The sequence below is a fragment of the Marmota monax genome, unplaced genomic scaffold, assembly GCF_021218885.2.
Source record: "Marmota monax isolate L192 unplaced genomic scaffold, Marmota_monax_Labrador192_F-V1.1 WCK01_AAM20220418_F8-fsc00030, whole genome shotgun sequence".
Lineage (NCBI taxonomy): Eukaryota > Metazoa > Chordata > Mammalia > Rodentia > Sciuridae > Marmota > Marmota monax.
The window spans coordinates 10,633,452-10,705,540 of record NW_026691988.1 but is presented as its reverse complement, the minus strand read 5'-3'; the positions used below and the strand labels follow the sequence as shown (position 1 = coordinate 10,705,540).

The window sequence follows — 72,089 nt, the reverse complement described above, 5'->3', positions numbered from 1 at the left end:
ATAATGTTGTACCAGAAATCTCTAGAAAGGAGTAACAACTAACCCTTGGAAAAGAATATTACACCATCTTATAACATTAACCAATAGAGCACAAGCTCTCCCAAATATGGTACTATAGACAAACATGTCTATTATAGGTTCTCCTTTCAATCTGTCTTGGTTGGTATTTTTTTCAGTGATTTCGATGAAAATGTGGCAGTAGGTTTATTAAAAGTACAGAGGGCAAGTAGAATAATGAATTAAATCTATTCATTAGGTCCTTAGATTAAAATAGCAACTATACAAGTGCAGAACTGGAGAATCATATTTTCTAAACTGCATTTTAAAAAACAACAACATGAAACAAAACATAGGGGCTTAAGTTGCCTGCAAGTATGGTAACCAGAGTCAAGGACATGAGAAGGTTGCCTAGCAGGTGTCAGCAACTTGGCTGCAGTGGAAATGCCCAGCCCTGAAGAAGGGCATCAATGCTCTCTGCCCTGGTCAAACTATATCTACATACTATGCTCACTTCTGAGTCTTCACAATAATGCTTAGGAGAAACGGGGACAAACTAGGGGAGGAAATCCAGGGGAAGACAGGTTTGAACATTGTGCCATTTGACAAACAATGGAAGAGAACAGGAAAACTTGGATTAAAGGCTGCCTTGGATAAAAGACAACCATTGTATGGGATGACATGAAGAAGAGGTTTGAAATTTATTATCTGTGGCTCCTAATAAATGCTTAGCTAAGGTCTGAAAGAAAAATTGTCTTCGTGCTTCAGCCATGTGCTGTTCAAGCCCAGTTACTGACAGGCACATTTTGTATGGCGCTTCCTTTCACAGAGAATTTCAAGAGATGTCTCTGGAGCATCCCAGATATTTGACCCTTTCCATCTGTAAGCATGCCCTGGACCCAGACATCAATAGCATCAGAGGAATCCTTCCTCTCTTTCTACCACATCCTGAAATGGCTGTAGGAGGAAGCCTTCAAAATGGAAGCATCTCAGTAGTACTGGAAAAAGATAGAATTTTCTTTGATCTCTTTGGAAGGAGATACTGATGAGAACTAATCTCACTACAACTTTAAGGATCTCATTTATTCATTCATAAATATTCACTGAAATCTGACTCTGGGCCAGGCACTATGTTGAGAATGCTGAGATAAAAGACACCATTCTTGTTCACAAGGAACTCACAGTCTCAGAGGGACATAGGCAAATAGATCACTGTAATGGAACTTGACAAAATGCTTAAATCAAGGGTATTTTCTTAGGTAGAGCTTATAGTTTCCCTACTTAACACAAATAACAATAAATTGCTTGTGATTTTTGTAAATTTTTCTGTACTTAATTTCAAATCTTCTGGGGATGAAAAGATGAATATTTATTAAGGAAGATGAATGCCTTCCTAATTAATTAGGATTATTTACTACCAGAGACAGATGGAAGATCTGGATCCTTTCCCAAGACTGATAATACATGGGAAACTTTACTTATAGTTATTATGTTAATAATCTACAATTCTGATAGAAGTTATTGCTCATTCTACTTCCTTGGATTTATATTATACACAATACCTAATGATTCCATCTTCTGCAAAAATCTACTGCTCCTATCCAGGATGATTTGTTCAATGTGTTTGGGATTTTTATGACATGACTCAAATGACTTATAAACATATAACATTATAAAATATTTAGATGTCTTTCCATTTAATTGTTTTTCAAAATTGAAACTTTGTTCCATGTTCAGTTTACAGATGATATTCAGCTCTTTATAAACAATTTTTAATATAAATACCAGAAATGCATATAAAAATAATCCCTCATAATTTTTCCAATGATTTTCTTAAATTTGTGAGCAAATTGTTCTTAATAGATTATTGTAAATACAAACATTTTAAAATATTGATAAACTATTAGATCCCATTTGTCATATATACATATCACATGCTCATAATTTTTCAATCTTGTATAACACATTGATAACATAATAAAAAAAACCTGGAATTCCACTACCAAAGTTATCACCATTGTAATGGGAGATCTAGGAACAAGGGGCAGACTTTGGGGGACAACCATTCTACTTAAAACTGAGTGAAAAGGACAAATAATTTAAAATACTTAAGTCATATTGAATATAGGATTATGACTTCGAATTGCTACTTCAAATTGCAGGCTACTAAAACTGCCCTTCTATAGCTGGTGGGATGTTGAGTTACCATACAAGACAGTCATTTCACTTCTTTAAAAAATAAATTAATTAATTAATTTAAAAAAAAAAAAAAAAAAATATATATATATATATATATATATATAGCATTTGCACACAAGAAAAGCATCTGCTTAAGCTTTTTGTTTGTTTTTTTAATAAAATTAAGTAGAACCTTTCTTCTTTAATCTTTCCTCCTAGAGCTACCAAAAACTTGCCTTCATTAAAGAGTAAATACAAATATCTCTGGATTAACAAGAGGAGACATATGAGGACCACTGATGAGACTTGTTATATGAAACTAATTGGACTTGGCTTCTTTCCCACTTGCTTCATCAGAGGCTGAACTCCCTGCATTATTAGTTTCTCTGGTTACTGCAGAGTCCTCTTCTTAGTTTCTTGGTTAGTCATCCTCCCTGGTTTTCTTTTGCTTTCCTTTTCTCTTTTGTCTGCATGTTTTTTTGTTTTTGTCTCAGATTTGTCCTGTCCTGCTGCCTTTTGTGGCTTTGTTTCCATTTTCAGGAGCATACTCGGCTGACAACCTCTCAGCACCCCTTGAACTCTTCTTGCTCTTTCAGTTGAACTGACCTTCTTCTGTGTATCCTGGTAGTATCTGCCTTTTCCACTTACCTTTAAAGGTATCTGGACATAATACATTCTTTCCCATTCTTTGCATCATTTAAAAACTGATACAATTGAATTTTCCATGCTTCCCATGGCTTTTGTCTGACTTGTAGTCACAAGCTTTTCTACTGAAGTTCCCACCTGATTTTAGAAAATGTCTTCTGTTATTTAGCACTAGCTATTTATGTATTATTTATAGGTATATTAAATGAGCCAATAATGTCAAATAAATGACAAGGTTCAGTAGTAATAAATCCTTAGTTCCTTCAACTTGCCTCCAAATACTTTATTTTTTTTCTTTTTGTTCATCATTAGGAAATCACAACCTTGTAATAGGTTGGTTTCAGCTGAAGAGAATTTATTATAAATTTTAATGTCACAACTTTGTCTAATGATAGCTTCTTTTAGGTAGGTTCCTATGTCTTTTAGGATTTTGTAAATCTCTGAAAGCTTTCTTGCTTTCTGACACAAGATGATTTATGCTATCCTGCACATTTCTGGGCTAGGCATTGACTGTGATCTTTCTCCATGGATATTTAGCTTCTTTTAGTGAAAAAAAGAGAGACCAGGAGCAGAATAATAATAGTGTGGCAAGGGAAAACATTGTCAAAACCACAAAATTTTAAAGTTTATACTGATACTCTAATGCTGTTCACAATGTCCCTACTTAACTTGAGGAATTCTGTAATTGTAGACTTTTTTTTTTCTTATTTAAGTAAGAACATTTACGTATTTCCTTTTTTTGACTAAGTGTTTCAAGATTCCAACACCAATAAACTGAAACAAAACTACAATGAACAGTAAAGTATGGAATGAAGTTCAACGTGTCATGCATAGACATTCTTGTTTTTAGATCCTAGAAAGGATATTCATTCCAACCACCTGGTTCTAGTTTCATTCTTCAACCTTCATTCTCCGAGTCTATGGAAGTGCTAATATGGTTTGTTTCACTTATTTCCATTTGTTGTGACTTTGAGGTCATTGTCATCCTCCCTGCCACAAGTTTTTCCGATCTCATTAAGTGGCAATGTTGGGCTGCTACTACTCCTTCCTAGTGTTAATGGAAGAGAGTCTAAGGGTTTGGCTATTATACTTCCAGAAAATAGAAAGTTTGTTTGTAGCCCACAAAGATTAACTGCACAATTTAAACTATAAATTCACTGAGATACATTGATGCTAGGCAAATTGATTTCTCCTATTCCTTTTTAATTTCTAGTAATTTCTGCTTCACATATTCAATTATATTTTAGCTCTTCTAAATTTTGCTCTTATGATAAAAATTTTTAATGTGTCTTGCAGTCTTTCCTGAGCCAAACAACATTTCCTCATCCCATTAGCAACCTAATATATCATGGAATGTTTTACTTGTATATTTATATTTATAAACTTAAGTAATTCACACAGTATTATATCCATCCCTATTCAAAATGTCTAATTTTCTTTAGGAAGATCAAATAAAGATTTAGAATGCAAATAACATATAAAAACAAGCTTTTGAGCTTTAGATAGAAAGTCTTTCTTTTGACCCATGATCCAAATTCACATATTTTGAATACATCATCTGATTCATTTTTATTTACCTGAAACACATTGTTAATTTAATTACAGAACTTCAATTTCTCAGAGGTCTTTGGATAAATAAAAATATCCATTATTTTAATAATTTCTGAATTTAAATTTCCAAAAACTACTTTAAAATATCTGAAAATAAATGCTAATATACAAAGATAATACAGTTTAAGAGAAATATTATCTACATTTACATAATGTAATTGTGTATTTCCATATCAGTTTTTATGCAGAAATCTAAATTCATTCATTTTTCTAGAAAAATGCAGTCACATTAAATTTTGTAGTTTTATTATCCAAAATAGATGTGGCTACCTTTTGAAATTTAATAGGGTTTTAATATTAAATCACCCAATTTTGGTATAAATATTGTAGAAAATCCATTAGATTTTTTTTTTTTTTTTGCTATTGTGCAACCCCTGTCTTACCAGAACTGGGGCTTTTGCTAGAACAGATATAAAATAGCCACTTTTTTACCCCTCTCAGACCTTTACTTGGGCCCAAGATTCTTATCTCTTACCCTTATTTTCTTCTCACTAACACAAAGGTAAGTTTCTTCTTTTGACCTTAAAGTTCTGACATTAAAAAAAATTAGTTTAAAACAGCTTAATTCATATAATTTTTAACTTTGCATATACACATGTACATTACACATGTTTGTCCCTCAAAAGCTCATATGCAAGAAGCTTAAACCCCAATGTGACAATGTTGAGAAGTGTGTGCCCTTTAAGAGTTGGGACCTAGTGTGAGATGATGAGTTCTTTAAGGAGGATTAATGATTTCCTTAGGGGAGTTGTTTCTCATCCTCCTGGAGGTCACCCAAGAGCAGGTTGTTATAAGATAACTTGGTACTTCAGGGGAAGGTAAATTTGGAGCTCAGAGCAACAATGGATGTTGCAGAGGCTTACTCAGGCACTCATGTCCCCAGAAGCAGATATCATTAACTTTTAATAATAGCTGTATTACCCACTCCCAACAGGGGCCTCTGAGGCCTTATCTTTTATACTAGGTAGCTCTGTACAGACACCTGAGAGGATTCCCCTACTATTCATCCTTTATATTTTTAATGATTTCTCTCTTTGGTGTCTATGAGGAAGGCAATTAGGAATTTGTCTTTCTCACAGATACCATGATTCTATCTGCCCACAGTTCCTGGTATCAAGGTCCCAGGTTGAATCTAGGACTACCATGTTGCACAAACCCACAACTATTTTCTTTAAATGGTTACCCATAGAGTTAGGTATTAAGACAGCTCAGCCAGGATCCAATTATAGTTTGGGTTCATAACTGGTACAATTCCAAATTTACATAGAATGGATAACATAGAATGGTTTAAAGGTGAATAGATGTGGTGCTTTCTAGTACTTGAGATTGAATTCAGTCCCATCTAGCCTAGGGATGAACCAGTCACATATGAGATTTTTAGAGAAGGAAAGGCTCTCCAAGTTTGGACAAGCAGATAGACAGGCTCATGGTCTGTTTCTAAAACAACAGAGCCTATCAATGGGCAGAGTTAGCCTAGGCATTCTTTCACATGGAGAAAAAAGGTAAAGAAGATTTACAATGAGGAAGATAAAGAGGTATGGTATTCATCTATAAGCACTCACTCAGTTCCCATCCTACTGACCACCTATGTCATTCTCAGGGTCTGTGTTATTCTAGCTCCTATCAAAACCATACCAAATTATTATAGAGTAAAAAGTAGTTGGGGATTTTAAATAAATTCACATTCTTTGATAAGACTGCATTGCAATAAGGAAGGAGAAGAGTACTCACCAGTTCATAACCAGGTGACAATCATACCCATGTTTTTTAACAATCAAATGATAGACTTTTCTTTACACACCAATTTTACTTTAGACCCCTTCTAAGAATTATTTTGTGACCAGCAGTAGAGGAAGGGTCTCATGACACTCAAGTAGAAGAGAAAAGAACTTATGACCCTCAGGGAGGAAATTAAAAGAAGTTACGATTCTAAACAGAGAAAGAAAGATAAACTTAGTAGTCATTAGTTAGAAATCTCAAATAGGTTACTTGAAAGGGAACCCTTTATCAAACCTTTGAAAGGAGTGAAAGTTCCTGAATGTCAAAACATCATGGATCTATCATTTAAGGAGACTTTTATTGCTGTATTTAACTATTGCAAGCAGTGCTGCCTTATTAAGGAAGGATGATCATTTTCATCAAATATTATCTACCTAAAGTTGAATCATGGTGACTTTGGACAAGACCCTGTGGTTATGTTAAGAGTATTCAAACACCAGCAGATCTTTCCTTCCCATCTGCAGTAACAGGCACATCTCCTCCCAAAAGAGCAGGCTAGAACATTCCTGGGCAAGCCACTGATGACGTATATTTTCAGGACCAAGAGGAGAAATGTCTTCATACTTCAGTCATATGGTCTTTGAGCCTTCTTGCTGGCATTCAGGAGTTGGAATAGTGGAGTCTCTTCTAGGGGAATGTCATTGCTATAGTACATAGCAGCCATTAAAATCCAGCTTTACTCTCTGGATGGTAAATTCACACACAGTCTCATGCCCTTGAATCTTTATCACATCCAGCAATGGTTTGAGGAGTATTCCTCAAAAATGGAGAGGTCCAATATTACTGCAGTATGACAGACTTTATTCTAATCCTTCCTGGGAGAAAATACTAATATGAGCCAACCCTCCATTGTAGAATGCATGCAGCAGAATCTTAATTCAGATTAAATACAGAATCAATATAAAGCTTAGCCTAAAATTTACTTGCATTATTTATAAGATGTCCATGTTAAATTGTCACCATGAAAAATTTAAGCATAATTTAATAAGGTTATTTAAGAAGTGGAGTTTCTAAGTACATAAAAGTATAGTACAAAATATTTATGCAAATTTTAAACTATTTGTTTTATTCATGAAAGCGAATCTATTTTACCTTTTACTAGAAATAATCTTTGCTTAATTCTAGCTTTGGAGTAACAAGAACAAATTTTTTTCATGGGATATGAAACATGCTTTTCACATCTGGAGATCAAATGCACACAACTAAAAGTTGTCACCATAGGAATTGAATATTAGAACTCAATGCATGATTTTGTATTTAACTAACAAAAATAATCTCAGCTTAGCCACAAGGCCACATTTCCCTCCACTTTAGAAAAACAGACATGATGCCTGCCAACAGAGTTTTTAAAGTTTCTATTCCAAGCCATCTAACTCAGGTCAATAAATAAATAAATAAACACACACACACACACACACACACACACACACACACCAAAAGACATGACACAATAGATTCTCAGACTTCAGTTTGGTTCCAAGCGATAACAGTTTAAAAATATCATTAGTATAGAAATATTAATTTCCATCCACAGGCTTAATGTGTTTTATTTTTATGATTCATAACATTTGTACATCTCTATGGATACATTATGGTAATTCAATACATGGATAAAATATTTAATAATCAAGTAATAAGCATATCCATTCTTTCCAACATTAATCCTTTTTATATGTCAGGAATTGCATACTCTTCTATTCATTTAGAAATATATCATAATTTTTTTAACCAATAGTTACCCTAACTGTGCTAAAGAAGAATCAGAAGTAATTCCTTTACTCTGTTTTGGTGCCCCTTATTGAACTTTTTTCCAATCCACCCCTATCCCAGCTCCTTCCCTTCTCAGGCTCTTAACTACTGTTCCATTCTATTTTTCTATGAGAACGACTTATTGGTTTCTACAAATGAGTGAGAACATGTGGTATTTATCTTTCTGTGTCTGGATTATTTCACTCAACATAATGACCTTCAGTCCCATCCATGTTGCTGCAAATGATAGCATTTTATTCTTTTTTATGGATAAATAATATTCTATTGTGGATATATGCCTCATTTTCTTTATCCAAACATCCACTGAAAAACATCTGGGTTGATTCCATATTATTATTGATTCCATATTATTATTATTGTAAATAATAATAAAATATGGAATCAATAATTTACATATATTATTTATTTACAATTTAGCAATTGTAAATAGTGTTGCAATAAACATGGGAGTGTAAGATTCTTTTTGATATAATGATTTTACCTCCTTTGAATATATACTCAGTAGTGGAATTGCTGGATCATAAGATAGTTCTAGTTTTAGTATTTTGAGGAATCTCCAAACTATTCTCCATAATGGCTGTTCCATTCCCACCAACATATATACAAGTTCCACTTTTTCCACATCCTCACCAGCATTTATCTATTGATTCACTGTCTTTTTGTTGAAAGTCATTCTAACATTGTGAATTTTATCTTCATTTCCCTGATGATCAGTAAAACTGAAAACCATTCACATACTTAATGGTTTTATGTCTTCTTTTGAGAAGTGTCTATTTAGTTACTTCCTTAGCCCATTTTTAAATTGAGTTATTTATTTTTGTGGGTTTTTTTGTTTTTGTTGGTTGATTGGTTGGTGTTCCTTTTGAACTTGTTGGCTCCTTGTACAATCTGGATATCAACCCCTTGTTGGATGAATAGTTTGCAAATATTTGCTCCTGTTTTGTATGCTGCCACTTAATTCTGTTGATTACTTCTTTTGTTGTATAGAAACTTCTTAGTTTGATATAATCCCATTTGTATATTTTTACTTTTGTTGCCTCACAGGCTTAAACACATAATTATTAAATTAGTTAACATAGATAATATATTCATATTAGATCACATTTTCTGTGTTAGTCTTAAGCATATAAAATAGGTGGTCCCCACTTTGTTGCATAAAATTAAAGCTGAAGAAACTATAATACAGTTCAAGTACAGATATGAAATTCACATGAAGGCACTTATTTTATAATTTATAACCCATTAATATATGATTTCTACTTACATTCAGCATGTAGTAGAAAAGTACAGAACTCACAAACTTGTATTTGAAAGAGATATTAGGTGAGTCATTTAATTAATTCTCTACCCCCTACCCCTGCTCCATGCAGAAGTTTCATCTTTTGCATTCCTGAAACAAAGAATAACCAGGATCTGTTGGATAATTCCACTACTAATGTTTCTTATTCAGGGGGATACTTTATTTTTTTTTTCTTGACCACTATGATGGTTAAACTAATCTTCCTGACTTCAAAATGGCAGGATAAAGATGTTTCTAGCCTTTTTCTGCTAAAATTTACAAGCAAACAGCACAAAACACAAGAAGCAGAAAAAGAAACTCTAACACAGGGAAACCAGAATTGAATCCACAAACCCCAAACCACAATGAATAAGAACTAGAACAAAAGATATAATGGTAAATGATTCAACAGAAAAATAGTATGCTTCACAGAGAAGGAGTTGAGTGGAATTTGAGGTTGACACTCAGCAAGTGGAGACACAGTAGAAAGATACTGTGCCTGGGTGAATGACTTGATGTCTATTGGGATGTTTGTTTTAATTAGGGTAAGGAACATTGGGAATTAGGAATGAAGGGTCCCAGATCCCAAGTCACAAAAACAAATCCCTTTCACAATAGTTGGGGATAGTTCTCTGAGAAGCTTAACTAAAAATGTTCTGGACTTTGGGATATGAGGCCTGGAGCAGGATTAGGAACAATGACAACAGGAGATGGTGATTAAAAAAATGAAAGAAATGAGACTCCAGATTAAAATCCCATTAGGTGTCTGAACTGGGATTATAGCTCAGTGGCAGAGTGCTTACTTCACACATGAAGCACTGGGTACGATCCTCAGCACCACATAAAAACAAGTAAGCAAGGGCTGGGGTTGTGGCTCAGTGGTAGAGCGCTTGCCTAGCATGTATGAGGCACTGGGTTAGATTCTCAGCACCACATAAAAATAAATAAAATATAGGTCCATTGACAACTAAGAAATACTTTTTAAAAAAGTAAACAAAATAAAGATATTATGTCCATCAGTAACTAAAAATTTTTAAAAATATATTTTTAAAAACCCATTAGGTGTCCAACATAATAAATGAAAAAAAGATTCACATCAAATTTTATCATTGTAAAACTTCAGAACATTAGGGATGGAGATCCTAAAAGGTTCCAGAGGGCAAAAAAGAAATAGATCATATGCAAAGGATCAACCATCAGAATGACCTTGTATTTTTAAGAAAAAATTTGAAAATGAAAGACATTACTTATACTCTGACCATAATTATTTTTGTAGAAATTATTTTCAACCTAAAACTTTATATTCAGCCAACTTATCAATTAAGAATAAGTAGCAAAGAATAAGTGGCAAAAGCATTTCAGACAAAGACTCACATATATGCTTTCTCAGAATGCTGCCAGAGGATATATTCTAGCAAATGAGGAAGTAAGCTAAGAAGGAGAAAGAATGGGAACCAGGAAACAGGGCAGGGTTAAAGGGAATTCCCAGGATGTCATCAGGGGAAGCACCAGGCACCCAATTGTACCACAGGCCTTGAAGGCTAGTAGATCAGACTGCAGGAAGAGAGCAAGGCTCTGAGACTATTTGTATAAGGGGATGAAATTGCCAAGAAAATATCAGAATGTATAAATTATCTGACAGATTTGGTCTTGGGGAAAACTATAGAGAGAAATTTTACAGGGTTCTTATGCAGTTTAGAAAAACAGAGTAATCTCATTACTAAGCAAATGAAAGAAAATTAATGATTAACTCCAGGAAAAACGAAGTTGCACAAGAATGGAACTATAATCACAGTGTTCTGCTTAGTTTAGCAGTGAACACTATGTCAATAATGAAAACATAGAATACAATTTACAATTTGAGATGTAATTGTATTGGGAAAAGGGAGTTTAAATAACAAAATCTTCATCTATTATCATGGCAAGACAATTGGTAATGTCAAAAATTGATGAGCTGACAGCAATATAGTTAGCCTTCCATATCTGCCTATTCTAAATCCACAATTCAATATGTTTCATATTAGAAAAAAAACATTTAAATAAATCTGAGAGCTTGGGGTATAGCTCAGAGGTAGAGCACTTGCCTATCATGCATGAGGCCCTGGGTTTGATCCCCAGCACTTAAAAAAAAAATCTCCTTTGAACATGTACAGTTTTTCTTTTATCCTTTTTCCTTAAATAATACAGTATAACAACTATTTTCATAGCATTTATATTATATTAAGTATTAAAAGTAACCTAAGATGATTTAAAGTACATAGGACAATATGTGCAAGGTATACAAATACTACACCACTTTATATAAGGGACTTGAGAATCAACAGATTTTGGTTAAGGGAGGGTGTCCTGGAATTTTCCAAGATACCAAAGGATACCATATGAACATTATTAACAAATGAGAAAGTAAGTTCCAGAATAAATATCCACAACAGTTTAATATTACTACCTCTGGAGAGCACAACAAGGTTGGAAGAAGGTGGTGGGATGAGCTTGTTATTTTTTTTCTTATGACAAGATTTTTAGCATAATTGATTCTTTAAAGGTACTATCCTATAATATTTGCATTAAAATTAAAATGTTATTTTCAAAAAAATTAATTTATTCCTTACCATATCTAAAAGGCTTAGAAGTATAATTTGTGCTCTTTTAAGGTTGACTTCACAATACAACTCTGAGCTTTATTAATTTGTCTTCTGTATCAGCCTTCTCCAGTTTTGGGGTTCCTATCAGGCCACAGATGTATTCTTAAGAGCTACAATTTTGTATGTTTGTATTTATTGGAATTATAATTTAAAATTTATGAGCTTATTCTACATCATCTGAGTAGCTGCCATTTTGGTCGTACTCTGTTCAGGTTACTATAACAAAAATACCATGAGCAGGATGATTTATGAGCAATGGAAAATTATTTCTCATAGTTCTAGAATCTGGGAAGTCCAAGGTCAAGGTGCAGGCAATATAGTGTCTGGTGGGGGCCCACTTCCTCATAGATAGCCATCTTCTCACTGCAATCTCAGATGGGAGAAGAAGTGAGGGTTTTCTCTCTGACGTTTTTTGTTTGTTTGTTTTGTTTTTAGTTCTCTGACTTTTTTTTATAAAAGCACTGATCCCTGTCATGAGGGCTTCAGTGAATTAGCCTTTGACCACCTCCCAAAGGACTCACCTCCTAATAGCATGACCTTGGGGAGACAAAAACATTCAGATGATAACTAGTAGTAATTATATATTAGTGTCAATGAAGTCCAAATGATGATGACAAGTCATATGAATAAAACTTATGTAATCATTTAAATGGACTGGAAGTTGAGGAAACTGAATCATTTTCTATGTCACATTGTAGAAACATAACATGAGCTCCAAAGGACTAGCAGTCATTACCATATTCACATTCGAAGTAGCAATTTGGGTTTAACAAAACATTATCTGTCATTTTAAAGTAATTATGTCCATTTGAATCATAGTTTTGGTTTCATAGGGTTTTTAAACAATATGCATTTAAAAATACATATCATATAATAACTATAAGCACAAGAAGGGTATACCTGTTTTCATATTAGTACATATAATAATAATTTAATTCAATCACAGACATTAATTCTTTAAATTAATTTCAATATTATTTGTTATTTTGCTAAAATAATCTGTACATTACTTAAATTTGAGAAGCACTGGCTTATTATTTGTGTTTGTGTAGAGATCTGATTGGGTCAGTTGCCACAATTCCCTATGGAATGCCTCCACTTTGTGGTGCTCACAAGTACTCACTAACTTAGAAGGAAGTGCTTTCTCCTTTCATCAATTTTAATTTACCAGTTTTATTATCAAATAATGCAGTAAGCAGCCTTGTTGTCATCACCTTTGCAATTTCTTTATCTTAACCTCTGTTTATTAGGTTCATTCATCCATATTAAAAAAAAAAAAAAAAACTTGTGTCTCCCCTCATCTCAAGAGAAGAATAGAAAAAGTTTGAGAGTAGGGTTTTTAAAATTCCTTTTATTGCTATGACAATTTGCCAGAAATTTAGTGGCTTTAAAGCAAAAAAAAATTGTTATTTTATAGTTCTAGAGGTCCAAAATCTAAACAATTTCTGTCAGCAGGATTGCACACCTCTGGAGAGTCTAGGAGAGAATGCATTCCCTTGCCTTTTCCCACATTTGATTCTGACCCTCCTTAACTTATGAGGATATTGTGATTATAGTGGGCTTACCCAGACAACTCTGGATAATACTCTCATCTCAAGATCATTAATCACATCTGCAGAGGCCTTTTGCCATGTATTGTAACAATCACAGGTTGCAGAGATTAGGACATAGACGTTTCTGTGGTGGCATTATTCTGCCCTACCACAAGGGGCATTACTGTACCCACAGTATCCCCAGAGCATAAACTCTTGATGGAGGCTTTGGAAAAGAGTGGAAACACATTTTCCAGAAACAGAAAGAAAAGCAGGGTAGACACAAATTAAGAGAAAGCCATTGTATGTTGGTGGGGAGGACAATCATTTTCTGAGGAAGCATAAGTAACATTGATGGCTTGAAAAGTGTGGAAAATCTGCTATAGAGGGTGAAAGCAATCCACCATCAAGGAGCACATGGTGGAGTGCTTCTCTTAGAATTCATCTGAGATGGGAACACAGTCACCAGAGGAAGATCTGAGATTGTTCCAATTTCCATGCACATCAAAGTTACACAAAACTCGGGGCCAAAACAGCCATCTAAATTTTTATTTCAAACTCTGCAAATATACCACTGACACCAGAATTCAGGTGGCTCCGACACTTCCTTTTTATTATGCCACTGTTTTTCTTTCTCCATGATTCTGTAAGAAACCTGACACTAATTAGGCTAGCCCCAGAAGGAAAAAAAAATGATGACTCATAAACCACACTGGAGATAAACCAAGAAATAAGAAAAATTGATCTCTATCCAAAAGAATGACAATGGTGAAAAACTGCACTCATTAGGGGGCTAAGCAGGATTTAAATTTTTAAAAAAACAAAACATGGAGAGCCTGATAAGTTCTACCAGCTGCTCGTATTCTCTCTTACTATGTCATATGATGTTCATGTTCCCTGCCCCACCCCCTCCTGCTGCCTCCTTGTGCTTGTGGGCTGTGTGTGTTTGTGTGTGTGTGTGTGTGTGTGTGTGTGTGTGGTTTCTCTCAGCCCTGTAAGAATGCCACCCGCCTGCCTGCTCCTGCTGTTGCTGCGGCTCTGACTTGCTTTTTTGCTCCCTCTTTCCTCTCTCTTCTCTTCCTGCTTAGCTCCTTGCCTTCTGGTAAGTGTGACAAACACTCCCCCAGGCCCTGTGAGAAGATAGATGAAGGGTGCGGTTTGTGGTGTTCCAAACTTGCAGCTTTGAGACTGCCAGTGAACTGTTGAAGAACTTTCCATTGTTGTATTTGAATAATTAAAATGTGTGGCTCAGGAAGGCATGGTGTGTGGGATAGTTTGCTGGGACTGCCTGTACAAGTGAAAAATTCTCAGAGGAGGGTGGGAGCCCATAAAGTTTATAGAAGATAAAATTTAGAAATAATTTCTTTGTTGTAAAATACGTTACTATAAAAAGGATCATTTAAAAGTAACAAAATTTTTTGACTGTGTTTTCACAAAGGCCTCTTTAGGGATTAAGTTGTCTTGTGGCTTACAATGACTCAAGTATTCTGTTTTAAAATACATATGGAATAGGAGTTTAAAGTTAAATATCCACAGAACTAAGTATTAAAAACCTCAATGACTATGGTATCTGGTAAATGAATAAATCAAATACAAACAAAACACTTGCATGTAGTCTAATCACAGTAAAATTATATGGACAGAGTTTTAAAGTAATTGCCTTAAACTTTGATTTGGTTTATTTTAGATTTATCTCATCCTAGAATAATCTTCCCAACACTTGAAATGCCACATATGGCTTTAAACTAGCAAATGTTTACTATTTCAATTGATTTAAAAATTATTTTCTTGGGTTTCAAGGATGACTTGCTAAATGCCATGATTCATTTTTAGAAGAACTTAAAATAGCTCTGGCTGGACAGCAGGTGCTATGTGTATCTCTCCAAGATTAGGAGGCACAAGTTATATATAGATCAATGTGCATCTAAGTGGGGGTCAGGATAAAAAAAATCCAGTGACAAGACAATGAAGCTGTTGGCTGCATAATTTGATAATCAAGTTGATGAATTAAATTGGTGAACTTGCTTCCTTCTAAGTTAATGGGTATTTGGTGAGAGCCATAGGTGGGTGGTAATGTCTGTGCATTGAAATTTCCCCTCCCATTGTCATCCAAGCATTTGATGTCTACTCACCTGAGAATAGGAGAAGGAAGCTGTGCTGTTTAGAGAATAGTATGTTTTTGTTTTTATTTTCTTGCCAACAGAATAGCAAAACTTGTGAATTGTGAGAATCTTGCCATAGTTTTATACTGCTAATTATCATCTTCATTATTAAATATTATTTACAAATAAAATGCACCACAGCTTAAAGGACTAAGTGAAATTTATTGCAACCCTAAAAATAATAGTGGCCAGAATCTCTAGAATCTTCAGCCCATTCTTTCATGCCTGTTCCCGAACAGCCCATATTATATCTGAATTATTTTTCTAGTTCATCTCTTCCCTGTTTATCATGCACTGCTATTTCTTTAAAAATATTACATTTTCCTAGAGCTTTATTACTTAGTAAATAAAGTTGTAATTTATTTTCTTTTTTAAAAAAAGTCAAATTTTTAGAGTGGAATAAGAGGATATTGCAGAAATGTAAGAAATTAACAATATAGGCATCATTATGTTTCCATATTATTTGGTTTAGGTATACCTTCCCTCATTCCCTGTCTTATTCCAATAGCAATGCTAGTGTGATCTTCCAAAAGTGTTTTGTTGATTGATAACTGCATGCTGCTCATCTGGGAAAAAGCATATACTAGAAAACCAAGAAATATCTCCTATAGTAGCATAGTGACGAATTCACATCAAAGCATACTAATCAAATCTTGACTTACAAATCAAAATAGAGTTTAGGGATGTTATTATTATGAACGATTTTAATAAGAACAATGGCTCTTGACAATTTTAACTTTGAAGGAAAACATATATATCCTGTATCTTCAACGATTGTAACTCTATACAGAATTATATAAGAAAATCATGATACAAATTGGCCTAAGCAAAATGTCAAATAATACAAAAATCAACAGCACAAATTAATCAGTTAATATCAATAATAAGAGATGCTACAGAAAATTGTAGATCAAACAAAAAATATGTGGGTAATGTGACTTGATTTGAAAAAGGGCTTCCCGTTGTTTCTACTTTACTAATTGTGATATCAATAGTTTATTAAAGTACAGTCTTTATATCTTAGAAAACATATTAGTTGGTACCTATTTGGGAAGTATCCTGCCCATTAATATGTAACTGGATTAATAAGTAAAACCTAACTGTCCTTACCACTAGACACTACTTCCAGTATGGAGACTAATCACTCTGAACAGCTCTCAACTGAAGAGTCAACTCTGCCAGGAGACAGTTCATCATCACCTAATCAAAATGGCCTGGGGAAGCAAAACGGTCAGGATTCCTCAACCTCACTCCAAGAACCAGAGCAGGCAACAAGTGTGCACCCTGTAAAGGGAGCTCAAGATATCTCCGAAGAGTTGAATCGACAACTGGAAGACATCATTAACTTGTATGGATCTGCTGCCAGTACAATAGGAAAAGAAGGCTCTGCCAAAACACAGGAGCAGCCTGAAAATGCAGAGGCACCTGACAATGAGGATGGGGACTGTGAGGAAACCAATGAAGAGGCTGAAAGAGAACCCCTTGCTTCTGAAGAACCATCCATAGTCAAAGAACCTGTTGGCAATAAAGAGCAAAAATTGGAAAAGAAAATCCTAAAAGGATTAGGCAAGTAATTATTTTCTAATACATGACTTTTATTTATTCCTAAAACAGGGTACTTCCTTCAACCTTTATTAAAAGCCACATCTCATATTTGGATTACCAGAATACCTTCCATCAGAGTTTCCTAAAGTTTCTAGTCACTTCCCTTCAATAGAGCACAAGTAAATTTTTCAACACATTGCATATCTACTCTCTGTCTTAATGGCTTCCTATTGCTTGCAGGGAGAAAACCAAAATTTATAACAGATTTTTTTGAGGCCCTAATTATCTAACCCCAAGCAGTCCCAGCTTTACCTCATATCCCTCTGCTCCTCTTCAGCATCCTCTACCTGAATATTATGACCCTGTTACCACTCTCCCTGCAATCATTCTGATCTTCTGTTTCAATTCTTTGAACATGCCATGTTTTATTCCCCAAGGGACTGTACATATCCCAATTTTATTTACCTAAAAATCTCTACACATTCCTCACTGCCACCCCAATTCAGCCATTTGGGCACTTGACTCGTACTCATCATTCAATTCACCACTAAAATGGCATTTCCTTAGCCCAACACTAGATAAATTCTTAACTGTTTTGGGTCTTTACAGTACTATGTATCTTTCCATCATAGCTTTCATCGGTATTTGAAATGATTTTTTAAATTATCTGCTTAATGTATTTCCTCCTTACTAGATCTTTGTCTCAAAAGCAGTGTCTCAAGAGGGTGTATGTGTATTTGATGTCACTGGATGCATATTCCATAGAACAGAGGATGACACATTTTAAGTTCAATAGATAATTTGTTATAAGAATGAATGAATGAATGAATGAGAGAGAAATTGTTTAAAGCAAAACTAGTGGAGTCTAGATATAAGCAAAACATTACAATATAGATAGGTTTGTATATAAAATGAGTGTCAATTAGATCACTTAGTAGTATGTGTTCCATTATTATATAAAATATTTCTCACTGCATAGAATTCACCAGAAATGTTATCAATTGCATTTGTCAACAACTGCAGAAAATATATACTTGAACTCTTATTAATTCTTTTGTTCAATGAATATTTATTTCTTAATGCCTGGTCTTTATGAGGCACAGTGAGAGGTACACAAAAATATATAAGCCATGGCCTTTTGGTCAAGGATATTTAGGTATAGAGAGGAAAGCAGACATGTAGACTAATTGTTACATAGGATAAGTGCAAAATCAGGGAAAGGAAATATTTTTTGAAGAGCATGAAGGATTGATAGTACCTAAGATAGCTGTGAAAGAAGAATAAGAGTGCTAATTTTATAGCTATGTACTGAAAGAATGTTAGTTACTGCACATGGAAAGTCCCTCTTCCTGTCTTCCCTGGTGATTTTCACTGGAACACTTCCTACAAATGCCACCTCTTATGCCGTGCCCAGGTAGAGTTAGCCTCACTTTCCTTAATTTGCCACTAAATTTTCTGCATTTTTAGAAATGGGTTCAAACTCCAATAACAAATTATTATCTGCAAACTTAAAAGTAAATCTCCTTTACAGAAGGATCTCCTTGATGATTGAACTCATTGTTGCAAAGCTTTCAAGAAGTGCTAAAAGATACATTCTAATGACAGACTTGATCCACTCACCATAAAGATGAAAAGTATCCAGAAAAATACCTTTAAAATAAAATAGCTTCAAGTTCCAAAGTATAAGGTGGAAAGAATTCCAGTGTCTTTAGAAAATAGGGAAATATAATAAAATTACACTGTGGTATAGAGCAGTTTTTTCTTTCTCTAATCAGAACATCTTAGACATGTCCCTTTGCATTAGTCATTGTTAAAGTTTCCATAAAACCGTATCCAAAATCTCATCCCAGAGTTGAACAATTTCAAGTGTTCCTAAACAGAATAGTTCTTAACCATTTGTTTTATCATCCTAAAACTTACATAGGAATCCATGTGTGTGTGTTGTATTGATGGAAAAACATGAATAGGGATAAAATTCAAGGTATCCAATTTTGGCTTCTTCTTTCTATTCCATGAGTTATTTCATAATTTGTTTTAATCTTACAATTACCAAATAATCAGAATGCTTTTGTTTTTTATTTTTAGTATAAGAAAAATTCTGTTTCTCTAGTACTGCACTGTCTACAAGTTACCAAGTTCCAAATGAATGTGTTTGACTAGAATCAATGTTTGTGACTCAGAGACACACTCTAATCACCCTTGTGGGGCTAAGCACTTTTCTGTGCCATCCCATTCAACATCATTTGCATGTTTTGTCAAACACAGTACTATTTTTGTTAGTAAATTAAGACACTTTTAGGCAAACCTATACTAAAAATAACCACTTTAAACTTATTTCAGTTATTTATTTTAGGAGATTTCTTGACTGCTTATCAATTAAATGACGCTGCACTTTTTCTACATCAATGGTTTTTCAAACTTAACTTTGCATTAGAACCAAATGCAGAATTGGTCAAAATTCTGAGATTTAGAACTGGAAGGTCCAATGTGGGGGCCAAGGCACCATGACAATTTTGACACAAGTAGATGTAGAAGCAATGTTGCTATGGCCCCAGAAAGGGATTCCTCTACCCTAATGGAGAAAACAAAGTTCTGGCTGTAGTCTTCTTCTAGAACCTTTTTATTAAAAGTTCTTTAAAAAAATATTTTTATTAGTTATAGATGGACACATGTCTTTATTTTATTTATTTTTTATATGGTACTGAGAATCGAACCCAGTGCCTCACACATGCTAGGCAAGTGCTCTACCATGGAGCCACAACCCCAGCCCTATTAAAACTTCTTTTTAATAAGTCATTCAATGCATACTTAAAGATCTACCCTTAAACTTTTCTTTCATTCTTAATTAAAGTCTTTAACTATAGTATTATCAGATATTAGTTGCTTTATTGGTAGTTTTGACACACTGAAATGTCCTGACTCCATAATTCAAAATTTTCCAAAGTATATTATTGAAGATATATGATTTTTCAGACAAAATTAAACAGTTTCCTCAATGCCAGAATTTTCTGATCTCCGATATACACATACACAATGAAAATCCCAAATAGTGATGGGCACAGATTCCATCATTTCCTAAACTTATTAAACCAGCAAGACCTTTTTACCCCAGGACACCCTGAGTAAGTTGGAAATGTGTCTAAAGCCAAACATAAAGGACTTGCTTTTCCCATAGAGGATGCTTATTCTCCACAGTCAATGCACCCACACTAAAGCAGTTGGGGAGCATTTAAAATTCCTTTAGCTGGTAGAATTTCTTTCCCTTGGGCATCCAAAGAAAAACAAACAAACAAACAAACAAAAAGATTCCCCATTATATGATACTATGTTAAAGTTTCCATAAGTGTCTTGTTAACATCTAAAGTATCCCCCATGCTTCCCCACCCCACCCTTCAGGGTCATAGTGATTTAGTAATCATTTCTTTGACAACCTTACATGGACTGCAAAAGTACCACAAAATAATAAGATTAAGACAATCATAATATATAATATACCTTCTAATACTTTGGTTATAACTGACTGACTAGGAAGTCATAGGTTTTAAGTATAAACCTGGGAGAAAAACAAAGCTGATACACAGGTCCATTCTGAGCTCAGAATCCATCTAGTCAACTAATTTTATACACAGGGAAATTAAAATGCAGAGAGTTTAAGAGTCTGACAAAAAAAGGGGGGTTACTCTAGGACTAAACTCAGAATCCATTGAGTTAACCCACTAATCTTATAAACAAGAAAATTGAGGGTGTAAAAAATGCAAAGAAAGGTTGCTCAACAATGACAGAGTCAGTTTTAGAACTCATGTCTCCTCTTTTTAGTCCGGTGTGAATTTAACTACATTATCCTTCCTATTCTCTAGATATATGAAGCTTATTTCCTTGAAAAGATATGCATAGATGCTCAGTAATTATTTGTCTTACATATGTTATTTTAAAATTATATTATTAGGGACAATTAATATTGAAATGTCAATTTGGGTCTAACATTGAAAGAATGTTTATAATATTACTGTTGTAAGTTTTGATCACAACATATGGAAACCAGGAAGAGGATACAAAGGCACACAAATATGTATTCAAGACAAAATTTTGGTCCCAAAGATCAAAAAAATAATTTTGGAAAAGACAAAACATAGTTTTGGAAGTTTGAACACATCAAATCTACATAAGTTGTCCACTATATTTAGTATAAACAATCATTACTATGCTAGAAGTTCAGGAAAAATTCTGGCCCACATTGCTACAGCTGGTTCAGTTGTCTTAATTTAAGATTTTTAATTTCTTTGATGTGAAAATAATACCTTCATATTCCAGTATAATTGTGCCAGTGACCACAGCCACATGTGACACTCTAGCTGCACAGGTGGTTCAACTTTCATGTAGACTTCTATCCAACCTAGCATTTTCTTTGTTATGATTTTCCTGCTCTTTAATTTTAATTTTTATGTTTCCTCTTGGTGCATATTAATTACATAGAATAGTGGGTTTTATTGTGGCAAAACAGAGCCTTTTGCAGTATGGTAGCCATATGCCTTCCCCAGCTGTAATGGGGAAGAAGTAAAGCTTGCTGTGGAATGACACATCAAAGAGGAGGCAGGTGATCCCCCTCCTGATACGATGTTTCACAGTCAAGTCAGTTGTTTTTGCTCTGTATCTAACTGTGTCAGCAAATGACCCTGTTTCCATGGGAATGTAATTATAGCTTTTCTTAGAGGATAAGCAATTCTCTAGCTATTCCCCTCTTCCTCTGTTATGCACACAATATCCTAGTCAAACAAAAACAATTCAAGTTTAAAACCTAAGGTCTCTGATGTCACAAATTTATAAATTGGGCACATACTCTATCTCAAATTTGTTGAATTTTTTGTTTTTGTTAAAGGAAAGAATAATTTTCAAAGGTGTATTGATATATCTGAATGTTAACCTTCTATACAAAATAATGACTTTTAGAGCAGAAAGGGCCTTAATGAATACAAAGGTTAAATAAACAATAGCAACAATAGACTGTACAGCTACTGAAAACAAAACCTAAGGAGAGAGATTCTTTTTTTTTTTTTTACTGTGTATGCTAAATTATTATTTTTTATTGGTTGTTCAAAACATTACAAAGCTCTTGACATATCATATTTCATACATTTGATTCAGGTGGGTTTTGAACTCCCAATTTTACCCCAAATACAGATTGCAGAATCACGTCGGTTACACATCTACATTTTTACATAATGCCCTATTAGTAACTGTTGTATTCTGCTACCTTTCCTATCCTCTACTATCTCCCCTCCCCTCCCCTCCCATCTTCTCTCTCTACCCCATCTACTGTAATTCATTTCTCTCCTTGTTTATTTTCCCATTCCCCTCACAACCTCTTATATGTAATTTTGTATAACAATGAGGATCTCCCTCCATTACCTCCAGGCAATGAATTTCCCTCTTAAAACTGCTTTCATTGTGTCCCATAGATTCCGATATGTTGTGTCTGTATTTTCATTTATCTCTAAGAATTTTTTGATTTCCTCCTTTATGTCTTCTGTAACCCATTGATCATTCAGTAACATATTGTTCATTTTCCATGTGATGTAGGATTTTTCCTTCCTTCTTTTATCATTGATTTCCAGTTTCATTCCATTATGATCAGATAAAATGCATGGGATTATCTCCACCCTGAGGGTTGCCCTATGGCATAATATATGGTCTATTTTTGAGAAGGATCCATGTGCTGCTGAGAAAAAAGTATATCCACTTGATGATGGTTGATATATTCTATATATGTCAGTTAAGTCTAGGTTGTTGATTGTGATATTGAGTTCTATAGTTTCTTTATTCAACTTTTGTTTGGAGGATCTGTCAAATGGTGAGAGAGGTGTGTTGAAGTCACCCATAATTATTGTGTTGTGGTCTATTTGATTCTTGAACTTGAGGAGAATTTGTTTTATGAACGTCGCAGCACCATTATTTGGTGCATAAATATTGATAATTGTTATGTCTTGTTGGTGAATGGTTCCTTTTAACAGTATATAATGTCCTTCCTTATCCCTTTTGATTAACTTAGTCTTGAAGTCGATTTTATTCGATATGAGGATGGCCACCCCTGCTTGCTTACAAGGACCGTGTGCATGGAATACTTTTTCCCAACCTTTCACCTTCAGCCTGTGTATGTCTTTTGCAATCAGATGTGTCTGCTGGAGGCAGCATATTGTTGGATTTGTTTTTTTAATCCATGTTACCAGTCTATGTCGCTTTATTGGAGAGTTTAAGCCATTAACATTTAGAGTTACTATTGAGAGAGATTCTTAATGGGGAGACAGAACCACTGGACTCACTCAATTGTTTCTAACTCCACCAAATAAAGCAAGTAATGATTTCATTTGTCAGTACTCAAAATGAGAGGTGTCCCAGCATACACTGAAAGTCACAGGTGAGAATAAGACCTGTCTTTCCTCTAGTTGTAGTATTCACATGATACCAGTGTGAGATAGTTGGCTTTGTTTTATCCTATTATTATCAATGTTTACTGAGCACTTGCCATTGGCCAAACACTGCTAGGCCTGATCTACTGTAATCACTTGCCTTTAATGAGTAACAATAACCCGGAGAGTAGTTGTTCAATTGCCTGGTCTAAAGTCAACGGTGCGGATCATCCCAGATGCTAGAGGAGTAACTGAAATCATGCATCCAGTAAGGGTGGGGCAGCAGTGACTATCAATTGCAAAGGAAAGCATCATGCCACAGGCTATAAATGAGGAGATGAGAGGCCCCACTCTCGCACACCTTCTCCCTTGTCTTAGGCTGTGTCTCTAATCTGAATTAATTTACTGGGCAAAGACAGATAAAAACTAATGGCTGGGAATGAGGTCATTTTTCTTTATTTCAAAAGAATTTTCTTTTATTTCTCTGGGTTTCCCTAGAATCCAAATTCCCCATTGGAGTACAGTGATTTAGAACAAGAAGAGTAACCTTGGATTCAAGCCTTGGTCATGCCAGCACTAATTATATAACTTTGGTTTTTTTCTGAGTCTTAGATACTTTATCAATAAAAGTAAACCAGTTAGTCTGGATACTCTTTGAAGTTTCTTCTAGACCTAAAATTCTTAAATTGCATGTAAGGTTGCCAGATTAAGTAAATAAAAATAAAATATGCCCAGTAAACTTTGAATTTCAGGTTAACAGTTAATAATTTTTTAGTACATATTCCATGCCCATAGTTCCTCTTGGCAACCCTAATTCCATCACACATTTGCCTGTCCGGTATGGAAGCAGATATTCTAGCCAAGATGAAATGTCGGTTCTTGAGGAATAGGTTGTCAAAATTGGTTAACATTCTAGTGTGAATTTGTGTCAGAAAACATGGGCTCTATTGGTTGGTTTGACCACCCCACTTTGAAAACCCTGAGAATCCCTGTTAAATAATCATGGACAGATTAGTTTTAAAATGTAGCACCAAGTCCAATTGTGAGCAGAAAATGAAACTGTCATCAGAGATTAATAAGGCCTGGGTGGGGCAAAGGAAAGCCTGAGAAGCCCAAGTCCAGAATCATGGAGACAAAAAAAGAACTGTGGAAAAGTTCTTCCATGTTTCGAATGTTTTCCTTCTATATTGATCTTATTCTGTTTGGTGGGATATATGATTAGAGTTTACATTACATACGATAGGATATATGATCATAGAACAGGTTTGTGAGCAAATAGAGGAGAAAGGGATACTAAAAGAATATGGACAGGGGTCAGTAAATGAGCACACTACACTGTCAAGTTTCTCTGCTTTTAATTGTAATTTTAGCAATTCCATGTGTTGATACTGGCCTTTTCATGCTAACCAGGAATTTTGACTTGTTGTTTTGCTTCTTTCTTATGAAAGTAGGAAAATAGGTGATTTATTCTTTCATAAGTCAGTATTTTGATACATAATGTGTCTTTTGAATATTAAGAATACAAGGCAGAAAGTAACAAGAATGAATTCTTAAGATGAAAATTTGGGCATTATTCTTATAGCAAACATTGAGAGTTTACCATGACATGAACTTGTAGCACGCATTTTTCATAAACTTCTCAGCTAATCATAATCCTCACTCTATGAGGTAGGTGTCATCCTTTTGTATAGGAAAAGGAGGCTGAGGCAGGAGGATCATGAGTTCAAGCCAGCCTCAGCAATAGTGGGCACTCAGTGACACCCTCTGTCTAAATAAAACCCAAAATAGGGCTGGGGATGTAGCTCAGTAGTCTGGTGCCCTTGAGTTCAATCCCCAATATCTCCCTCCCAAAAAAAGAAAGAAAATTGTATCTGAGGTTTAGAAAGGTTATTAACTTGGTCAATGTTGGTAGTAACTTGCAAGTAACCAATCTGAGATACCAGTCCACATCAACTGACTACAAGCTCAACACTTATTTTTTAAGTAACACTCCTCTATGCCCTTTTTTAAGGCAAAGAAGCCAACTTGCTAATGCAAAATCTGAACAAGCTACAGACACCTGAAGAAAAGCTTGATTTTTTACTCAAGAAATATGCTGAATTGGTAAGATCTTTGATTGGCTCTTTTTTTTTTTGATCAGCAATATCAAAACTAAAATTCATAAAAGAAGAATTTTTTAAGGAAAAGAAAAATTGATAAATAACAGTAAAAGAAAGAAAAAGGATAGAATCAGAATCTACCTTCACCTATGTGCATAATTTTGGGAATGAGAGAAAAGTACAGATAATTGAAAATCATGGATATTTTTAAGTTCTTTTAAACTTTAGAATAAAGCAGAAATATACTCAACATAAGGATAAATAAATCTTAAACTATTATTCAGTCATATCTCCAAGGAACAAAGGAAGGAAGGCAGAGAGTTGAATTAATGCTACCCCTCAGTTTATGGCACACTCTTGTCTGGTATGGCTCATTTCTCTATTTCTCCTTCTTCTCTCCTCCCCTACAATAGCAAAGTAGTCGTTCCATAAGAATTGTTCTGTGCCTACTTCCAGGTCCTTCCCTGGCAGCCTTCCTCTCAACAGGGCCCCAGAATCAAGGGAAGCCAAACCAAGTTATGCAAGAGTTGTTGAATGGCATCTTCTTCTCAGGCTTTAGAACTGGCCAATAAGAGAAAAGAGGAGGGCTCAGTGAGGGCAATATCTCTAGTTTCAATAAGAAACTAGAAAGAAATAGATCCCAGCTGCCCCTTCAACTTACCTACTCATACCAAGGCCATTCTTGTTTGGTTTCTAGAGCCCCGTTCTGTACTTGGCTTTACTGGGTTGCATTCTGAATCAGCACAGGATGTCACTTACAGTGCTGCATTACCACAGTAGTGTATTGGAGAAGAATCACTTCTCCAGCCTGACCAAGATTCCTCCACGAGTCAGGGTTGTTCACCTTGGCCCCAACGACCACCTGAACCCACTCATCTTCCTAGTCAAGCAGTCATCTCCACAGAGGTTATTTGCTAGGAAATCTAACTCAATTCAAACCTTAATTACTATACTTTGGCATTTGTTTATTCTCCTATAACAAACTTTAAAACTCCAAATATCATTCCCAGAAAAAGTGAGTAAGGAAAAAATTTGCTCTCCAAAATTCATTACATTTCTTTTTCAGGATGGAAAAAACATGAAGAATTTTAATTTTTTACTTGGAGAAGAAAGCCTATTTCCTTGCTCATTAATTTGGATATTAATGTAGAAAACATCTGAAACATCATTGTTAACATGGAATAAATCATAAATTTCAAAGCTCTGAATCAAACTGATACTTTAGTTCACTCATCCTTATAGCCTGAATCCTGTAATATTATCCACCATTGTATTCATTAATAAATAAGTGTAAGTTCATTAATAAATAAGGACACATGACTAAATTAAGAAATGGCCTAAGAAAAACAGTTTCTGCAAGTTTTTTTTTTAACTTTTAGGTAGTTAAAACAACATCATTAAAGCAATTCTAATTTAGCATTTGGTATTAATTTTACTTTTTTAAAAGAGAGAGAGATTGCAGATAAAATCCTATATGCCTGTTACGATTGTACAGAAAAACCACGCTTAGGTGCATTGTTAAATCACAAAACCCAGCATTTAGCTAAGGTTGACTTAGTTGCAATATGTTTACTTTCATTTATTAAGAAGTTCCATGCATTCATATGCATTCACATAAATCTGAATTATTTCAATAAAATTATCCACATACTAAATTTTTTAAAAAAGATCAGAAAGAGATTTTATATTAAAAAGAAGTTTCACTTAGATCAAAGTAAAATATATTTAAATTTTAGATTTGTATGATCTTGCAGTATAACTAAAATGGTAAATAGTCAATGAGTGAGCACAAATCATCTCTTTTCCAGCTTAAAAAATACATGCAGGGTACCTTCCTTCTGACACTCACATAAAGCCACATTAGGACAGTGTTCTCCAAATGGAAAGTTTTGTCCATCAAGGGACAACAGGCATCTGTCCGAATATAGACTTGAAAGTCAAAGTGGGATAGAATTATTAGCATATAGTTCACAGGGGCCAAGGATGGTACTAAACCACCAACAATGGACAAGATATTGCCCAATAAAAAATTATGTGGATCATTGTGTCAATAGTGATGAAGCTGAGAAGCCCTGTAATATGATTTAACCTTTAAAAGGTAGTCTAAATCATAATGGTGATGACAATAATAACAATATATAAATTTAAAGGAAGAATATGTCATTTAAAATTTAAATATAAGCATGGGAAATTTCACCACTGTCTAATAACAATGGTGTGACCTGAAAGAACAACTTAGAAGTTTAGCATGAGAAACATAATAGAAGATCACTGCCTTTCCAAGGCGGCAATCAGCATTTTTAGTAGCATGGCTCTTGTGTTTTTCCAATGCTAATTCCCACTACTAAGTAGAAATTGCACATGAGTGTGAAGGTAGAACATCAAATACACATATCTTTGGCTTAACTGAGGGTTTATAAATGGTTATTTCAATGTAGGAGGAGAAAGGGAGGAAAAATCAAAATGTAAACGGAAGAAATTGTGATAGAGTGCTGTTCATGTACCTCAGAAAACACAAATGTCTTTTAAAAAGAGGGAAACTGAGGCACAGATCATGGCTTGTGTGAAATTTGTACCCATTTGTGTCAAGCTCTTTGAGACACCAGGAATAGCTGGGGTCTAGAAGCACCAAGGGCTCTCCAGGGCTTTTCCTTTCTGCTAGCCAACAAGGTCATTATTAGGACTAGTACCTTCCTAGCTTAAACTCTATTCAGACCCTAAGAGAACTGAGTCTAACTAAGCAATGATCTTTAGAAAAAGGGATGCTGCTTCAACATGACCACACCAATGGTCAGTTTCAGATTGACATTCCTAGAATCCTCCTAGAATCTGCTAGTGTCTCTCTCTCTCTCTCTCTCTCTCTCTCTCTCTCTCTCTCTCTCATGCTGGGGATTGAACCCAGGGCCTTGTGCTTGTGAGACAAGCCCTCAACCAATTGAGCTAGTCTCTCTCTGGTAGCTTGTAGAGTTTGGTCCCCATACTCCTCCACTGAGATAGGATTCCAAAATAATGCTTCCAGATTTTGAAAGTAAAAATTCAGTACACACAGTTAAATTTACATTTCATTTGTAACATTTTTTTTTTTTGGCAAAAGTGTATCCCACCAGTATTTGGGATATATTTATACTAAAAACTTATTCCTTATTCATCTGAAATGTAAATGTAACTGAGTGTCCTGTATTTCACCTGTCAACTCTATCTAAAATTTTACCATTCCAAGATGAAAAGAACAGGGGTAAACTGGTTTCATTTCACAAGCCACTCCTGGTAGTTTAGTTGTAGTTTCTAGAGGGGCGTGAGAAGAGCTTACCTGGGTTCGCAAATAACATGCACCATGATGTGTTTTCAGTAGGCATGGAGTGGGTGAGCAGGGATGGGTGGGGAGCAGGGTAAATTACAGAAACTTGCCTTTCATGCTGTTGAGCTGTGCACTGGCTATTCCCAATGCTATGGTGGAAAACTGTCAGTCCTTAGGTAGTTGAGGGATACTTTCTATTCTCCTTCCTACACTCAAAGTCCAAAGTTATAAAGAAGACAACTTTATCTTCTACTTACCAGAAGACTGCTTTTCTCTTTCCTATTTTAAAAATAGCACTGGAAGTTTGTTTTGTGAAAAATGAAATATAATCCAAGCAGACAAACTGTTGACCATTGTATGAATACAGGTTTTGCTATGAATTCTGCCAGTTTCCAGATTCTGAGATATGTCTTTCTATCTTGTCTCTGGCATCACTAAATAAACTCAAGAAAAATATTTTTAGACTACCAAAAAAATTCAAAGTAAAAAGATACTACTAATTGTAATGTAAAACATAAATATGCTCTAAAAACTGTATCTACAAATATTACAAAGGCAACACTTGTGAAATTCATGTGTTTCCAGAGGGACAGATAATAGCAAAAAAAAAAAAAAGTTTCTGAACAACCACAGAATGGTCTCTAGATTTTATCCTTTTCTATCAACTGCAAAGCATTCCTACCCAGTTTCTGTTATTTTCTTTCTCATGCGTATCCCCATGCCTAGCTGGATGAACATCGCACAGAGCAAAAGAAGTTAAAGGTCCTACAAAAGAAACAGATGCAAATCCAGAAAGAAAAGGACCAATTACAAAGCGAACACAGCAGAGCTATCCTGGCTCGAAGCAAACTGGAGAGTCTGTGCCGAGAGTTGCAGAGACACAATAAGACACTGAAGGTATGTGTCACACTGGCTTAGGAAAAAAAAAAGAAAAAAGAATGACACACTTTCTTGCAGGCTACATTGACATGGGCAGTTACTACTACTTGTGAAAAGAGCATGAGTCTTAGAATCAGAGCAGTATGTTCAAATACTGGCTCTGCCGTTTGATCGCTTATGACCCCCAATAAGTTATTTTACCTCCCTGTGCTTGTTTCCTCACCCATAAAATGGTGATTATCCCAGCTTCACCATGTGTTTGGGGAAAAATTAGATCCTATGTGTGTGGTGCTCACAGACATAACACAGTGCAGACCCTCAATAAGTGCTATTTCCCTTACCTTCTTATTAGGTTGAGTATTTTTTTGTTGATATTGTTTTATTTTGTTTTGTTTTTGGGGGGTAGTCCTAGATTACTTTAAAATATTTGTAAAAATTCTTCATTTTATTTTATAATGAATTCTGCATGACATGAAATAAATAGACACAAATCTAGTTGATACAATAAGTGAGATTGAGAGCTGAAATGTCAACTGAAAAAAGAAGATACTTGGAAAAACACTGAGGCGCTCTGGATTTAATTATTCAATCTCAAAATAATAGACTGATTACTTTCCTCAGACTTCATGGGTTTCAATAATTACAGCATAAGCCCCTAGCAGTGTGATTAATTCGATTATGTGCAGACACTTCCTCCATTCAATAAACCACGATGCAGGGCTCTCTCGATGATAGTACTGTCTGTACCCACATTTCCCTTTCCAGAGGAAAATCCCAAAGCAGTTAACAAACAGTAATTAATTAGACACCAATGTTCCTGTGAGGTAGTTATTATTAAGTGTGTTTAAAAGGAGATACCTTAAGAACTAAAGACATAAAAATCCTTGTTTAGTTTGCACAATGAGTTGGGGGGTGGGGGAAGGAAAGACTAGTTGTTCTGTGTACTCCAAATTGTTTTTTTTTTAAATTTAATTTTTTTTCAATTTATTTATTTATTTATTATTTTTGCATTACAATTCTTAATGGCCTTGTAACGTGTAACACATTCACACCAATTTTATACAAAACAAAGACACTAAAATACATTAATGACATGAAATAAAAAAAACAACAACATCAAAGAAATGGACAAGCATATGCCTGATTAGGTAATATGGAAAGGCCTTATAAGGGAGGTACATTAATTCAATGCTCGAAGAGTAAATGCAACCCTTTATTTTTCTTTTATTATACTTGGTTTAATTTTTTTCTGATCATGAAAGTAGTACATGGTCACTACTAAGAATTTTTTTTAAATTCAAAAATGAAAATCATCCCACATCCTCAGTACCTGGAGATAGCCATTTCAACTAGAGGATATATTTCCTTCATTGAAGTCTTAGACAAACTTTGATGTCCTAATCCAAAGTTAAAAAAAACAAACAAACAAAGTAAGGAATAGAACAGAACAGAAAGTCCAAATTGTTTTTGATACCTGGAAATGGAAGTCCAGTGTGATGAACTCTTAACTCTCAAATGACAAGTCTGAGGAGATGAGCTTCTGGCATCTTTTCAATGATTGAACTAGGACTATCAGAAACCTAAAATAGATGGGGGCCTGGAGATGGGAACATTATACTAGGTTTGGTCAGCTTTTTCATTGCTGTGAGTAAAACACCTGACAAAAACAATTGTAGAGGCGGGTAAACTTTATTTGGGAGCTCACAGCTTCAGAGGTCTCAGTCCATAGGAGGCTGGCTCCATTCCTCAGGGATCAAGGTAAGACAGCACCGCATGCCAGATGAATGTGGCAGCTTACATGATGATCAGGAAGCAGAGAGAGACTCCACTCACCAGACACAAAATATATCCCCCAAAGGTACACCCCCCGCCAATAACCCACTTACTCTAGCCACTCCCCACCTGCCTGCAGTTACCACTCAGTTAATCCCATCAGGAGACTAATTCACAGATTGGGTTAAGAATCTCACAATCCAATCATTCTCCTCTAAATCTTCTGTAGTTCAGATAAAGTGCCTGGGTTCAATCCCCAGTTCTAGGGGAAAAAAAAATACTGCAAAGAGATATAACTAAACCTCTTCTTGCATTGTCTCACACATGAGCTTTTGGAGGACACCTTATATCCAAACCATAACAATCTTCAAGTCAATATATGTATTCCAGTGATAGTATTCCGTGTTTACATTAATTCTTCCAATTTACAGTACAGTCATGTAATGAGGAGATACAACTAAATCAGATAAGGTGAAGAAATGTATCAAGAAAGAGATTAAAAGAGAGAATTATGTGGCTTGGACCCTCTGGGGAACATTCAAAGGCAGAATGATAGAATAACAGAAACCCCTAGAGGAATGCCTGAACACCCTCAGTCATGGCTTACAATCATGGACAATGAAATTATATACTTTTATTATGCCAGGAATTGTGCTAAGTGTTTTATGTCTGTTCTTTCATTTGATCTTCACCAATAATGCTGTGAAAGTTAATATCTCCACTGATGAAGAAACTGAGACTTAACAATCCAAATCAGTTGTCCAAGGTCATGAATATTTTCAGTGCCAAAATCAGGATGCAGATTCAAAATATTTTCTAACTTCCCTTCTGATTTTTTTCTTTAACCTGTAGGTTACTTACAAGTATTGTTTAATTTATATAGCCCATCATTCTGTCTATATTGATGAACATACTATGAGTACTGAATGTTAATGTAGCACTCCATAGGTAACCATTAAGTTTAGGTCATTTATGTCTTTTCTGAATTTTTGTCCCATTGCTGAGCAATAGTTGTCAAAAATCTACTCTGTGGAATTGTCTTCTACTTTTAACTTTATTAATTCTTTCTTCATGTGTCTCAAAGAATTATAGTAGATACATACACATTTATGAATATTTTGTCTCCTTGATGAATTGACCACTTTAACATTAGAAAATGTCCTTTGGTAATAATCTTCATCTTGATATTTATATTATCTGGTATCAATATAGCCACTCTAGTGTTCTTTTATTGTTTTCCAGGGATATCTCTTTTCATTCCTGTATTTTCAACTTGGGTCTATAAGTTAAAGTACATGTCTTATAGATATACTTTGTAGTAAAGTAATGGGCCATTACTTTAATTAAAGTAATGGCCCATTAACATATAATGTAGACTGACCGCAACTCATTCAGCCATAGAACAGGTAATTTCAGGCTGCAATTCGCCTGCGGCTTGCAGACAGATTGCTAGGGTTCAGCGCCTGGGGGCTTCTTAAAATCTGATCTTATCGGAGTGAACACGGAGCGCGGGGCGGCCAAGTCCCGGCTCCCGGAACTGTCCCGGAACCGCCCTGGCTCCGGGCTGCGGAGCCTGCGGAGGCTGCTTCTTGGACCCTGCTAATATCAGAGCAAACACGAAGCACCAAGAAGCCGAATTCCAGCTCCCGGAACTGAGCCCGCGGGGACTGCTTCTTGGAGCTTACACTTATAGGAGCTTACACCGAGCACAGAGCGGCCGAGTTCCGGCTCCCGGAACCGTCCCAGAACCGCCCTGGCTCAGGGCTGCGGAGCCCGCGGAGGCTGCTTCTTGGACCCTGCTACTATCAGAGCATACACCAAACACTAAGCGGCCGAATTCCGGCTCCCGGAACTGAGCCCGCGGGGGCTGCTTCTTGGAGCCTACACTTATAGGAGCTTACACCGAGCACGGAGCGGCCGAGTTCCGGCTCCCGGAACTTCCCTGGACCGGGGCTAGGAGCCCACGGAAGCTGTGTCTCGGTCCGGGTCCTGCTGAGGGCAGGTCAGGACTCACCCATTGCTTGGGTTGCCTGGCAAGGGGAACGAAATGCTGCCATTCGCATAGGATACCAACATGGCAGAGATCTGATGTCAGCAGAAAGCGGTGGAGGAGAGATCTTCATCAATACCAGCGGTGACATAAGCAGTTGGTCTCCTGGTAAGGGGGGTGAGGCTCAGTCACCCGAGTCTCCTCAATTTGTCCTCGAGCCAGAGGGAAGGAGCCGGGCCGCCGCCAGCCCCCGGAGCAGGCCCAGCGGCTCGCCAGCGTGGTGACCGCGTGACCCCAATTGGAGAGGGGGCGGAGCGGAGCCGCCACCCACACCCGCCAGGTGGGCAGACCCACGACCCAGTAGTACATGGGCGTGGTAGGAGGGGCAGGGCAGAGCCGCCCTTCGCGCTTGCAAGGTAAACAGACCTGTGACAGCCTGGCGGGTCAGGCCCAGTGGCCTGCCAGTGTGGTACACACGTCACCCCAACTCGAGTAGGGGCAGAGCAGATCCTTATCCCACGCCCGGATCAGGCCCTGCCGGTGTGGTGGTCACGTGACCCCAATTGGAGTGGGGGTGGAGCGGAACCGCCACCCGTGCCCGCAGGGTGAGCAGACCAGTGATCAACCTGCAGATCAGGCCCAGGGGTCCGCAGGCGTGGTAGGAGGGGCAGGGCAGATCCGCCGCCAGCGCCTTCAAGGTAGGCAGACCTACAACAGACCGGCGGATCAGGCCCAGGAGCCTGCCGGCGGGGTACAAACACCACCCTAATTGGAGTAGGGACAGAGCAGAGTCGCCTCCCTTGCCAGGAGCAGACCCAGCATCCTGCAGGCGGGGTAGTCACGACACCCCAATTGGAGTAGGGGCAAAGCAGAGCCTCCACTCGTGCCCGAAAGGTGGGCAGATCTGCGACCGACCAGCAGGACAGGCCCAGTGGCCTGCTGGTACGACAGACACGACACCCCAATTGGAGTAGGGGCAGAACAGAGCCGCCACCAGCTCCCAGAACAGGCCCAGTGACCTGCCGGCGTGGTAGCCACGACACCCCAATTGGAATAAGGAGAGAGCAGAGCCGCCGCCCGCACCTGCAGGAAAGATACGCAAGCAGTATGAAAAGACAAGGAAAGAAAGGACCACAAGCAATGCAGGTCAACGCAACTTTAGAAGAGGTAACAGCTGCAGCAGATGGAATGTCAGATAAAGAATTCAGGATATACATGCTTCAGATGATCTGGAGTATCAAGGAAGACATTAAACAGCAAAATCAGACAATGAAAGATCACTTCGACAACGAATTACGCAAACAAATCCAGGAAGCAAAGGATCAACTATACAGGGAGATAGAGGTTATAAAAAACAAGCAATCAGAAATCCTAGAAATGCAGGAAGCAATAAACCAACTTAAAAACTCAATGGAGAATACTACCAACAGAGTAGAACACTTAGAAGATAGAACATCAGACAATGAAGACAAAGTATTTCAACTGGAAAAGAACATAGACAGCTCAGCAAGACTGTTAAGAAACCATGAGCAGAACATCCAAGAAATATGGGATAACATTAAGAGACCAAACTTAAGAGTCATTGGGATACAGGAAGGTACAGAGCTCCAAACCAAAGGAATGAGCAGTCTATTCCATGAAATAATACAAGAAAACTTCCCAGACTTGAAGAATGAGACAGAATCCCAAATCCTAGAAGCCTACAGGACGCCGAATGTGCAAAATCATAAGAGATCCACACCTAGACACATTATAATGAAGATGCCCAACATACAGAATAAGGAGAGAATTTTAAAAGCTACAAGAGAAAGGAAGCAGATTACATTTAGGGGCAAGCCAATCAGGATAACAGCTGATCTTTCAACACAGACTCTGAAAGCTAGAAGATCCTGGAATAACATATTTCAAACACTGAAAGATAATGGGTTCCAACCAAGAATTGTGTATCCAGCGAAATTAAGCTTCAGGATGGAGAATGAAATTAAAACCTTCCACGATAAACAAAAGTTTAAAGAATTCGCAGCTAGAAAACCATCTCTTCAAAACATCCTAGCCAAAGTATTACAGGAAGAGGAAATGGAAAATAACAATGAAAACCAACAGTGGGAGGTAGGACAGTAAAGGGGGGGTGGGAAACAATCAAAGAGGAAAACAAACAATGTTTAGTAACAGAAATAAACAAATATGGCTGGAAGAACAACCCATATCTCAATAATAACCCTAAATGTTAATGGCTTAAACTCACCAATTAAGAGACACAGGCTAGTAGAATGGATCACAAAACAAGACCCAACAATATGCTGCCTACAGGAGACGCATTTGATAGGAAAAGACATACATAGGCTGAAGGTGAAAGGTTGGGAAAAATCATATCACTCATATGGACTTCGGAAACAAGCAGGCGTGTCCATACTCATATCAAATAAAATAGATTTCAAGCCAAAGTTAATCAAAAGAGATAAAGAGGGACACTACATACTGCTTAAGGGAACCATACACCAACAAGACATAACAATCATAAATATTTATGCCCCAAACAATGGTGCAGCTATGTTCGTCAAACAAACTCTTCTCAAGTTCAAGAGTCTAATAGACCACCACACCATAATCATGGGAGACTTCAACACACCTCTCTCGCCACTGGACAGATCTTCCAAACAAAAGTTGAATAAGGAAACTATAGAACTCAATAACACTATTAATAACCTAGACCTAATTGACATATATAGAGTATACCACCCAACATCAAGCAGTTACACTTTTTTCTCAGCAGCACATGGATCCTTCTCAAAAATAGATCATATATTATGTCACAGGGCAACTCTTAGACAATATAAAGGAGTAGAGATATTACCATGCATCTTATCTGATCATAATGGAATGAAACTGAAAATCAACGATAAAAGAAGGAAGGAAAAAGCATACATCAATTGGAGAATGAACAATAGGTTACTGAATGATCAATGGGTTATAGAAGACATCAAGGAGGAAATTAAAAAATTCTTAGAGATAAATGAAAACACAGACACAACATATCGGAATCTATGGGACACATTGAAAGCAGGTCTAAGAGGAAAATTCATTGCTTGGAGTTCATTCCTTAAAAAAAGAAAAAACCAACAAATAAATGATCTCATACTTCATCTCAAAATCCTTGAAAAAGAAGAGCAAAACAACAGCAAAAGAAGTAGAAGGCAAGAAATAATTAAAATCAGAGCTGAAATTAATGAAATCGAAACAAAAGAAACAATTGAAAAAATTGACAAAACTAAAAGTTGGTTCTTTGAAAAAATAAACAAAATCGACAGACCCTTAGCGATGCTAGTGAAGAGAAGAAGAGAGAGAACTCAAATTACTAGCATACGGGATGAAAAAGGCAATATCACAACAGACACTTCAGAAATACAGAAGATAATCAAAAACTATTTTGAATCCTTATACTCCAATAAATTAGAAGATAGTGAAGGCATAGATAAATTTCTTAAGTCATATGATCTGCCCAGATTGAGTCAGGAGGATATAGAAAACCTAAACAGACCAATATCAATTGAGGAGATAGAAGAAACCATCAAAAGACTACCAACTAAGAAAAGCCCAGGTCCCGATGGGTATACAGAAGAATTTTACAAAACCTTTAAAGAAGAACTAATACCAATACTTTTCAAGCTACTTCAGGAAATAGAAAAGGAGGGAGAACTTCCAAATTCATTCTATGAGGCCAACATCACCCTGATACCTAAACCAGACAAAGACACTTCAAAGAAAGAAAACTACAGACCAATATCTCTAATGAACCTAGATGCAAAAATCCTCAATAAAATTCTGGCGAATCGGATACAAAAACATATCAAAAAAATTGTACACCATGATCAAGTAGGATTCATCCCTGGGATGCAAGGCTGGTTCAATATACGGAAATCAATAAATGTTATTCACCACATCAATAGACTTAAAAATAAGAACCATATGATCATCTCGATAGATGCGGAAAAAGCATTTGACAAAGTACAGCATCCCTTTATGTTCAAAACTCTAGAAAAACTAGGGATAACAGGAACATACCTCAATATTGTAAAAGCAATCTATGCTAAGCCTCAGGCTAGCATTATTCTGAATGGAGAAAAACTGAAGGCATTCCCTCTAAAATCTGGAACAAGACAGGGATGCCCTCTCTCTCCACTTCTCTTCAACATAGTTCTCGAAACACTGGCCAGAGCAATTAGACAGACGAAAGAAATTAAAGGCATAAAAATAGGAAAAGAAGAAATTAAATTATCACTATTTGCAGATGATATGATTCTATATCTAGCAGACCCAAAAGGCTCTACAAAGAAACTATTAGAGCTAATAAATGAATTCAGCAAAGTGGCAGGATTTAAAATCAACACGCATAAATCAAAGGCATTCCTGTATATCAGCGACAAATCCTCTGAAATGGAAATGAGGACAACCACTCCATTCAAAATATCTTCAAAAAAAATAAAATACTTGGGAATCAACCTAACAAAAGAGGTGAAAGACTTATACAATGAAAACTACAGAACCCTAAAGAGAGAAATAGAAGAAGATCTTAGAAGATGGAAAAATATACCCTGTTCATGGATAGGCAGAACTAACATCATCAAAATGGCGATATTACCAAAAGTTCTCTATAGGTTTAATGCAATGCCAATCAAAATCCCAATGGCATTTCTTGTAGAAATAGAGAAAGCAATCATGAAATTCATATGGAAAAATAAAAGACCCAGAATAGCAAAAACAATGCTAAGCAAGAAGTGTGAATCAGGCGGTATAGCGATACCAGACTTCAAACTATACTACAGAGCAATAGTAACAAAAACAGCATGGTACTGGTACCAAAACAGGCGTGTGGACCAATGGTACAGAATAGAGGACACAGAAACCAATCCACAAAACTACAACTATCTTATATTTGATAAAGGGGCTAAAAGCATGCAATGGAGGAAGGATAGCATCTTCAACAAATGGTGCTGGGAAAACTGGAAATCCATATGCAACAAAATGAAACTGAATCCCTTTCTCTCGCCATGCACAAAAGTGAATTCAAAATGGATCAAGGAACTTGATATCAAATCAGAGACGCGCCGTCTGATAGAAGAAAAAGTTGGCTACGATCTACAGTCGGTGGGGTCGGGCTCCAAATTCCTCAATAGGACACCCATAGCACAAAAGTTAATAACTAGAATCAACAAATGGGACTTACTCAAACTAAGAAGTTTTTTCTCAGCAAAAGAAACAATAAGAGAGGTAAATAGGGAGCCTACATCCTGGGAACAAATCTTTACTCCTCACACTTCAGATAGAGCCCTAATATCCAGAGTATACAAAGAACTCAAAAAATTAGACAATAAGAGAACAAACAACCCAATCAACAAATGGGCCAAGGACCTGAACAGACACTTCACAGAGGAGGACATACAGTCAATCAACAAGTACATGAAAAAATGCTCAACATCTCTAGCTGTCAGAGAAATGCAAATCAAAACCACCCTAAGATACCATCTCACTCCAGTAAGATTGGCAGCCATTAGGAAGTCAAACAACAACAAGTGCTGGCGAGGATGTGGGGAAAAGGGTACACTTGTACATTGCTGGTGGGACTGCAGATTGGTGCAGCCAATTTGGAAAGCAGTATGGAGATTTCTTGGAAAGCTGGGAATGGAGCCACCATTTGACCCAGCTATTCCCCTTCTTGGTCTATTCCCTAAAGACCTAAAAAGAGCATGCTACAGGGACACTGCTACATCGATGTTCATAGCAGCACAGTTCACAATAGCAAGACTGTGGAACCAACCTAGATGCCCTTCAATAGACGAATGGATAAAAAAAATGTGGCATTTATACACAATGGAGTATTACTCTGCATTAAAAAATGACAAAATCATAGAATTTACAGGGAAATGGATGGCATTAGAGCAGATTATGCTAAGTGAAGCTAGCCAATCCCTAAAAAACAAATGCCAAATGTCTTCTTTGATATAAGGAAAGTAACTAAGATCAGAGTAGGGACGAAGAACAGGAGAAGAAGATTAACATTTAACAGGGATGAGAGGTGGGAGGGAAAGGGAGAGAGAAGGTAAATTGCACGGTAATGGAAGGAGACCCTCAGGGTTATACAGTGGAGGGGGTAGAGAGAGAGGAGGGGAGGGGAGGGGAGAGGTGGGGAGGGGGGAGGGTGGATGATGGGAAAGGCAGCGGAGCACAACAGACACTAGTATGGCAATTTGTAAATCAATGGATGTGTAACTGATGTGAATCTGCAATCTGTGTATGGGGTGAAGGTGGGAGTTCATAACCCACTAGAATCAAAGTGTGGAATATGATATGTCAAGAAATTTGTAATGTTTTGAACAACCCACAATAAAAAATTAAAAAAAAAAAAAAAAAAAAACATATAATGTAAATACTGATGTGGCTGGATAAAATTGTAGACACCATTATATTATTTGTTTAGTACTTGCCACCTGTCTTCTGTTCCTCTGATCTTTCTCTACCTTCCTTTGGATGATTTGAATATTCTTGAAAACATTTTCATTTATCTCTTGTGTTTTTTAATTATACCTTTTTGGAGTTTTTTTTTTTTTTTTTTTTTTTTGTTCCTAGAACTGGGGATTGAACCCAGGCACTTTACCTGAATTACACGCCTTTTAATTTTTTTATTTTGAGATAGAGTTTCACTAAGTTGTCCAGACTGGCCTTGAACTTGTAATCTTCCTCACCTCAGTTTCCAGAGTAGGTATGATTACAGGCATGCAACACTGTGCCCGGTTTCTTTGCACTTATCTTCAGTACTTGCTCTGTAATTACAATCTATACTTTTAACTTTTTATAGTCTGCCTGAATAATATGTAGAAACACTGCAACTAAATATGTCCATTTACTTTCACTATGTTAAGCTATGATATATATATATATATATATATATATATACACACACACATTATATACATTTATAAAGCCCATGAGACAATGTTATAATTTTATTTTAACCATCGTATATATTCCTTTAAAAGTTAAAGGCAAAAACTGTCTTTTTTCTTTACTTAGACATTTACCATTCTTTTTTTTTTAATATTTTTATTTTTCAGTTTTCAGCGGACACAACATCTTTGTATGTGGTGCTGAGGATCGAACCCCGGGCCGCACACATGCCAGGCGAGTGTGCTACCACTTGAGCCACATCCCCAGCCCACATTTACCATTCTTGTCTTTCTATTATCACTTTCTTTCAGCCTGAAGAACTCCTTCACTACTCATTATAGTATAATCTTATTGGCAATCAATTCTCTTAGTCTTTTATGTTTAAAAATGTTTTGTTATTGTTGTTGTCATTATTTTTTATCATTGAAGACAGTGTTCATTGGATATAGAATTCAGTGTTGATAGGATTTGTTCATGTTTTTAAAAAAATTTCATCCTTACTTAACTGTTCTACTGTACTCTAACCTCCATTAATTTCTGATGGAAATCAATAATAATTTGGGTTGTTGTTCCCTTACATGTGATATGTCACTTTTATCAGGCTACTTTCACAGTCTTTCTGTTGCTATTTGGTTTTAAGAACTTTAACCACTTTATGTCTGGGAGTGGTTTTCCTCATATATATCGGGTGTGATATTTGCTGAGTTTTTTTGTATATATTTTTCCTCACAAAATTTGGGGATTTTTCAGTCACTATCTCTTCTAATATTTTTGCTACTCCATTCTCTCTCTTTCACTCTCTCCCCCTTCTATTCTCTCCTGTCTTCTTCTTCCTCCTCCTGCCCCTCCTCTGTCTCCCTCCCTTTTGAGATCAGTTTCATGGGTGTTAGAGCACTTGATATTGTCCCACAGGTCTTTGAGTCTCTTTTCTCTTTTATCTTCAGATTACATGTTTCTAGTGATCTATCTTCATATTCACTGATTCTTTCCTTTGTCCATCTCTATTCTATAAATCCATCCAGTTACTTTTAAATTTCAGATTTAATAATTTTTAATTTCAGAATTTATGCTTGGTTCTTTTTATAAATTATTGTTCTCAACTGAGATTTTCCATTTTTTTAAATTCACTGTGATAGTGTTATGTCATTAAGCATAGTCTTAATACTTGCTTTAAAATTCTCCCCTGCTCATTCTCTATCAAAGTCATTATAGAACAGGCCTACTCTGATTGTTGTTTCTTTTGAGAATGAGTCACTTTTTTCTTGGTTTTTCATGTAAACCAATTGTATACATTGTCAATTGTATCCTGGATATTGTGACTAATATTGTAGAGAGTCTGGATTCTACTATACTCCTATGAAGAATGTAAATTATTTTTTTAACTAATTAATTTGGTCAGAATCAAAACATACTTTTGCCTCTTGGACAGCAACTAAAATTTAATTTTAGTTCTTTTTTCCTTAGCTAGATTGCTTTGATTCTATCCTGCACATGTACACTTCAGGGTCATTCAGAGATTTGGGCAGTGTTTATTTACAGAATTTAGGGTTGTCCCTCTCTATTCCCTGGGAATCTCCTTCTCACCTTTCAGTGGCTATAGTTGCCCAGAACTCTTCAGTCCTACAGACCCGAAAGATGGTATGTTGGCTTTCTCTGGAAGTTTTTCCTATCTCATTTTGTTGTCAACTACAGTCTTCCCTCAAGCTTACAGTTATAATAACTATGAAACTAAAATTATATATAAATTTTTACCCTCCAGTTCCTTTAAGTAGTTGTTTCTTACATTTTTCCCAGAGTTTATAGTTGGTATCTGTAGAAGATTCAACTTGGTTTGAGTTTCCTTGACCATAATAATGAGACAGCCTCAGTACTTGAGTCTAAATTTTATGTAGTAGAAGCTTGGGAAGACATAGAAAGAGAATGTATAACCAGGTCTTTCTACCACTATAAATTTGAACTTTTACTATTTTTTATTAAAATTGTTTCTCTGCCATATGTGGTTGTGCCTGCCTATAACCCCAGTTACTTGGGAGGCTAAGGCAGGAAGATCACAAGTTTGAGGCCAGCCTGAGCAACTTACTGAGACCCTGTCTCAAAAAAAAGTAAAATAAAAAGGGATAGGAATGTAGCTCAGTAGTAGAGTGCTTGCCTAGCATGAGCGAGGACCTGGGTTCAATCCCCGCACTAAAAAAAAAAAAAATCCTTCTTCAGTGAATTAAACACACACATAAAATCTCACAATTTAGAATAATTTTGAAAAGACCAGTAAAACTCTTGTTTCCATAAAATACTACCTAAGTTTAAAGCAGTAAATCTAAGTCTCAAACTATATTGAAAACTTCTTAGTAAGAGATGAATGTTTTAAGGAACATGATTTAGGTAAAGAAATAAGTAGCACTTGTTGTCAGCATTTTGCAGAATTTTAATATGAAAAGAACTATAGGAATCAACTAGTCAAAGCTACTCAGATGTCTGTACATAAATTAATCATTTACTGATTCATTAAATAAACATTTATGGCATATCTATGGATTATGTACCAGGCATGGCACTAGTTCTAAGATACACAATGAGGCCTACAAAGTTTGTTTCAGGCTTTGTCCCTCAAACTTATTTGTACCATTGATTTTCACTTCAAAAAATGTGCTTAATAAAGAAAGAAAATTTTATCTCAGTCACTGTTCAAATGACTGAAAATTATTAATCAATGAAAAACTCAAATTTTAAAAGATTTCCTAGATTTACTTTTGTCTCATTGAAGAACAATATAATACAAAAATGCAAGATGCCATTTGTGGAGTGCTATGATGATTTGACATGTGTTTAATGCACTTTCTTTCAGTAGCCATCTTCTGGGAAAAACTCAAGAATTCTGGGGTAGCCTGGGATGGTTCTTTCATTTACTTATTCATTTGTGGAATGAATATGGCTGGGATATTTATAAATGCAAATGAATTCTGATCATAGTCTTTAGTTCTATAATTCAAAGCTTATTGACTTGTAAATATATAAGGAGCAATGAGGTGACAATCACTATTATATGTATATTCAACTGCTCTTAACTGACAGTCATAATCATTTTCAGTAAAATACATATAGTAAACATTAGTATATAAAACTCAGGAAAGTCAATCTCAGATGATTAATTTCTTCAGATTAGGAAGTACAAATATATTCTACAATATCCCTGAGAAGTTTTTGCTTGATACAGGTTTATGATGTGGATAAATTATTATTCAGATGGCTATATTAGAGTTAGGAAATGTGTTAATATTGTAAAAGAAAGATGAAATGAACTGCATATATTTTTAGGATCAGTATTTATTTTGACCACATTATTCTATCAAAATACAGATTCATGCAATTACATCTGCTAAAATAATTATTTCTTTTTAAAATTCCTATTATATAATTTGAACTTGGTAGATAACTGCCGTGTAATTTTACTTGCCAACAATGAAGCAAGCTTTCATATTAACAATTAATCAGAATTGAATGGAATCCTAAAATGTCTGTATCATTTGTCAGCAGTGTGTCTCTATCTTTGGTATGATGTAGCAAGATCAAACCCTTTTATTCTAAAAGAATGAGAGAAACAATCACAAAGCAAATAATTCTCAATACAGATATAGAGAGAATTTGGGCACACTGTTAGTGGTTAGAAATAAACAGAAAGTTCTGATTTAGGACAAAAGAACAGAAATAATATAAAATTTAATTTCGAATTCTTCAATGTTAACAAAGAGTAAAGGGAAATTATAGGTTTAATTTTAGAATTAAAGAGATTTTAAACTTAATATTACTTTCAGATTCAAAATTTACATTGAGCATTTAAATTACCCCATGTGACACATGGAATGATTGATCTTCCAGAAATAAAATATCTAGTATATTTGGAAAGATTTCCTTTTATATTTTTAAATGGCCTCTACTGACCTATATTCATCTTAATTTATTTTTAAGCATTCTGATGAAAGGCTTCTTAAGAAAAAGTTCACATTGTGATCACTTATAAAACTGGAGTAATGAGATATGTGGTTAATTTGCCATGTTTTTTATAGACAAATGTTAAATCTACTGCTCTTCTTCCTGTACCAAACTAAAGTAACCCATGACCTGTCCCATCAATCAGTAAATCCAAGGGGTCTTTTTTCCAGGCCACAACCAAGAAATCAAAACCATGTGGCTGTGTGTTTGTCAGAAATCCCTGCCGTTCATTTACTCGGCAAGAGACCCATCAACTTTAAAACAAGTCTATTCATCACCAAGATCAAATTCAATTCAAGATCCTCACAACACCTGTTCTGAAGACTGTGTACTCACAGCTGAAACCTGTGCTCATACATTTATTTTAGGACTAAGCAACTTTAGCTGTAGAGAACTGAGAAAAAAATATCCCACTTACTCTGCACACTAGTCTCCTTTTGCTGACCTTGTCCTGAGTTCTTTAAACCTTTAGGGCTTTAAATCACCATAATAAAATATTTTTATTTTTTCCATAGGAGGAAACCCTCCAGCGGGCACGTGAGGAAGAAGAGAAAAGGAAGGAGATCACAAGTCATTTTCAAACTACCCTGACAGATATCCAGGCACAGATAGAGCAGCAGAGTGAGCGAAATATGAAGCTCTGTCAGGAGAACACAGAGCTTGCAGAAAAACTGAAAAGCATCATTGATCAGTATGAGCTCAGAGAGGAGGTAAGAACTACATTAAACAGCTTAGAAGAACTGTATATATATATATATATATATATATATATATATATATATATATATATATATATATATTCTGATCTGGGATGTAAGGTGGGGAACTTGGTTAATAAGAACGTTATGGTCAACTCAATTGATTAATAGTTAGAATTAAATTTCTTTTGCTAGCCAAAATAAAGACAGATGATACAACAAAATACTTGGCTGAAAGTCATATAGGATTTCATCAAAACTGTAATTACTACAAAGTTTAGGCAGTAAATAGAAAGTGGTAAGCTTGGGCCCAGTCATCCATCGAAACAGTATTTATCAACCCTTTAAAAATCCTCTCAAGGGATAAAAAATATATATACACTCTCTTTTAAGAATCACCATGTCATGTACATTGAGGGTCTACAGTTTACATATCACACAAGCCAAAAATAATATTAATAATTTAATAATTATAATATTCATTTGGTGCTTAGTTTATATCAGGAAGTATACTAAGTACTATACTTTGAATATGTCATTTAATTATCTCAACTTTCTTATGCACTAGAAAATAATATATTTTCTATATTTTATGTATGGAAAACAGATTAAATTCCTTCTTGTCACAAAAGCCAAGACTTTGACTTTTAGTAATTTACATTAGAAAGGCAGTAAGAATCTTTTGTTAACCCCAAATTATATTTTAATGTTTAATATGTTTTTAAGACTCAGATTTCCTCTCAGGAGTATGATAATATTCCTTTCCCCACTCCAACCAAATTTTATATCTCTGCCTTAAAATGTAACATAACATAGTCAAAATGGCTCTCTGTTAACCACACGCTAAGATTTTTTTCAAGGAAAAATACAGCCAGTAGCATATGGTTGCAGCAGTTAGGTAATCAGGAAATTCCTCAATAAGCCAAAATGCCATGCTACCATTTTATCTTATCACAAAGATTAATTCTGCTCCATAATAGAGGTTCAGGCTGAAGAAGAAGGAAAAGAATGAAGGGGAAATATCCATACTCTTCATAGAGACCACAGATAGGAATGGTCTGGTATAATCTATATAATCCTGGGATTGGTTCTATGTAAAATCCAAGGCCAGAATTTCTCATCTCACTGAGATAGAATTGAAAGCTTCTCTTTATCTAGCAAGTCCAGAAATCAAAAGGTATGGAGAGCAGTGAACATCTACATATCAATTCATCTGTGACCCTTGGCCTTGCCATCCCCACCTGTGTTAGTTAGTTTTCTATTACTATAACAAATGCCTGAGATAATTATCTTATAAAGAGAAAAGTTTATAGTTTTAGAGGTTTCAGTCCATAATCAAATGACCCCATTGCTTCTAGGCCTGTGGAGAGGTAGCACATCATCATGGTGAGGAGTGTACAGTGGAACAAAGCCGCTCACTTCATGGTTTGCCAGGAAGCAAAAGAGAGAGAAAGCAGAAGGGATGAGGTCTCACTACCCCTTCAAGAAGATGCCCCCAATGACTGGAAGACCTCCCATTAGACCCCACTTTAATTTTCTACAACTTCTCAACAGCACCAAGCTAGGCACTATAACTTTAACACATGGGTTTTTGGGGGACACTTCAGGTCCAAACTATAACACCACCAGCAACAGAGCAGAATTCAGGAGGCCTGAGCCTCAGTCCCAGACCTAGGACCACATGTTGGTGTCCCACCACATTTTTACAACCCTTGAGACAAGAATGCAAGAATGTGGAGAATTCGCCATGATAAACTGCACTATTATGGTGTGGTTAAAGATTTTATATTCATAGAAAGAGTCAAAATTCCAACTAATATGCTGTAGCCTTTGTAGTACAGATCATTATCTTTGCCGCCTAGCATAATAAATATCATGTCAATTAGTTACCAAATTCAGAAAAATAATATTGAGAACTTTAGTCATTAACACTGCTGAACTCTGACCCCTTTACTTTTGCAGCTTCCTTTGTATAGTGCCAAATGTTGGGGGCCTTCACCACTTAACATATAAAGTTCTAAGTGATGCTAGTGATTTATTCCCCTTTTTAAAAACAGTATAATCTAAAGAATAAGTATTCATGTGAATTATTTTTTTCTATTTTCCATTTTTAAGCACCAATAATAAACCAAGCTTTCTTTGTGTACTTTATTTTTGCTCAGCATCTGGACAAAATATTTAAACACAGAGAACTGCAGCAGAAGCTTGTGGATGCAAAACTTGAGCAGGCACAAGAAATGATGAAGGAAGCAGAGGAGCAACATAAACGAGAAAAGGAATATGTACTTATCCTTTTAGTTGGTGTGCATATCTGGTCTACCTTGATGTCTGAGACTTTCTAGGAAAGTTGTTTTGATAATGGTCAAAGAGCTCTAGACTGATGAAGAGCCTGGGCTTCGATGGAGAACTAAATGGGTTAGCCCAATAAGAGGCACCATAACTGCATTATTATTCACATGAACTAGTCACTCAACAAATACTCAGCAAATATTTTTCAAGTGCCTATTATCTGCTGAGCATAATATTAGGTGCTGAGATATAGCTGTGAACAAGACAAACAAGGGCCATCTCCCATCATGCAGATTAGAGTCTGACTGGGATAAGACATGCAGTAAACAAGTAAATGAACAAGGAAGGGTAATTTCAGATAATAGTAAGTACTATTAGGAAAATAAGGAGGAAAGGAGAGGGGTGAAAAGAGGGGGCCTACTTTAGACTGGGTTATCAGGAAGAGGCACCAGATGCTTGAGTCAAGCCCAGCCTGGTAGAAGCCACCACGTGGAATAATCTCCAGCAACAGTGTCTGCAGCATTAACAAGACCCTACTGCTGGAACCAGCCTAGTATACCCCAGAAATAGGAAAAGGTCAGGGAAGCAAGAGAATGTTGAATAAGTGGGAGAAAGGTTGGAAATGAAGTTGCAGAGATAAACAAGGGTCAAATTGTGTAGTTTTGTACAGCTTGGAAAATATATAATGGGCCAGTACATGGTGGTTTTAGCAAAGGAAGTGACATGGTCTGCTTTGCATCTGTAAATAATTAATTTGGCTCCTGGGTAGAAAATGAACTAGAGAGGAGTAAGAAAGCATCTAAATGAGATACATGATGACTTAGATTAGGGAGGAAGCAGCCAAGAGGAAGAATGGAAATGGATAAAAGTTGTTTCAATGAAAAATAAACAGTCAATGCTGCTGACCTGAAGATCATGACAATGAGAAATGGGGAGAGTCAAAGATAACTCCATAATTTGAAGTTGAAAAACTGAATGGTGGTGTTTACTGATCTTAGTAACCCCAAGTATTCCCCAAAAGCTGTAAGATCATTCTACAGATGAGAGAATTGAATCTCAAAGAGAATATGCAACTTGTTAAGGGCACATGCTGCTAAGTGACAAAGATATGTTTCAAATTAACCTGCAGCTGTCCCAAAAAACCCAAGTCTCTGTAACAGTGTATCATAGTCAGAGATGTTTCAAATGTATGAATTAAAGCATGTATCATTGTGGGGGAAAGAAGGAAGTTTAAGATAATTCATTTTGTTAGAATGGTAATTTTTAAATAACTTCAATTATCAAACATGACCAAAAATGATAAATTTTGAAGAACATAACCTTGTGGTCATTGGATAATTCAAATCAGAAATCCATATTCTCTTAAGAGTGATAAGGCTTCTGATCATGTAAACCCCCAGAAGGCAGGATTTAGAACAACAGCTCCAACTTCTGTTTCTTAAAATGTAATCCATGGACTACCAATATCCAAACCATGTTGGGTATTTGCTGTAGTACAGATTAGAGTCACAGACTCATATTCTTTGAGAAAGAATACCCCTTTCACATGTTCTCTAGGACATTTGGATGCATGTTACAAGCTCTCCAGGGACAAAGACCAAGTATATATTTCATACTGGATCATGCATGCTGTAGTGGGATACAGGGTCCAGGAAAATTACTCTCAGTTTATACAAAGGAACAGTTACTGGCAACAATGCCCAGTGGGGCGGTTCTGGAGATTCTCAAGCAGAGATTAGTAATGGTTGGAAAGGATTGTTAGAAAAGCTTCCAGAATTTGAGGGGAGGCTGAATTTTTTTGTGATTCATGCTTGAGTTAGACCCCCCCCTTTTTTTTTTTATTAAAACCACTAGTTTTTAATTGAAAAACAATCTCTCTAGCATGTTCTTTTAGCTTTCTTAGATTTTTTACAAAGTTCCAAAAACATGAAAGAGTTAATAAGACAGAAATTAAATTTTATATACAAATTACAGTTAAAGGATAATTTTAAAATTCTTTCTTCTCACAGTTACTGAACCAGGCAGCAGAGTGGAAACTTCAGGCCAAAGTGCTGAAGGAACAAGAGACAGTGCTACAGGCTCAGGTGAAGTACATGCATTGGGTGTCCTCTCCTTGATGGTCCCAAGAGACTGAGACCAAAGGTAGTCTGCAGAACACTTCACAAATACAGGAGACTGAGGGACAAGAGTTGGAAATGAATACCCTCTTCACATTTATTGTTTTTAGTAAAAATAAAAGTATAGGATTATGTTTATGAAAAAGAAATTCTCTGTACCAATAATGTCCAGATAAAACATTTACACAGACAAAGGATGATGGTCAATGTTCACTCAAAGGAAGCTGATGCCCAAGTTCCCACCCATAAGTGCACATTTCTTCTCTCTTTCCTTCCCTATTATCCAAAAAAGGTAAAAAGAAAATGTGAACTTTTAAGATGCACCATTCATAACTGTCAATTCTTAAAATGTTCTCATCTTTTGATGTTATTTATAATACAAGGAAAATGAGATAAATAGAGTAGGCACTCAAGTTTCTGTACTATCAGGGATGGCTTTGTCAGTGGTGAATGACAAGCAGTGACAAGCAAGTTAGGAGCCATTTGGATTTGCCTCATGGTGCCATTCGTGTTTTGATTAGACCACTGGAATTCCTATTTCAGGCTCAAAAATAAAGCCTCCCATCACAGCTGCCTCTGGAGGAAAGCCAGGCCTGTCCATCTTCCCTGTTACCTTTGGGGTTCTGCCCCTCCTGCAAATATTTCCTGTCAGGTTCCAGAACCATCCTGCTATTAGGCACAGAAGGGCTTCAGCTCTGCTGCTGGGAGAAATGCCCGATGCTAAAAGGACTATGAGATCACAGAACAAATTCAGAGGGTGAGAAAATCAGAAGCCTTACGTGTTAGGCAGTATTAATTTAAGATTCGTACATGTTTATGTGCTGACTATAAAATGCTCATTCCTTATAAAAAGAAAACTTATTCATTGCATGAATAAACAAGTCTGATGAATACTTTGTCACTGTGAAAGAAAAATAAACTTAAAATAACAAATTATACCACTTCGTAGACAAAAATACAATAATATTTTCATATCTAGTCTTTCTAAAGTGTCTTCTACATATATATCTATGTACAGAGAAGACAATAAGGAATTGTTTTACCCAGTATGATCTATTCTCTGAAATATATAAGAATGGTTTAAAATATTAATTACATACAAGTTGGGAACATCATGTTTCTGACTTTAATAGAATCCAAGGGCCCGGTATTACAAACTTAAGATCATCCTTGAGGCAATGACAGAACCTATAAGATCACATGGTGTAGAGAGATGGCAGCAGTGGCAGGTCTCTAACCAGGAGGAAGGAAGTGTGACCTTAATGTCTAGTGATGGGGAATCCCAGAGAATAGAATCAGTACTTCTTCTCTATCACTGCCTCATTCACAGCACAGAGTATAAGAGGAACAGTGAACAATATTTGAAGCTATATTGTACACATCACCTACTACATGTAATCCCTACTCTTCTCTGCTAAATGAATATAAGGAGCTTTAGAAGAGTAGATTAAATTCTGGATTTTGGGTTAGAGAATGATTCATTCAACTGGCACCAGTAGTTAGATTTTCAATGAGTGCAGTAAAAATAGATAGGTGCAATCCAAGTTTCCTAACCACACAACTGCAAACTTGAAAAAGCATCCATCAGAGGTTCTAGATTTGCCATTGTCCCTCAGTCCTGGACTGAGTCCAGGCACCACAGTCAGAGTCCTGGCTCTTCTACAGAGAAGCTGCGTGACACTATGCAACTCACCTAAACCTCTCTGGATCTAAATTTTCTTCTATGTAACATAAAGATACCATAATGAGTATGTGATCTGTAACTGAAGTCCTCTGACTTCTGAGAGCTCATTACTTTTTAGTATTTCCAAAATAATAGCACATGAAACAGCAGCTATAGACTAAAATGTAATTGGTTTAGACATCATATCAGCTCTTGCTCTGTAACTGTGGATGGCAATAATTCATATATTTAAGTTTTTAACAGAAAAACAAATTAGTAGATATACAGATATAAGTACTTAGTAGATATAAGCAGCTTGTTATCAAATTATGTATACAAAACAGTTCAGTGACTGGTCCATAATAAGCATGATTAATTCAACTAATATTTATTAAGCATCTCTAAATGCTGATCATGGTTCTAGGTGTTGGTAACATAGTTTGTGATCAATAAGACAGATGAAAATCTCTGCCTAACCAAACTCATAATCTAGTGATAATAATGCTAATAAAATGCTAATTTTTGATTAGCACATGAGCCAGTATGTTTTATCAGAGGTAGGAGTATATGTATATGGAAATATATAAGACATAAGGAGTCTTCAGTTAAAAAAAAAAAAAAGAACCACTCAACTGATCTCAAGACCCTGTTCAGCTCCAGTTCATGAATGTAAAGAACTTCCAGAAATGAAGAAGTATGGCCCTAGGTAAAGTTAACCCTGCCTTCTATGATGCCCAGATTCCCACAGTGCAGGCAGCCTTGTTTGTTACAAGGACTCTCTTCTGTCTTTCTCTTTTGTCTCCAAAGCATATTCAAACTTTCAATAATTACCTGAACACCAAGAAGAAAATAAAGGCACCTAAATCAATGTGTATAATAATGTTTAAACAAGTCATCAAGAAGTATCAACATTATCATTTTAAAAATTTTTGGTGGGTGCAGTTGTACAACTGTACAGCTGTAGTCTCAACTACTCAGGAAGCTGACAGGAGAATCACTTGGACTGAGGCAAGAGGATCATTTGTGGCCAGCCTGTTGGATATAGAAAGATCCCATCTCAAAATAAATAAATCTTTTTTTAAAATTATAGTTGTAGATGGACAGCATACCTTTATTTTATTTGCTTATTTTTGTATGCGGTACTGAGGATTGAACCCAGTGCCTCACATGTGCTAGGCAAGTGCTGTGCCACTGAGCCACAGCTCAGCCCCTCAAAATAAATAAATCTTTAAAAACAAACTCTACCACAAATGATTCTGCAAAGCACTTCCTTTGGTTTTATACTCTCCTTAGAGGTGTGAGAGTACAAGAGGCCAAGGCCTTCATCCCCATTTCTAACATCTGAGCAAGAGAAATAACAAGGATGGATTATGTTGTTTTCCTAGACTAAAGTCACTTTTCAGTCATGAGACAACAGCTGGCCAGCGGGGAGCATGATTCTCACTTAGGGAAGAGATTTCTGGCTTTCACTTACACAAACCAAAGCAACAGAGAAACTGTCAGAGATGATCAATGGGATACAATTGTCACTATAAATGAAGTGTTCATTAGATCAATAAAGACAAAGGCAGAGAGTAAGTTGGCAATATCTGGCAGAACAGACACAAAATATCACCTGAGGGGGAAAGATTAGTGAGTAAATTGTTAAAAATGTATAATCATAATCTTTAAAATTCCCTTATCTATATAGAATAAGAAAAGGGCTGGGCTGGGGTTGTAGCTCAGCAACAGAGTGCTTGCCTAGCATGTGTGAGGCACTGGGTTCGATCCTCAGCACCACCTAAATATAAAACAAATAAAATAAAAGCATTCTGTCCATCTACAACTACAAAAAAAAAAAAAAGAAAAAAAGAAAAAGAAAAGAAAAAAAGGAAAAAAAAAAGAGGGCACTCTGAAATTCCTCTTGTAATAGGCCTTCCTCACATAGAAGATCTCACAGGTTTGGTAAGGCCATTCCTGGGTACAGTTCTATTTCCTACACTATAAGAATGTTTGTAATTACAATTCAGTGCTCAGTTAAAAGAATGTGTGAGTCCCCTGGCCCATTTAAAAGTGAAATATTGAGGCAATTATTGTTACTTCTAACTGTAGAGCAGTTTGTTTTTATTTTCTCTGGCAGGAAAAGTACTGCATATGACCTCTGGACGTCCTTTCCATGTTTTTCTGAAATCCCAGAGTGAGAGCAGGAACACCATAAATCAAACTAAACATGCATCATGTCAGTATAATAGTCAGAGGGAAAATGTATCAGATAAGTATCTATTAAGGAAATAGAAAGTACAAATTTTTAGTTAGTATATAAGAAGATAATGCTAAAGCTCTTCACCTGAGAAATATATAATCCACAAAGGTTTTGCTACCTGTAACAGAGGTCAAATAGGAAAAAAAGTACCGTATTATAAAGACTGGTCACTGGAAGGAGGAAATGAAGAGTTATTCAATGAGTATGAGATTTCTATTTTGAAAAAAGAAGTTCTGGAGACGGGTTGTACAACAATGAGAACGTACTTAACACCACTGAACTATACATTTAAAAATGGTTAGGATGGTAAATTTTATGTTACATGTTATTTTTTTTACCATAAATTATTTTTAAGAAAAAACAAAACAAAAACCATAACTAGGAGAAGCTCAGAAAGTGGTGATAAGTAAGATACTCTTCTTGGCACTCTGGGTATGTCCATCTTCATGTCACAAGCCAACACTAAGAAAACACAAGATAAGGAAGGAGCATCTGCCCAATTAACACATCAAAAAGAACATTCTGGATGGTTGGTTGGTTGATTTGTTTTCCCTTAGAGCCTTTACTTTGAGACTATGGATGGAAAAAAAGTCTTACAAGTACACATGGAAAAAGTAAAGCATGATTATAGTTAAGTGAAGACAGTCTAACCAAAACTTTAATACCTGTCAGCTAATGTTAAGGGTGATGTTCTGGGTGTGTTATTTTTGACAATGTGTCAAGGTTGTATGTAGCAGTTGGACCATGATATGCTCACTCCTGCCCTTGCCTGTCTGTAGCCTGCAATTACAGCAAGACCTGCTCAGAGTTCTCAACCATAGTTTCAGAGACTCCCATGTAGTAATATGCTGGAAAAAGAGTAGAGGAAAGTAAGAAAAATACGTTAATAGGAGGGTATTGTCCAATAATGCAAATGAACAGACTTTGTAATAAAAGATAACCAGGATCCACTAGAATACATTGTTCTCACTATATACCACGGGATAAAGTGCATTGTAGGTAGCCAGACCCACAAGAGCTTACCCTAGGGTATAGTGTTTCAAACTAAGAACCTGTCTGACCATTCTGGGCCTTCAAATCAATTCAGTGGATACCAGCCAGTATTTTGAAAAAATGAAACACAACTAAAGAGAATATGTCAGAGTATACTGCATGTTATAAGAGTAAATATCTTATGCAAGGCATCTTCTTGGCCATAAATTCCTTTTATTTCATGGCTCTTCACTCAGTCTTCTATAATGTATAAGCCAAGGAATCAAAATAAACAAATTTTAGTCCTGTCATAGATTCATAGGGCTAATGGATGATTTCAGAATAATGGTTGCTTGACTTATTTTTTTTTAATTTGTATCCTGTGGAAAGGATTTATTAACATTTTGTTGTTGTTTACTGCACTGAAACCTATATTACTCTGAATTATTTGTGAATAACGCATCTTAGATAAGCAATTTTCTGGACTCTCAAGCAATTTTCTGGACTCTCGGGGTTGTTTGACTCACACACACACACTCCACCCAACACCACCTTCAGGACAGAATTCTCCAGTCTGCTGCCTTTGGATGTGTGTGCTCTTCCCCACTTTAAATGAAAATCTCACAGATACCAGCAGCTGGTCACCTGGTGCCTTTCTTTTGGTCAACAACCTTGCCATTCTGGCCATCAAGTGCAGCCCAAGACATTTGGTGCCATTTGAGAACCTGGGGATGTTCTGGACACTCAAGAGTACCAAATTTGAAAATAAAGGCTTTGCTAACTTGAATCATCCATACTAAATCTCTCTTCACTCAAAGCATGCTATCTTAATATTGTTTTCAAAAGCAACATTTTTAGTATTCCATTATTATCACTAACAACCAAGTATTTACACTCTTCTTCCCTGTGCTGCCCCATTCCCATCCCAAATGTAGGTCTTGAAATTAAGGGTGTAAAGATATAATAGCTCTCCTCACTATCCCTACTGTGGATCACACACTCAGGAATGCTACATGATGCTTTTGGGCAAATTAAGGGGAAAAAAATCCCTTCTTTAAGATGCATTACTTCTATTGTAGAAAAGTGGCATATAAACTTATTTGGATGGAAAGGGACATTTTTAACTGCTATTGGCTAGACATCATAGTTTTGTATATTCAGAAATATGCAAATACATAAGGACTACTGCCATTATGCAGGTTGTGGATAACTGTTAAGAAACTGCCATTTGTATAAAATATATATTTATTTATGTGTGTGTGAGTATGTGTGTGTATATATGTGTGTATATATTTATTTATTTATTTACTTATGTAAATAAAATATTATTTTATTTACATAAGTAAATAAATAAATAAATATATCTGAATATACAAAACTATGATGTCTAAAACAGAAATGGCAGTTTCTTTTTTTTTAAAGAGAGAGAATTTTTTTAATATTTATTTTATAGTTTTTTGGGTTTTTTTTGGCAGACACAACATCTTTATTTGTACGTGGTGCTGAGGATCGAACCCAGGGCCGCTTGCATGCCAGGCGAGCGAGCTACTGCTTGAGCCACATCCCCAGCCCAGAAATGGCAGTTTCTTAACAGTTATCCACAACCTACATAATGGCAGTAGTCCTTGTTCATGTCCCACCATATTTCCTTTTTCTCTTATTTTCATTTGTCTACATTCTCCCTGCTTTAAGATCACCATCTCTACAAACACATGGCTTACAAGATAACCTGCCACAAATTTCTGATCACCTACTGACTCGACAGTTAGTCAAGCTATCTTTAAGAATGAATTTCCTTTAGCAGTACATATGCCTCAAAAGCAGAATCTACATGTTAAACACTTCTGTACATATGATCCATGCATATGTTTGGGGCTCAATATATGTTTGGTAGTAAAAGTTACGATATCATGAAATAGTGACAACATATTTTATTTCATTTTTCTTTAAAGAAACTCTTCAGTCATGCTCACTGACCTAGATTGATTTTGTAGTAAATAACTGAACATATGACTAATGCTGAATTGAGAATTCCTTTAAGTCATTTTTCTTCTCAAATAATGAACAATGACATGTTTTTTTATACTGCAAACATTTAAAAAGCAGCCCTGAAATAGATGCACTCTTTTCCTTGTTTACAGCTTACTCTCTACTCTGGAAGGTTTGAAGAGTTCCAGAGCACACTTACAAAAAGCAATGAAGTGTTCGCCACTTTTAAGCAGGAAATGGATAAAGTGAGTATTATTTATCATCCATGAAATATTGACAGTTTCTATTTTGACAGGCAATTCTTCTTTGGGTTCATTTTTCTCCTGCTAAGATATTTCAGTGCATTTCATGAAGTAATGAAATGTTTATATAAGTAGTAATGAAGTTTGGGCTTTTTTGTGTGTGTTTGTGTAGTAATATCTGGGGAATTAATCTTTGTAAGAGTCCAAAAATGCTAAGATACATTTATTCTGAGGAACAATATTTCTTTTTCTTTAGTATTAGCTTAAAACAAAAACAAAAGCATAACAACACAACAAAAAAGACAATCTCCAACACTATGTTGTGTGTGTGTGTGTATTAGAATGTTAGAGCAGAAAATACTATTTATTGATATTCTTAGAAGGAGAGATATGTACTATGATAGAGGAAGAGCCATGAATGAGAAGACAGAAACCTGAATTAAAATTCTAGGTCTGTTAAATTTCCTGAATTTCATTTTTCTTATAAATTGAGATGTTATATTCATTACCAACATCACGATATTGTGATGTTCAAATACATTAATGTATTTTAAAAAGTGTTTAAACTTTTTGAGAGTCTATTACAAATATAAGGTATGGTTTTAGTCAGCTTTTTCCACTGCTATGACCAAAAGACATGACAAGAACAATTTTAGGGAAGGAAACATTGATTTGGTGCTCACAATTTAGAGATCTCAATCCATAGATGGCCAACTTCATTCTTTGGGGTCTGAAGTAAGTCAGAGTATCATGGCAGAAGAGTATATTGGAAGAAAGAAACTCCGGACATGGAACCAAGAAGCAGAGAGAGTGTTTCACTCACCAAGAACAAAATATACAACACAAAGGCAATCCCCTAATAACCTACCTCCTCTAACTACACCATAGCTGCCCATAGTTACAACCCAGTTAATTCCTAACAAGTGCTTAATTCACTGATTAGGTTAAGACACTTATAATCCAATAAATGTACCTCAAACTTTCTTGCATTGTCTCACACATGAACTTTTGGAGGATACCTCACAGTTAAACCATAACAGTTACTAATATTATTATTGGATATAATGTTTAAATCTTGGTCAAGTCAGTATTTTCCCAATATAAAATCAGTATCAGAAATGTATTTCTGACCAGGTATTGGTATTAACCATTTTTTAAGTGTAGAAAATATCCTCTTAGAAATATTTTCATGAAAATCCTTAATAAAATATTAGCACATAGTATTCAACAACATATTAAGAAGATTGGACATACATAATGACCAAGTTGGTTTTATCCCATGGTTGTAACAATGGCTTACCATACACAAATCAATAAATATAATTCACCACATAAAAAGAACTAAGGATAAAAATCACATAGTCATATCAATAGATGCAGATAAAATTCAATACTCATTTATGATAAAACCTGAAGAAACTAGGGATAGAAGGAACCAACCTCAACATCATAAAGATTATAAACAATAAATCCGAAAGTAATATCATAGTGAATGGGAGAAAACACAAAATATTTCCTTTAAAATACAGAACAAGAGAACTATGTCCACTCTCATCACTTCTATTCAATATAGTACTAGAAATTCTAGCCAGAGCAATTCAGGCAAGAGATCCCCATCAAAATACCTATGACAATCTTCACAGAACTAGAAAAACAGTCCTAAAATTAATTTGGAAAAATAAGTGACCCAAAATAGCCAAAACAATTATAAGCCAAAAATGCAATGTTAAAGGCATCACAATATCTGATGTCAAATTATACTACAGATCAATAGCAACAAAATCTGCATGATAATAAAAACTGATTACACCAATGAATAGAATATAAGACAGAGACAAAACCACACATATAGTCAGCTGATCCTTGACAAAGGTGCCAGAAACATACATTGGAAAAAAGATAACCTTTTAAACAAACAGTTCTAGGAAAACTGGTTATTTTTTCTAGATATTTATCTCTCACCCTGCACAAAAGTCAACCCAAAATGTATCTAAGACCTAGGAGTTAGATCTGAAACTGTAACTCCTATAAGAAAACATAGGGTCAACACTCCAACATACAGGCAAGGACTTTCTCAAGAGGACCCCTAAAATTCAGGAAACAGTGCCAAGAGTTAATTAATGGAATGGCATTAAATTAAAAGGCTTCTGCACAGCAAATGAAACAAATGAGAATGAGAAGAAAGAACCACAGAAATGGGAGAAAATCTTTGCTAGCTACTCTTCTGACAGAGAATGAATATCCAGAATATATAAAAAACTTAAAAAATGTAACACCAAAAAATCAAATGACCCAATTAATAAACGGGCAAATATACTAAACAGATATTCCTCAAAATAAGAAATCTAAATGGTCAACAAATATATGAAAATATGTTTGATACCATTAGCTATTAAAGAAATGCAAATCAAAACTACACTGAGATTTCATCTTACTCTAGTTAGAATGGCATTTATCAAGAATACAAACAATAATAAATGCTGGAGAGAATATGGTGGAGAAGGAACTCTTTTATACTGTTGGTGGGACTATAAATTAGTACAACCACTATAGAAATAAGTATGGATATTCCCCAAAAGATTAGGGATGGAACCACCATACAACCCAACTGTATCACTCCTCAGTATTTACCCTAAAGAAATAAAGTTGTCATACTACAGCAATACATGTGTACTCATGTTTAGAGTAGCACAATTCACAAGAGCCAAACTATGGAACCAGCATAGGTGTCTATTAATGGATGAATGGATAAAGAAAAACGTGATACATATACACACAATGGAGTTTTATTCACCCATAAAGAAGAATGAAATTATGTCATCTGAAGGAAAATAGATGGAACTTGAGAACATTATGTTAAGCAAAATAAGTCCAACTCAGAAAGTCAAGAGTCATAATGTTTTCTTTCATATATGAAAGTCAGAGAGGAAAAAGGGAAAGAGAAGTGGGAGAGAGATCTCATGAAAAATGAAGGGAGAGCAGTAGAGAAAAGTGATCAGGGGGAAGGAGGAGAGGAGGAAATATGAAAATAGTGGGAATGATATTGGCCAAATTATATTGTTATATTATGTGCATTTATGAATATGTAACAATGAATCCCACTTTATGTCAAATTATAATGCACAAAAAATATAGAAATATTTTCATGAAATAATTATCATAAATTTCAGTTAAATAAGCAAACTTAAGAAGGTTAATACTTGTTGTAAGTTACAAATTTCCAAATTCAGGGTTGATCTATAAATCAAATTTTTTAAATTCTAGAGTTATAAGATTCTAATAAATATTAGAACAGGAGAAACTATTTTACTTCAAAATTATATGTTTTAAAATTGGACTGAATATTAAATCAAGAGTTCTAAGAGTTTTATGGACTTTAGTGGTTGACCAGAGAATTCACTGGAAATAAACAAACAAACAAAAAAAACCCTACATTGATGTATATATTTGCATTTCTCCATAGTCCCATATATTTCATCAAATTCTTAAATTGGTGGGGCTGGGGTTGTGGCTGGGGTGGAGCGCTCGCCTCGCACATGAGAGACCCTGAGTTCGATCCTCAGCACCACATCAAAATGAATAGACAAAATAAAGATATTGTGTCCATGTATAACTGAAAAAAAATTTTTTAAATATTTTAAAAATTCTTAAATTGGTTAATAACCTTAAAAGTTTAAAAACTACTAACTTGGTTAATATGAAATCAAAATTAAAAAAAAAAAAAAACTTTCAAAGCTCACCTAGTTTCTCTTGGAGCCCAGACTGACAATCTGGCCCTCTGACTACCACCAATACCCAACTTTGGGCATCTTGGTCCCAAGCAGCGAGTCTTACTTATCATTAATCCAGGATATTCATGCCTGATTACAAGTCTTGTACTTCATTTTATCCCCAGAGATCCTACAATAAGAAACAGGGAATACTCTCAGGTTCAAAAAGGACAGGTTACATTTTATTCACTCCTGTATCTACCATACCCATCCCGTGGCTTGGTGACCAACAGACACTTTTGGAAAGGAAAGGAAGATCTCCAGATCCACCCTTCTGTTAACTCACATGAATATTACACCACTCCTTTGAGTTTCAGTTTCCCCATTTATAAAGTAAGTTTGAAATTAGAACCTTCCTCATGAGACTGTTTCAAGGATAAAATGAATAACATGCAATTACATTTTGTGAATCCTTCCTCATCCTACCAACATAACTATGGAGAAAATGGAAAGGAGTTTTTCTGTGTGGCAACTTCTCAAATGTGCCTATTTATTATCAATATTTTGATAGCTAAAAGTAATGCCAACTTTCTCACTATGATAGTCTTCTAGTCATTAAAGTAAGTGATCTAAATTGCAAGCTATTTCAGGGATCTCAGTAAAGATATTTTTATTTCAAATGAAAGAAAAAGCAACAACAAAACAATGTGCCCTAAGTAGTTTCCTTTTTTCCTGAATTGGTTCTGGTGCTCACTACTGACCTACAGCACTCAGAAATAAATCATGACTCTTCCACAATCTTCATTCTTGACATCAAACATTTGTTTGCTTCAGCAGCTGGTATCAAAAGAACTGCTCCTAATGTAACATATGGAACTATTAGCTTCCTTATACATTAACTCTTCAGGATTTGACACTAAAACACTCTAATTTCTGTAGACAACCAAGAAAATGAAAAAGCTGGAAAAGGACACAGCCACGTGGAAAGCCCGATTTGAGAACTGTAACAAAGCCCTATTGGACATGATTGAAGAGGTGAGCAGGTTTTTCTCTTAGCTTTTATCACCTCCAACTTCGAAGATATTCATCTTAGAATATAATTATAGCGTAACAATACAAATTATTATGTTTTAATAAAGAGCTACATTTTGGGGGGATGTAACATGTAAAATTGTAATAAAAATAATAAAGGCAAAGGTCATTTAGGAGCCAGTCCTGACTCAAAAAAAAAAAAAAAGGTTTATACCTTAAGTCACACATTTATTGATTCAAAAGATTTCCCCAGAACAGCATCATGCCTGCTAGACTATGAATAACTTAAAGTGGGATGTGTCTTATTTGCTTTCGTATTTCCCCAGTACCTGCACATAACAAGTATAGATGAATTAATTGATTTGAGAAGACAGTGGGGCTCAAGCACCCTGAATGTGCCATTTTAAACAGATATGGAGAAGTATTTTTTTAATTCTTACAACAGGCATTTAAATCCTGATATTATGCCAGGATCTGAGCAGGTTTTTCAACTTTAAAGGTAAAAGATATATGGGCCCAGACCTGACAAGCAGAGCTTACAGGTGAAACTTTCTCCATGTTAACAATTTAAAAACCATCTTCAAGGAACAGAGTAGCTCAAAGCCAGGAGTAAGGAGTTAGTTGATTAGGAACATGTTCCTACAAACATGCCACCATTTCTAGAGAAAGGAAAAACTGAATAGTTTAAGCAGTCAGCATCATGAATTAGTGTGTGGTGAGTTTCTATGGTTATATTACTGTTCTAACAATTCATCACAAATTGCAACCAATTCCAAAGATTTATGTTTACTATTCATCAACATAAATCGAATGGTTGCCAGGATTAGACTATAGCAGTTTATCTATAGAATAGATAAGACACCCCTGAGGGCGAAATCCCAATTGATCTCATTCATTTCACCACAGGCTTTGGCTTACACTTTCTAAGTCTCAAAAGCAGAAAATTCATCTATTTTAAGATCTGAGAGGCTCTAGCCTCAGTAGAAACAAGGCTTGCCATCTTTCTTTCCCAAAGAACAGTCCATCGTGGTTAAAATTCTACCAGTGTCTAGCTCATAATGCAAAAAATAGTGAAGACCCTGAACCAGTGTCTGTTCAGCCATCACTCTATGGCCAGGCCCCAAGGCCTAGTGGATACTAATTCCAGGACAAATGGGTTTGTTGTTTCTGGAGAGCCTGTGGAAATTTTGCTTTTCATGTCGTATTGTGTGTTTGTGTGTGTGTTTTCAAATCACAGAAAGCACTGAGAGCTAAGGAATATGAGTGTTTCGTGATGAAAATCGGGAGGCTGGAGAATCTCTGTCGCGCTTTACAAGAAGAGAGAAACGAACTCTATAAAAAAATCAGAGAAGCCAAAGTGTCTGAACAGGAAGACCAAAGTCAGCATAGTTCCGACGAAGAGCCAGAGGCAAATGTCTCTGTGGACAGAGAGATAGATGCAGAGGAGGCCAACAGTGTTCAAAACGCTGTGGCAAACCTGGCTGCAGCCTTCCAGGTAATTCAGCGTCCGGAGTCCAGCCTCCAGCAGTCGGAGGCATTGCCCCCAGCACTGGGCGGGCCTCGGGGCAGCGGTGGCCCCGCCCCCAGGGAGCTGGAAGCGCTCCCTCCGCTCCTTCTCGGGGGTTCAACTGACCCGCGGCCTCCTCCAGTCCCTCAGGCTGAGGCCCTAGGAGGTGAGGAGGCAAAGCCTAACTCTGAGGTCAGTAATCCCTTGACCCAGGCGGGAGCAGAGCCCCGAGCTCAGAGTCTCCCCGAGGAGCCTCAGGCTGCTGAGCTGCGCCGGAAATCAGAGGTCGGAGTTTCCGGTCAGGCCTCACAGGCGGCATCCGAGGCCTCCCCGCGCGGGGTGGAAGCAGAGGGTTCCGCTCCACCACCTCCAGCCAAGGTGCAAGCTCCAGCAGGGCCGCCTGGGTGTGAGCCCAGTGAGCCCCTGCCTGCAGCCTCAAAGGAGCTGGGCCCCGGGGCCCCGGCCCAACTTCAGCTGCCCATGGTGGCCGACACCAACCTGGACCCAGTAGACTGAGCCTCTTCGGCCCTTTCTTTCTGACCTTACATCTTCACCATATCCCACTGTCTCTGAAAGAGGCATTAAGGGTTAGAGATGGCAAACGGAGCAGTTAGGATCAAGACATTTTAATATGCAGAACACATTCAGCCTTTGCTGTTTGTTCTCAATTTATTACTGATGTGGAGCTTTTCTATTTAATACTGAGTGTTAATTTTTCCCAAATGGCAGCAAAACATACCATTAGTAAATTTATATTGTTTCCCTATTAAGATGTTACATAATTCGATTTTTTAGTGAACAGGAAGATTTGGTGTTTAAAGACTCCCACTACAAGATCTAAATATTGACAATGTGAGGTTATATTTATTGCTACGTATAGTGCAAATTCCTTAGTAATTAGTGGATGTCCAGGTTCCATTTAAACTATGTGTACATAAATTCATATATAAATGTGTGACTATATACATATGTGTACATACATACACATCTATATATTTTATATAAATGCATATGTTACACATGTATTTCACCCCTTAAGGATTTCCCCCTATGCAAATTATGTAGATGCTAATCAAAAAATTCTCTTATTTGCACTTGGGACTACAGTAGATTCAGAACATAGATATTTAGGTCATCATTACTGCTGGTCAAAAACAACTAATCCTATGTTAGATCCATAAGTTCAACCAACTGATCAAATGACAGAATAGTGGTTGTGCAGAGTGCATTGACTCAAAGATGATCACAAGAGACCCCAACAGCAAAGGGAAAGAATCACAACTGTGGGTGGTTCATCTCTCCCAGCTGCTTCTCCTAGAATCCTCAGCCAGCTGCCTCACCCTCCTGCAACACACACACACCAGGTGGGGAGGCAACCCTCTCCTGACTAACTGCAAGAAAAGGGTTGGAAGTAGGAAAAGGAGCTAGGAATGAGGGGTGATGTTATCTCAGACTGAGGAGAGACTGTGCCCTGGTCCTTTTCCCCACTACTGTTTCAAGACAGAATATTCCCTTCTTGGCTGTCTCAGACCCATTGTATATTTTCAAAGCATCTGTTCCTTCCTTCTAATTCCCTCTATTGTAGCAGAAAATTCTGCCTAGCCTTCATCTCAACCAATGCTAAATGAAACTATTATTTTTCTAAGACAAAAATCCACACAGGATTTCTAAATATGAGTGATGAGGTTTAAGAGCCAATGCATTTTCTGCTTTGAAGGGTTTTCAGCAACAATGAAGTAAGAAAGAGAAAGGAAGGGAGGAAGAAGGAAGAGAAGGAAAGGGGGAGACTTTAGGGAGGAAAGAAAGATGTCTAACCCATTCCTACCTTCAGAGTTAAACTCAAGAGGAAAAATGGATAAAAACAGGATTCTCTACTACTCATCCAGGAACTCATTCTTCACTATCACATATGGCTGTTTGCCAAAGCCCACAAAGAGCTTGTAAGCTGCAGCCATATGTTACAAGAATTGTAAACTGCATAAAAAATTGTTTGAAGTAGACAGTGAGGGTAATAACAGAAATGCTAGTCAGGGATAGAAAAATCAGGAGAAAAGCATGTTGCTATTTGAGAACCCATGTGCTTTTAAAGGCTTAGAATATTAAAACCACAGGGGTATCCAGCCAAATTCAACATTTTGCTAGAAATTAAACATGCATTTAATTCAGAGCCAAATATTCACCATAACAATCCAGGAGGGTCTTTCCTTTCCATCTGCTTACAGAGACTGAACTTCCAAGAACAGAGTAAGATCAGATAGTTACAGAAAAATCTCAGTCTGAATGTTTAGCAAAAGAAATAGACAGATGTGCCAAAATCATCAAATATTCTAAAACATCCAAAGTTCATTATTTTCATCCAAAAGGTTTTCATAATAACATATTACTCACTATTGTGTATATATCAAGCAGAGTTTCAAATATAATAACTTGCTGGAAATATGTAATGCTTAATATAGGCTTTGGGAGAATTATTTTAATATTCAAAGAATGTCTTATTATAGATCTTTGTGTTAGAGTGTGGTCTTACTAATCATAACAATAATTCATAAGATATGAAAGCAGAATAAATTCCTATTCTTTATTAACTTAATGTAACTATTTTTAGAGATGCGCATCTACTTTCTAGAAATGCAAGAGTCATTGGTGTTTTCTAAATCAAATTGCATAATTTATATGTGTATTAAAAATGTATTTCTCTTCCCAAATTTTCTAGTGGTGTTTTTTTTTAAATTTTCATTGTTTTTTTTTCCTTTTTGTTATTTCTATGTTTTGATAAAACCTCACAAAAATTATGCTTTTAACTTATTCTTGGTTGAGTTTGGGGTCTCTGAGTAAAATTCCTGAAACATTTTACTTTGAAAACATAGGGAGGAGAAAGTGACATACACACACATGTTGAGAGAGAGAGTCAAATAAATCTCCTCCCCTCTAGGCATCCAGAACTTTAGTGGGCATCCAGTCATGTAATCATCATAGTACTAATATATAATAGTAATAATATGCAAGTAAATACAAAAATGCAGTGAAACTAAAAGAGCACCTAATTTTGCCCTAAAAGGACTGAGGAACCTCCCTAGAAATGACAGCATCTGGGCTGTCCCAGAAGGTTGCAGCGCAGGGCACCAGGTGTGAAGGTGAAGAGGTGGGAGAGAAGATAGTAAGGTATGTGCCAAGAATTCCAGACACTTCAGTCACTAAAGGAGAGAGGACAAGGGAGGAGAGTTGTGTGAGGTGGGGCTGGATAGGTTAGCAGAAGCCAAATTGTAAATGGCTTTTATGTCCACCAAAACTGTTAGATTTTTTATTGGGTGGACTGGAGGTAGCCATTGGCAAATTTTGAGCAGGCTAATGACAAAATCAGGCCTGTGTGTTAGAAAAATCACACACACACACAAAAATAAACCTCTATTCTTTATAAAATTATTAAGTCTCAGGTGTTTTGTTATAGAAACATAAAACTAACTAAAACACCAGTGTTAATGAGAGAACAAAAACCAGATTCCTTTGCCTGGTCAGCCAGCTGATGGGGGACAATTTTCAAGTGGCCAATGTGTTTTTCTTCAGAACCATTCTTCCCATGAGACCATGTTTCCACAGTTTCTCTGCCATGTGTCCTCTCAGAAATACTCTTGAAAAAAAAGGGAGAGAGTAAGATGTTGATTCTTTTTTTCCTCTCTGATTCTCCTGACTGCTCAAAAATTTTTTTTCTAACAAGACCAAAAGAGACCCAGATGTTCTGCCTTTTGATTACTTTCTTCTTCTCAGCCCATATTGATCTGGAATGGACTTCCTGAGCCCAGAATTTCCTGACTGCTTTGAGGATTGGTTAGCAAGAACAAGGGTGAAGTTGAACTAGCTCTTATAGATACACATTTTTTAATAGCCCCCTGTTTTATGTGTTTATTGCAAAACTGCTTTTCAGTAAGACTAACAAGGAAAAGAAGAGAGATTGCTTCAGGAAAATCTCCTCAGCCCTTTCCTTTGTAACCAGTAGTTAATCATAGTATTTAGGGAAAACAAAATAAAGTATAAAAAATTTTGTGAAGGAAGATCCAAAATAAGAATTATGCCTCTGGCCTTTAAAGTTTGTTCCCATAATAAAATGGCAAGGTGTAGCGAGCCATCTATGGGCTGTGTGTGTGAGCATTTCAGCGGTGTGGGGGGACTGGCTTAACGTTGCTGCCTGATTGGGCTATTCAATGTATGAGTGCCTTTTCTCTTACTCTGCCTGTGTTCCCACACAGCACCTGAGATGGGTGTGGCTTTCCAAGATGTCAAGCAACCTGCTGACCACAGGACATCACCAAGCAAGACTCCACCCTTCGAAACCTAATCCCTTGCCTTATTTGGGTGGAATATTCTAGTGATGACTTTTCCCTAGTAAATATGGGGGTTTTCAGGTGTGCTCTCTCTCTTGCCTCTTGCTTGCCTCTCTTGCTCCCCTTGTCCTCTGTCTAGCGTGGGAGCTGATCTTTGAGGTCTCAGAGCCGTCCTGACCCCCACAATTGAGAAACAGGTATTTTTGTGTTTGTGTGGTTTCTTTGCCATTTTCATAGTTATAGATACAGCCAAGTCCTTTGAACCCTGCTCATCTCGTCAGTCTGGCCAGCTGGCCACAGCAAGGAAGATCTAGGAGGCAAGATGGAAGGGTTATATTTTCATAACGTTTAAATAATTTCTATTTCAATACTTTTGAACCTAAAAATTAAGGTTATCATTAGATCAACTGTGAGGAAACTCCATTAAAATAGAAGCTTTCATGTGCTGGTAATGAAGATTTTTCTTAACTGTATTAAGTTAGGCATCTTATTTAATACCTAAAGTTAATTCTTGTTGGTGGTGTCCTATGATAGAAATTTTACAAGTGCTACTTGCTGTTGTATGTGCATGTGAATGTACATACATATGCACACACGTACAAATATACATGTTTAAAATTTGACCTAGGTATACCTATGTTTCTGTATTTTGAAGATATCATGGTATTATCTTTCCTGCCAAAGACAAATGACAAATACAATAATTTCCTGTATGACTAAGGATATTTGTCAGAAACATTTAACTAGCAAAATAAATCTGGAAATTCATCGATCCATAGCACATAAATTACTCACAAAAGCTGTTTCTCTTTACCAGAAAATAAAAGGGATAATCACTTCAACAGCACAATCAAGCTGGGCTAAATCTAAAAGCAGTCCCTCTTCATGCTGAGTGTCAGAGCCCAAGATTTCTGTTAATGCCAACATTATCCCACTTTAATTTTGAAGTATTTTAAAGTCGTATAATATTGAATCATTTCATGTCATAATAAAACATACCTACATATAAAACTCATTATCTCAGAACTAATAGTTGATAACATTTTATGTCAAATAACACAAAACCTGGCTGAGTGGTAGAGCAGTTGCCTAGCACGTGTGAGGCATTGAGTTCGATCCTCAGCACTGCCTAAAAATAAATAAATAAAATAAAGGCATTGTGTCCAACTATAACTAAAAAATATTAAAAAAAAAAACACAAAACCACCATAGAAGCAAGCAAGAAGACAGAATGTTAAGGAAAGAAAGAGGGGGAGAGACAGGAGTGGGGGAGGAGACTTTTGATCTGGTAAGAAACAATTAAAAGATAAAACCTTAAGACTATTAAGAACAATAAAAGGAAGAGGCACACACATGGGTGGACCCTTTTGTGAAAGCAGACTGGCACTAAAGAGCAAGAGCTGTAATAACATCAACACGCTTCAGCATCCTATCTCCCTAGCTGGGGGATTGTTACAAACACATTTGTTCAGTGTTGCTGCTTTATTGATTTCTTCTTGTTTGCCTTTTTAAAAAATAATCAATGCATTCTTTTCAGTATAAAAATAAAATGACATTATAAAACAGTAAGAGAGAAAAGAGAAAAATTACCCACAATTTCATCACCCCATTTTAACCACTGTTAGTATTTACTATATCATAATGTATTTTAAATTATTTAAATGTCTTTTTTCCTTTAACATCATGTTTGCCTTTTAGGCAGGGCATGGTAGTTCAAGTGAGAGTAATAGCTATTAATCGTTACCAGATTTGAGTGTTTACACTGTCTATTCAAATTTCTTACCCTTTGCCACATACACAGAGCATATTACATTATTTATAGAAAACATATGACTATGTAAATAAATGCACAGCATTCATATACATTACTTGAAAATGGCATGTCATACACTGCCCTTAAATATTGCACATAAACAGGTTTCCATGTGAACCTAACAGACATGGGATAGAGGGAAATGTCTAAATTCAACAAAGCTCAAAAAATGAAAATTAAGGAGCTGAGATTGGGGCTCAGAGCACTGGCCTAGCATATGTGAGGCACTGGGTTCAAGCTTCAGCACCACATAAAGATAAATAAATAAAGGTATTGTCCATCTACAACTAAAAAATCTCTTTAAAAAATAAAGATACTTTTTAAAAAATAAAAATTAAAAAGTCAACTCTAGAAAAATACAAATTCAATAAATAAGAAAACAATAAGACAAAAAACCAAACTCCTGTTTATGAAATGACAAGAAGGATCACACCATAAGACTGCATTAGCTAAATAAAGATCAAAGTTCTAAAACAAATCTAAGCTCTTAAAATTAATGAGATAGTTTGTAGTTCTGTTGCTCTAGGGAAGTGATGTCACTGGCATTATGGACATTATGTCTGTTAACTAAAGCAAGGCTAAAAACCATTGTTAACATGAGATTTCTCTGATGTATCTACCAGGTAGATTTAACAAGCCCTAGAATTTCAGAGATCCCATACACTAAGAAAATTTTAAATTCAGAGTTTAAATGTATAGAAATAATAGAAAAGAGATTTTCTATGACACCTAAAGTCATTAGACTAAATGCGTATTAGCTGGGAATGCATTTGGTGTGATATTATAAACTGGATTATTACAACTATAGTAATTACTCTATTCAAATCAGTACAATTCCTAATGATCAAACTATTGTAAAATTCTAAGAACCCATGTTCAATTCATTTTCTTAACATTTTTATCAAAGAATTATTCCTGTAATAAAATTATCCAAATCTAATCCAAGATAGAACCAGTCCAGGAATCAGACTATTGAATCCCTAGTTGTTGGCCCACTGCCAACTAGCAAGGTGAATTTGGAGAAATTACTAACATTTCTGGGCCTCAGTCCATTTATCTAAAAAAATGAAGACCTTAAACTAGATGATATCTGAGGATTTGGGTGTCTCTGATTAAATCCTCAGGAGTATGAATTTATGTAGGGTTTTCTACTCTTCAGGGAGGGTTTTATTCTCAGAGAACTTGGGAACTTCTATTACAAGTCAGGCAAATGAGAGGAGAAAAAGAAATTACCCAAATAAAAGGATGGATGAAATATTTATTCCACATATATTGAGCTCCTCCTATGTGTGAGGTGAAGTCCTGGGGATGACGGTGATAAGTAATAAGGCTAACAGTTTTAGGACCACCCAGGCCTCAAACTCTAGCTGCACCTTTTTATATGACTCAGGCTTGAGGACTTCCACCACCTGCACTGGGAATTTGCTTCCAAGGAAAGGGGCTGGAAGATACTGCACTGTCCCATTTAACCCTTCAGTTAAGCAACTGATAAACAGGAAAAAGACCTCTAGGTCATTTTTAGTACAAATACTCAGATTTCCAAGTGGGATAGTTTTGAAGCTTTATGGAAAATAAGCATTCTATGAAATATGTGTGTTTATTTCTGTGAGACTATATGTGTGAGTACATACATATATATGTGAGTACATACTTGTGTGAGGGTATGTGTATGTGTGTATATGTGTATATGTGTCAGTATACATGTGCAGTTTTGTGTGTGTGTTATATGCATGTAGTTCTGAGTGAATGTTTTTGATTGTACATGACTGCACTGATTTGAGCTTATGTAAGTGCATGTAGTTGTGTGGCAGTTGACAGTGTGTATGAAAAGCTAAGACTGCAGATGTGATTTTAGTCATGAGACTAACTGGTTTTTCATAGGTTCACATCTTACTGCAGTCTTTTGTTTGTTCAACTAATCCTCCTTTGCTTACAGTGTCACAGAGCTCACTTTTTTTGGATGACAATCTGCCTTCTGAACAAACAGGCAGGTGGGTGACGCTGCAAGTGTAGTGGCAGCTGCTCATGAAATAATTGCACATACCGCCAGCCCAAGGTGACAGCCACCACTGACTCACGACTCCCATTCCTAGGGAGAGGATGAGCACATCCCCTTGAGAAATTTTCTGTGCCATCTCTTGCAGAGACCAGCCACAGATAGAGCAGGGAGCACAAGACTTACTGAATTCTGGTCTTAAGTGAGAGAGAGAAGCTCTTCGCACAGTCACTGTCTCTTAGCAGGGTGATATCTTTGAAAGCAGAATTGCAGTCTCCTTTTCTCTTCCATGATATCATCCAGTTAAAACAAAATCCCTGAATATAAAGAATGCCTCCCTGAATTAAAAGCCAAAGAGAAATTGTGTCCAATCCATAAATGCTTTAATCAGTGAGTCAGAAGAGTTGATTACAAATCCTACCAGCCAGTCAGTCATGCCCATGACTCATTCTTTGTGCAGAGAGATTTTTTTGCTGTTATACAATTCATCTCCCCAAAATATCTAGTATTGACTAGCTCTGCTGTCACAGCTGGACCATCTGGCTGCTCCCTTGCCCATTATTAGAAAACTGATCCAGAAGTCCTCCAATTCAGTCTGGGAGTAATTTAAAGCAATGCCCAAAGGAAGGAGAATTAGAGATTTTTAAAATGAATTAATTGCCTGCCACACAAGTTAACTGATGATCTTTATGAGTTAAAGGGAGCAGAACAAGTAAACACAAATAAAATTAAAAGGCAATAATAGAATGAGAGAAGATAGTCACAATAAACACAATAAAATATCAAGATCTGACATACAAACAGAAACAATACAAAGCAATAAGACAAACAACTTAAAAGAAAGTATACAGATAGTGGAAAACTTATGACCAGGTGCAGGTCATAGGGCCTGGGGTGCATTGTCTACAAAGAATTAAAACAGTATTAAAACCAACCTCGAACAAGTCTTTTATTATCATTGTGCACTGCAGTCCTAAATAATGTCAGT

General features: G+C 36.1%; 1 protein-coding gene across 1 annotated transcript; it reads left to right on the top strand.

Moving 5' to 3' along the window:
* Positions 1-14,378: 14,378 nt before the first annotated feature.
* Positions 14,379-65,678, top strand: Txlnb (taxilin beta). The gene is made up of 10 exons (XM_046450465.2): positions 14,379-14,535; positions 16,712-17,161; positions 25,556-25,647; positions 29,668-29,838; positions 45,028-45,222; positions 47,373-47,492; positions 49,509-49,583; positions 56,635-56,727; positions 61,374-61,469; positions 62,704-65,678. Exons 2-10 carry the CDS (start codon positions 16,726-16,728, stop codon positions 63,487-63,489), a joined length of 2,064 nt encoding a protein of 687 aa, XP_046306421.1. The 5' UTR covers positions 14,379-14,535; positions 16,712-16,725; the 3' UTR covers positions 63,490-65,678.
* The last annotated feature ends 6,411 nt before the right edge of the window (positions 65,679-72,089 follow it).

What these genes read in the sequence shown, in the direction of transcription:
- Txlnb (XM_046450465.2), top strand. Translation starts at nt 16,726, where the DNA reads ATGGAGACTAATCACTCTGAACAGCTCTCAACTGAAGAGTCAACTCTG. An exon ending in GACACAATAAGACACTGAAG is followed by an intron (nt 29,839 to 45,027) that starts GTATGTGTCACA and finishes TTTTTTCCATAG; the next exon opens with GAGGAAACCCTCCAGCGGGC. An exon ending in TTAAGCAGGAAATGGATAAA is followed by an intron (nt 56,728 to 61,373) that starts GTGAGTATTATT and finishes TAATTTCTGTAG; the next exon opens with ACAACCAAGAAAATGAAAAA.